This window comes from Bufo bufo, chromosome 6, assembly GCF_905171765.1.
Source record: "Bufo bufo chromosome 6, aBufBuf1.1, whole genome shotgun sequence".
Taxonomy (NCBI): Eukaryota; Metazoa; Chordata; class Amphibia; order Anura; family Bufonidae; genus Bufo; species Bufo bufo.
In genome coordinates this window covers 166088811-166160899 of record NC_053394.1, presented here as the reverse complement: position 1 = coordinate 166160899, position 72089 = coordinate 166088811, and the positions used below count along the sequence as shown (strand labels likewise).

General features: G+C 43.6%; 1 protein-coding gene and 1 long non-coding RNA gene across 4 annotated transcripts in view; both read left to right on the top strand.

The window, feature by feature from the left end:
• LOC121004147 overlaps positions 1–11858 on the top strand; it is a 22821-nt gene extending 10963 nt beyond the window's left edge. The window contains exon 3 of the long non-coding RNA XR_005779670.1: positions 11607–11858. This is a non-coding gene — a long non-coding RNA (uncharacterized LOC121004147). The remainder of the gene's footprint in view (positions 1–11606) is intronic.
• A 9704-nt stretch (positions 11859–21562) lies between these two features.
• LOC121004094 (oocyte zinc finger protein XlCOF8.4-like) lies at positions 21563–44149 on the top strand. 3 transcript variants are annotated; one of them, XM_040436182.1, is made up of 5 exons: positions 21563–21663; positions 34094–34217; positions 34305–34511; positions 34599–34722; positions 41171–44149. In XM_040436182.1, exons 2-5 carry the CDS (start codon positions 34119–34121, stop codon positions 43555–43557), a joined length of 2817 nt encoding a protein of 938 aa, XP_040292116.1. In that variant the 5' UTR covers positions 21563–21663; positions 34094–34118; the 3' UTR covers positions 43558–44149. The 3 variants fall into 3 exon arrangements, with proteins under 3 accessions (XP_040292116.1, XP_040292117.1, XP_040292118.1); XM_040436183.1 differs by lacking the exons at positions 21563–21663; positions 34094–34217 and adding an exon at positions 40913–40982 and having other exon boundaries at positions 34371–34511; XM_040436184.1 differs by lacking the exons at positions 21563–21663; positions 34094–34217; positions 34305–34511 and adding an exon at positions 40913–40982 and having other exon boundaries at positions 34522–34722.
• The last annotated feature ends 27940 nt before the right edge of the window (positions 44150–72089 follow it).

Sequence of the window (72089 nt, the reverse complement as noted above, 5' to 3'; positions counted from 1 at the left end):
ACCTGACAAAGATGATAATGAAGTCGATGTTAGTGTTGAAAAGGCTACAATAGGGCAAACAGTGGCTAATGGTGGGCCAGATGAATTAATGGAAGAGGATGTAGCAGAGGAAGATGTGAGTAGTGTAGAAGATGCCTTGTCAAAAATGTCATCCTTAAAATATCCAACCGATCCAGCCCATAATCAAGATTTTCATCTGACATGTAATGCCAGTTATGTAAAAATGTGTGTTGGTAGAGGACCATGTCAACCTGTACTCAGATTTCCCAAAAATGATGAAGGAAGGTTATTTCAGAAAGTGTGGTATGAAAATAACCTGTGGTTAGAGTATTCACCTAACAAAGACAGTATGTACTGCTTCAGCTGTCGGCTTTTTCTAAATGAGCAGAAGTATAGCAAGAGTTCATGGAGAGTGGCTGGGGTAAGCAATTGGAAAAAGGCACGTGAGAAAATAAAAGAACATGCAGAGTCAGAGGCCCACTTAACAAGCATGGTGCGATGGAACACATACAAAAAGAGTGCTTTACAATCAGCTTTTGACGTATCTGATGCTTTAGGCAAGGCAAAAAGGGAGAGAGAGAAGCAACAAAACAGAGAACTCTTGACCCGATTAATTGATATAACCCTATATCTTGCACGGCAGGGTAAGGCTTTTAGGGGTGATGACGAGTCTGACACAAGTAGAAACCAGGGCAACTTCCTTGAACTTGTAAAAATGTTTAGCCAGTACGATAGCGTACTTAAGCTCCATTTGGAAAATTTAAAATGCCAGAAAATAGGTAAAAATAGGTGTCAGGTTTCACTCCTCTCAAATAGGACACAAAATGATCTTATCAAAGCACTGGCCACATTCACAAAACGAGAGATTAGGAAAGAAATAGAGGAGGCCACTATATATTCAGTTCTTATAGATGAAACTACTGACGTATCTCACTGTGAGCAAGTGTCTATTGTGGTGCGTTATGTGTACCAAATGGAAATCAAAGAGCGCTTCCTCCAGGTCTGTAATGTGGCAAAAACTACAGGTGAGGAGATGGAGAAAACTGTTCTTGACTTGCTAAAGAACAACAATCTACAGATAGAAAACATGCGTGGTCAAGGCTATGACGGTGCTGCCAATATGAGTGGTCAATACAAAGGTCTGCAGTCTAGAATATTGCAACACAACAACAAGGCTCTATATGTTCACTGCCAAGCCCACTGCCTAAATTTGGTCCTAGTTGAAGCTGCCAAATCAAGCATCCACTTCATTACCTTTTTCAACCTGGTACAGAAGCTTTATGTGTTTCTCACCAGCTCTACAAAACGGCACACTGCATTTGTGAAATGTCAAGAAGCCTTGCACCCTGGAGAGCGTGTATTTCAACTACAAAAGCTCTCAGACACGCGTTGGGCATGTAGAGAAAAAGCCCTAAAGGCCCTCCTTAAAGTTATAAGTTCAGTGGTCAAAGTCCTGACTGATATTACACAACAGGAGCCTCCTGATACTGCTGCTGGAGATGCCAGAATGTACCTTAAAGCCATAGACTTTGAGTTTTTGCTTTGCCTTGAAATAGCCAGTCCAGTCTTTGAAGTCACTGCACTTGCCTCTGATGCTCTACAGAATTCTGATATAGATCTGTCCACAGCATATGCTGTTGTCAATGGAGTCAAGGACACCTTGTCCAACCTCAGGACAGAACAGCAGTTTGGAAAATTGTTTAAGAGTGCCTGTGAAAAGGCAGAAGCCGCTGGGATCAGTATTCCCATTGCCCCCCCAGGACAGCAAAGACAGAGGAGGGTGCCTGCAAAATATTCCCATAGTACCCACACAGCCATAGAGAGCCACTCCTTCCAGTCCCTAGAAGACTACTATAGAGTGAAGGTATACTATACATTCATTGATGTTCTTTCTCAGGAGCTAGAGAGAAGATTTAGGGGAGATGGCGAGACACAGTCTAATAAAATATTAAGTGCACTTCACAGTTTGACTAAGCCCAACAAATGGATAGGCAAAGATATAATAGGGCCTGACTCTCTTGAGGCCATTCATACACTATGTGAATTCTATGAAGGTGAAGAGCAAAAGTTAAAAACAGAGCTCAGGGTCTTTTATGCCTCTTTCCAGGACACATCCACTGTGAAGGATATCTTAAAAACTCTTAGAGACAACAATGGTCAGGATATCTTTCCAACACTAGTTAAAATGATAACAACCTATGCAACAATTCCTGTGTCAACAGCAACAGTGGAGAGGTCCTTCTCCAAGCTCAAGCTGGTAAAAGATACACTGAGAAACCTTTGTTCAGAGGAGAGGCTTTCTGACCTCCTACTCCTGGCTATTGAGAAAGACATTCCCATAAACCACAGTGAAGTTGTCAACATATACAGGGATATGGCCCCACCTTGGTCAGGGGGTTATCCGACACCCAGAGAACCTGGCCAAGATTTGGGACACAAGATTCTCTTGGCGTGATAAGTTAGATCAGCAGATCCTGATAATATTGTTACTTTGCTTGGACCGTGATATTTGCATACTCTGAGTCGCCTCAATTGTATTGGACTGCACATTGTGATTTCATATCTGTATGTACCTTTTTCTTTTTGCATATACAAAAAAATAAATAAAAAGAATTGACAAAAAATAAAGGAATATGCATTATTACTGTATCTATACATTTATGGAGAACAAGGAAAGACTTTTAGAAAGCAACTAAGCTTTGTGGTACAAACACTTTTTCGATTTTTGTCAAGTGCCCTTTTTTTTTTTTTTAAGCCCCTGCCCTTCAAAATGTCTGTGCACGTCCCTGCCACCGGGTACCACTCATCTCCACTACAAATAGGAAAAAGAGGCTACAATTTGCACGAGCTCACCAAAATTGGACTGTTGAAGACTGGAAAAATGTTGCCTGGTCTGATGAGTCTCGATTTCTGTTGAGACATTCAAATGGTAGAGTCCGAATTTGGCGTAAACAGAATGAGAACATGTATCCCTCCTCTGATGGCTACTTCCAGCAGGATAATGCACCATGTCACAAAGCTCGAATCATTTCAAATTGGTTTCTTGAACATGACAATAAGTTCACTGTACTAAAATGGCCCCCACAGTCACCAGATCTCAACCCAATAGAGCATCTTTGGGATGTGGTGGAACGGGAGCTTCGTGCCCTGGATGTGCATCCCTCAAATCTCCATCAACTGCAAGATGCTATCCTATCAATATGGGCCAACATTTCTAAAGAATGCTATCAGCACCTTGTTGAATCAATGCCACGTAGAATTAAGGCAGTTCTGAAGGCAAAAGGGGGTCCAACACCGTATTAGTATGGTGTTCCTAATAATTCTTTAGGTGAGTGTATACTTACTGCTGACTTCTCCATAAGGCTGATCGCATACATTTTCCCTTTCAGATGCCGTGGTCAAATGTATTTTCACACTAGCGTTATTCTTTTCCGGCATTGACTTCCGTCCTAGGGGCTCAATACTGGAAAAGAACTGATCAGTTTTATCCTAATGCATTCTGAATGGAGAGCATTCCGTTCAGGATGTATCAGGATGTCTTCAGTTCAGTCTTTTTGCCTTTTCAGAATGGAGATAATACCGCAGCATGCTGCAGTTTTATCTCTGTCCAAAATTCTGGAACACTTGCCGGATCTGGCATTTTTTCCCATTGAAATGCATTAAAGGGAGTCTTTCACCTAATCTGAGCAATTTAGACCGCTCAGATCAGGTTATAGACTTTTTGACCCTCATTACAATGTTACCTTTGTTTTATGTATCCCTCATCCAGATATTGAAAAAAACACTTTTTAAACGTATGAAGGTGCCCAGGGGCGGCGTTACTGGGCGATGTGCCCAGAAAAACACACCTCTTTCAGCCCTCTGGCCCGCCCTTCTGTCCTATTATTACCTCCTCCTGTGCCTCCAGCCGGCGGACGTTACGAGTGGCAAGAGAAGAAGTCAGGCTGGGAACTGGCCCGCACCGGCTCACTGCTTTGCCCATTATGGGCAGAGGAACAGCTTTTCATATTGCGCATGTGCCGGCCAACTAGAGACAGCCGACCGGCGCATGCACCTTGAATGGGTCCGCAATCACAGAGATGCGGAACGGAGGCACGGATCGGAACCCCACGGAAGCACTACGGAGTGCTTCCATGGTGTTTCTGGCCATGTTTCCGCACCGCAAAAAAGTAGTGCATGCACTATGTTTTTGCGGTGCGGACCGTCGGATGCGGATAGTGGACCCCATTCAAGTGAATGGGTCCGCGATCCGTATACGGCTGCCCCACGGCCTGTGCCCGTGCACTGCGGACCGCAATGTGTGGTCCGCAGCATGGGCACGGAGCCCTAACGTTCGTGTGCATAACGGCCACGGATGCACACAACGGTCGTGTGCATAAGGCCTTAGGCAGACATTTGCTCTGATATTTCTTGTGCTGAAGGGGCTGAAACTACCTACAAAACTGTCACTGGAGCAGATGTACGGAAGATACGCTCTTCAAGGTATCCAGCAGATCTTCTGGCCAGCTTGATTACCAGATCTCTCCCACAGAGTCTGGGACTCTCATGCTCAGCAGCCAAAAACCACCTTGTGTGAACTAGAGGTAGGGTTGGCACCCAGCCGGTAACTCACCGGCCAATGAGGGCATTATTCTTACTGGGGGGCACTAATAGGGGCATTACTATTACTGGGTGGCGCTAATGGGGCCATTGCTATTATTGGGAGGCACTAATGGGGGCATTAATAATTCTGGGGGGCGCTAAAGGGGGCATTACTATTACTGGGGGACACTAATGGGCACATTACTATTACTGGGGATATCAATATTACTGGGAGGCACTAATGGGGGCATTACTATTACTGGGGGAGACTAATGGGGAGCATTATTAATTCTGGGGTGCACTAATGGGGGCATTACTTATACTGCGGACCTGATCAATTCTGGGGCACACTAATGGGGACATTACTATTACTGGGGGACACTAATGGGGGGCATTATTAATTCTGGGGTGCACTAATGGGGGCATTACTTATACTGCGGGCCTGATCAATTCTGGGGCACACTAATGGGGACATTACTATGTTTTGTTGTGAAAGATGGTATCCCTAACTACAGGTCAAGGTTGAAAGAGCTTGGAATGACGTACCACAGGAGGATCTCCAGCGATAACGTGTATAGGTGCCACCGATGAATGAGCAAACGTTGTCCTAAATCATTATTTCTGGGCAGCAGATCATGCTGTATAAACAGCGATCAACAAACAATGAATGTGTATGGGGACGAGCAATCACTGTAGCAATCGCTCTTCCCCATACTGCAGAGGTGACTGCTGCATGTAAAAGCAGCTCTCATCCCCTGCAATGAGCAGGCAGTCCTCAGGAACGAGTGAGCGGTTCCTAATAATTGGCTGCTGTGTAGGCCCGTATAAAGAGGCCTTTAGACTTATCGATGGCTTAGGTCGGGACAGAATCTTGTACCAAAATGTTGCTAAAATTATGAGGTAAACTGCTGCATTTTAGGAAACGCCCCTTTTTGGTAAGCCACACCCCTTCACTGAGAGAGACACAACTTGACATGATGTTGTGCCAGAAATGCACCAAATTTTGCAACATTTTACACCACATTCTAGGCACATTCATCTTAGTAGGATACATTCACGTGACTGTATAATTTTATCTGCATCTGTTCCGCATTTTGCGGAATAGATGCGGATCCATTAATTTCTATGGGTGAAAATGTGCGGACAACGTTCAGTATGTTGTCCGCATCTGTGTTTCCGCATTTCTAGTCCACAAAAATATGAAGCTTGTACTACTATTGTCCGCAGCCCCATTGAAGACAATGGATCCGCAAATTGCGGATGACATACGGAATGGTTTCCATATGTCATCCGTTTTTTGCAGATCTGTTTCCGTATTTTTTAAGGCCTTAATAATTAATATTTTTTTCTCTCTCTTTTTTTTCCTTCCGTTTTTTGCGGACCGTAAGAAAATGGAAGACATACGGAACACAAACGGAAGTAATTTGTCCGCAAAATGCGGACACACGGTTCCGTTATTTGCGGACCGCAAAACGGAAAGGATTACACATGGTCGTGTGAATGTATGTGATCCACTGTTTTCATCTCTTTCTACACAGGCCGCATTGTCTCTTGGTACAGGCAGCAATGGAGTCCAGCCGCAGCACGGCAAACATGCAGGCATTTTTGCCATGCTGCGGCCACATCTCCTGCCCGTCCCCATTAGGCCTATTGCACACAAAAAAAAAAAATCCGTTTACGTTCCGTTTTTGCGTTCCGTATATGGAACCATTCATTTCAATGGATCCGCAAAAAAAAACGGAAGGTACTCCGTATACTTTCCGCTTCCGTATAAAGATAGAACATGTCCTATTATTGTCCGCATAACAGACAAGGATAGTACTGTTCTATCAAGGGCCAGCTGTTCCGTTCAGCAAAAAAATGCAATGCACACCATCTGTATTTTTTGCGGATCTGTTTTTTGAGGACTGCAAAATACTGAAAAAGCCATACGGTTGTGTGCAAGAGGTCTTATAGTGATGGCAGTATTACCAAGTGGCAGTATTACCAGGTAGATCATTGCTAACTAGCGCTCATACAAACGCTTGTTAGCGATAATCTGAACGATAGGGCCTTAAGCTTCGCATATTGATTTTTGTCTTATCAGGGGCTTGGGCTGTGGTCTTTGGAGTTATTTATCCATTGACGCTCCTTATGAGCTCTGTGTACAGTCGTGGCCAAAAGTTTTGAGAATGACACAAATATTAGTTTTCACAAAGTTTGCTGCTAAACTGCTTTTAGATCTTTGTTTCAGTTGTTTCTGTGATGTAGTGAAATATAATTACACGCACTTCATACGTTTCAAAGGCTTTTATCGACAATTACATGACATTTATGCAAAGAGTCAGTATTTGCAGTGTTGGCCCTTCTTTTTCAGGACCTCTGTAATTCGACTGGGCATGCTCTCAATCAACTTCTGGGCCAATTCCTGACTGATAGCAACCCATTCTTTCATAATCACTTCTTGGAGTTTGTCAGAATTAGTGGGTTTTTGTTTGTCCACCCGCCTCTTGAGGATTGACCACAAGTTCTCAATAGGATTAAGATCTGGGGAGTTTCCAGGCCATGGACCCAAAATGTCAATGTTTTGGTTCCCGAGCCACTTAGTTATCACTTTTGCCTTATGGCACGGTGCTCCATCGTGCTGGAAAATGCATTGTTCTTCACCAAACTGTTGTTGGATTGTTGGAAGAAGTTGCTGTTGGAGGGTGTTTTGGTACCATTCTTTATTCATGGCTGTGTTTTTGGGCAAAATTGTGAGTGAGCCCACTCCCTTGGATGAGAAGCAACCCCACACATGAATGGTCTCAGGATGCTTTACTGTTGGCATGACACAGGACTGATGGTAGCGCTCACTTTTTCTTCTCCGGACAAGCCTTTTTCCAGATGCCCCAAACAATCGGAAAGAGGCTTCATCGGAGAATATGACTTTGCCCCAGTCCTCAGCAGTCCATTCACCATACTTTCTGCAGAAGATCAATCTGTCCCTGATGTTTTTTTTTTGGAGAGAAGTGGCTTCTTTGCTGCCCTTCTTGACACCAGGCCATCTTCCAAAAGTCTTCGCCTCACTGTGTGTGCAGATGCGCTCACACCTGCCTGCTGCCATTCCTGAGCAAGCTCTGCACTGGTGGCACTCCGATCCCGCAGCTGAATCCTCTTTAGGAGACGATCCTGGCGCTTGCTGGATTTCTTGGACGCCCTGAAGCCTTCTTAACAAGAATTGAACCTCTTTCCTTGAAGTTCTTGATGATCCTATAAATTATTGATTGAGGTGCAATCTTAGTAGCCACAATATCCTTGCCTGTGAAGCCATTTTTATGCAACGCAATGATGCTGCACGCGTTTCTTTGCAGGTCACCATGGTTAACAATGGAAGAACAATAATTTCAAGCATCACCCTCCTTTTAACATGTCAAGTCTGCCATTTTAACCCAATCAGCCTGACATAATGATCTCCAGTTTGTGCTCGTCAACATTCTCACCTGAGTTAACAAGACGATTACTGAAATGATCTCAGCAGGTCCTTTAATGACAGCAATGAAATGCAGTAGAAAGGTTTTTTTGGGATTAAGTTAATTTTCATGGCAAAGAAGGACTATGCAATTCATCTGATCACTCTTCATAACATTCTGGAGTATATGCAAATTGCTATTATAAAAACTTAAGCAGCAACTTTTCCAATTTCCAATATGTCCGGATGACATAATAAAATGATGGTATTTTTTAAGGATTTCTGGCTTGTTGTGCTCCGTTTTCTCATGTATGCTGTGGTTTGCTGCAATATAAAAAACTGGCATACCCCTTTAAGACCTCCAGACTGCAAACGGGCAAAATCTAAACATTTTTCATGTTATCAAGGCCAATATTGGCCTGCTTAACATGGAGTTAAAGGGGTATTCTGGTTATAAGGGGATAATTATTAGATGTGTAGGGTCTGACTGCTGGGACAATCAGTGATGCAATGCAAAGGTGAGATCTGCAGAAAATCCGCACAAAAAACCGCAAGTAAGCACACGACCATGTTTTTTGTCTCCATCAGATCCTCATATGCAGACCCATTCACTTCAGTGTGTGCTGACTGCATCCCCACTAAAGAATAGAACATGTACTATTCTTGTCCATAATAGGACATTTCTATAGACGGCAAGACGTTCCGTTCTGCAAACAGATGGACAGTCTCCAACAGGCACTCCTGAGTTATGGTATCTCCTCGCGATACAGTAAAGCTTGGTTAGGGTACTTTCACACTAGAGTTATTCTTTTCCGGTATTGAAATCCGGTAAAGGGTCTCAATACCGAAAAAAACCGCATCAGTTTTGTCCTAATGCATTCTGAATGGAAAGCAATCCGTTCAGTATGCATCAGGATGTCTTCAGTTCTGTCCCTTATACAGTATTTGACTGGACAAAATACTGCAGCTAAAATCCCGGAACAATACCGCACTTGCCAGATTCAGCATTCATTTCCATAGAGATGTATTAATGCCGGATCCGGTACCAAGTGTTCCAGAAATTGTCGCATCACTGGATCCAGTTTTCTGGTCTGTGAATGCGCCGGGATATAGGAGGAGCTGGTTTCGCTTTTGATCTTTGAAAAAATTTAAATACCGGATCCGTTATTCAAGATGATACCGGATGAGACGGATCCGGTATTTCACTGGATTCATCTAACAGATTCTGAAAAAAAGGATATCAGTCAACGGAACTGCCTGCCGGATTCTAACAACGCTAGTGTGAAAGTAGCCTTAGTCGCTTCTGTGAAATGGAGCGGTGGAATGACAGGCACACTGCCACTCCATTCTCAGAGGGGACTCTGCCCTACTACATAGTTTCCAACAGTCCCAAATTTGCTCGGCTGTCTATAATCTTTGGGGGAAATTTATCAAAACTGGTGTGATGGCAAACTGCTTTAGTTAACCACCTCAGCCCCTATGGCTTAAACACCCTGAAAGACCAGGCCACTTTTTACACTTCTGCACTACACTACTTTCACCGTTTATTGCTCGGTCATGCAACTTACCACCCAAATGAATTTTACCTCCTTTTCTTCTCACTAATAGAGCTTTCATTTGGTGGTATTTCATTGCTGCTGACATTTTTACTTTTTTTGTTATTAATCCAAATTTAACGATTTTTTTTGCAAAAAAATGACATTTTTCACTTTCAGTTGTAAAATTTTGCAAAAAAAACGAGATCCATATATAAATTTTGCTCTAAATTTATTGTTCTACATGTCTTTGATAAAAAAAAATGTTTGGGTAAAAAAAAAATGGTTTGGGTAAAAGTTATAGCGTTTACAAACTATGGTACAAAAATGTGAATTTCCGCTTTTTGAAGCAGCTCTGACTTTCTGAGCACCTGTCATGTTTCCTGAGGTTCTACAATGCCCAGACAGTACAAACACCCCACAAATGACCCCATTTCTGAAAGTACACACCCTAAGGTATTCGCTGATGGGCATAGTGAGTTCATAGAACTTTTTATTTTTTGTCACAAGTTAGCGGAAAGTGATGATTTTTTTTTTTTTTTCTTACAAAGTCTCATATTCCACTAACTTGTGACAAAAAATAAAAACTTCCATGAACTCTCTATGCCCATCAGCGAATACCTTGGGGTGTCTTCTTTCCAAAATGGAAATGTGGGTCACGGACGGATCTAATTTCCCCTCGAGAACAGGGAAACAGAAAGAGAGAAAGAGAGCGCACAATAGTGTAATATGTTCAAACGGGTAAAGATATCAAGGTGAGAAATATCCAAACTCACCTCATGGAGTTGTGCTCCGGCAGGCACAACTCTACTGAAAACTTTGATGAGAATAAGACCTTTAGACCAGGACTGCAGCCGCAGGTTTTGTGGTCTCTTGGATGGGATGTCCAGTCCCCCAAGAGAAATTAGTGGTGAAGAAAAGAGGTTCTGCGTCGGCGCGAAATCACTAGTTCAAGCGGTCTTATAGATGTAATCTTCTTTTAATCAGAAACAACGCGTTTCGGGGATCAAAGACTCCCCTTCATCAGGTTTCACAAACATATAACAGGTATTATTGCAAGGTAATATTTATAGGTAAATTCTTTCAAAAAAACCGCCAAAAGGATGCACCTGGGTGATGCCCCTTGTGGGAGGAGCCATCCCCAGGTGTCATCCAATACATGCAGGTCTTCTTAACATACATAGCATTGGATGGAGGTGATTAGCTTTTTATAGTGTTGTAGCTGAGATCGCTTCTTTATTTAGTTGTAATTTGCCACCGATTGTGAGATTCATAAAAACATATATAATTCCCGGTCATGTGATCACTCGTACAGGCGTCACATGACTCGGGAGTCCGGAAGTGTTTTGCTGGCTTATCTAGCCGGGCGGAAGCAGCAGTGCTAGGATCACCCTGGCAGCGCATGCTCACACAAACAGTCTGAGCCGGCGGCAGGAGTCCATAGCAGAGGGTATCACATGATCGCAGATATGTGGTCATGTAACCTGTCATCTTCCAGCACGGCACTGTGGATCTGTATGTTTTGTCTTCTACAGGCACAGGGTTAGTTTTTAGACCTATTTAGAGCGATCCTTATTATCTATATATATATATGGAGCTCATATAGAGAAAAGGACAAATATATATATAAGGCATCCTATTTCATAGGTCATACCATATTTTATATAGTTATAGGGCTAATTTCCAACCTATTTTAAACGCTATGTATTCAGTGTAGAAAAATACATAGCAAAGGGAAGAGTGTATGTAGCAGCCAATGGATCATAAATTGACATAAAATTGGCTCATATAAAGTTATAATGTTAAAAACACATATGGTAGATATATAGAATAAAAAATACAGACAATATACAATAATGATGCATATACGTATATATATATATACATACATATAAGATATGTAAAAATGTATAAATATGAAGATAAATGAAATGAAATTGTATAGAAAAAATATATATATATTGTATAAAAAAATTGTATAAAAAAAAGTAAAATAAAAATATAGCAATTTTTTATAGCAATTGATGTTTGTTCTTTCTTTTTAAAGATTAATTTCAAAGGCCTCATTGAGCCCATACGGATTGAGGCTATTAAGTTTGAATATCCAATACATCTCCCGACGTCTGATGTATTGGACGTCTGTTTGGAGATGTATTGGAATGAGTTCAATGGGTGTTATCATGAACCCTGCAGTATTGCCATCATGATGTTCCGCCGCATGTCTGGAAACGCTGTGTTTCATATATCTTTTCCGGATTTTCGAACGATGTGTGTTAAAACGTTTGCGTAGGGTTTGTATTGTACGGCCTACATATTGTAGGTGGCAGGGGCACTCTAGTAGATAGATGATAAAGTTGGAGTTACAGGTCAGATGATGTTGAATTTGAAATAATTCCCCGGTACTCTTACTATGAAAGGAAGATCGTTAATTAATGCTATTACAGCAGAGGCATCTTGAGTGACCGCATTTGAAACTTCCTTTGGGGGCCTCAGTATCCAAATCATTGTTAGCGGAATGTGTTATTGGTCTCATTTTGCTCGGAGCTAAGATATTTTTCAAAGTTTTAGCTCTTCTGTATGTAAATTTGGGATTCTCCGGAATAATTTGGCTGAGTATGGGATCCCTTTTGAGGATATGCCAGTGTTTCCCCAGTGTCGCCTTAATAGCGTTGTGATTTTGGTTGTAGGTTGTTATGAAATTATAACAATACGAGTTGGTCTCATTTTTATCCTCTTTTCTTTGGGGTGGGGCTAAGCTTTCTAATTGAGTTAGCCTATTTGCTTTTTCTCTGGCACCAACAATGATGTTACTAGGGTACCCCTTTTGGTTAAACCGGGATGTCAGAATGTTACATTGTAAGTCAAAGTCTGAATCCAATGTGCAATTTCTGCGGATCCTTTTAAATTGGCTGAAGGGGACATTTGACTTCCACTTTCTATAATGTGTACTGCCAAAGTCAAGATAGCTGTTGCTATCTACCTTTTTGAAGAAGGTACGTGTATTAATTTCATTATTCAGGATGAAAATTTCTAGATCCAAGAATTCAGTTTTTGTTTTGTCATATGTGCCTGTAAATTTGATCCCCCAGTTATTGGTATTTAGATGAGATATGAATTCCTCTATTGTAGATTGTTCGCCATCCCAAATGAAGATCAAATCATCGATATATCTTTTAAAGTAGATGATGTTTTTGTGCCAGAACTTGGTTTGGTATATGAAGTGTTCTTCAAACCTACCCATAAACAGATTCGCGAAGCTTGGCGCGAAACGCGTCCCCATCGCGGTGCCCCGTATCTGTTTATAGGTCTGGTCCTGAAAGGAGAATATATTGTGGGTGAGGATAAATTCCATCCCATTGCTTATGAAATTTTTTTGCTCTAGGGGCATATCGATATCATTGTTTAGAAAGGTAGACACACATTCCAATCCTAGGTTGTGGGGTATGTTCGTATATAGGGCTGAGACATCTAGAGTTAGCCAATGGTAGTTTCCTTTCCACTTGATATTTTTTAGGGATGTTATCAATGATGCTGAGTCTTTGAGATGTGATTTCAAATTTTGAACGTGTTTCTGGAGGTGTACATCAATATAGTACTATATTGATGTACACCTCCAGAAACACGTTCAAAATTTGAAATCACATCTCAAAGACTCAGCATCATTGATAACATCCCTAAAAAATATCAAGTGGAAAGGAAACTACCATTGGCTAACTCTAGATGTCTCAGCCCTATATACGAACATACCCCACAACCTAGGATTGGAATGTGTGTCTACCTTTCTAAACAATGATATCGATATGCCCCTAGAGCAAAAAAATTTCATAAGCAATGGGATGGAATTTATCCTCACCCACAATATATTCTCCTTTCAGGACCAGACCTACACTGCGTGCAGAATTATTAGGCAAATGAGTATTTTGACCACATCACCCTCTTTATGCATGTTGTCTTACTCCAAGCTGTATAGGCTCGAAAGCCTACTACCAATTAAGCATATTAGGTGATGTGCATCTCTGTAATGAGAAGGGGTGTGGTCTAATGACATCAACATCCTATATCAGGTGTGCATAATTATTAGGCAACTTCCTTTCCTTTGGCAAAATGAGTCAAAAGAAGGACTTGACAGGCTCAGAAAAGTCAAAAATAGTGAGATATCTTGCAGAGGGATGCAGCACTCTTAAAATTGCAAAGCTTCTGAAGCGTGATCATCGAACAATCAAGCGTTTCATTCAAAATAGTCAACAGGGTCGCAAGAAGCGTGTGGAAAAACCAAGGCACAAAATAACTGCCCATGAACTGAGAAAAGTCAAGCGTGCAGCTGCCAAGATGCCACTTGCCACCAGTTTGGCCATATTTCAGAGCTGCAACATCACTGGAGTGCCCAAAAGCACAAGGTGTGCAATACTCAGAGACATGGCCAAGGTAAGAAAGGCTGAAAGACGACCACCACTGAACAAGACACACAAGCTGAAACGTCAAGACTGGGCCAAGAAATATCTCAAGACTGATTTTTCTAAGGTTTTATGGACTGATGAAATGAGAGTGAGTCTTGATGGGCCAGATGGATGGGCCCGTGGCTGGATTGGTAAAGGGCAGAGAGCTCCAGTCCGACTCAGATGCCAGCAAGGTGGAGGTGGAGTACTGGTTTGGGCTGGTATCATCAAAGATGAGCTTGTGGGGCCTTTTCGGGTTGAGGATGGAGTCAAGCTCAACTCCCAGTCCTACTGCCAGTTTCTGGAAGACACCTTCTTCAAGCAGTGGTACAGGAAGAAGTCTGCATCCTTCAAGAAAAACATGATTTTCATGCAGGACAATGCTCCATCACACGCGTCCAAGTACTCCACAGCGTGGCTGGCAAGAAAGGGTATAAAATAAGAAAATCTAATGACATGGCCTCCTTGTTCACCTGATCTGAACCCCATTGAGAACCTGTGGTCCATCATGAAATGTGAGATTTACAAGGAGGGAAAACAGTACACCTCTCTGAACAGTGTCTCGGAGGCTGTAGTTGCTGCTGCACGCAATGTTGATGGTGAACAGATCAAAACACTGACAGAATCCATGGATGGCAGGCTTTTGAGTGTCCTTGCAAAGAAAGGTGGCTATATTGGTCACTGATTTGTTTTTGTTTTGTTTTTGAATGTCAGAAATGTATATTTGTGAATGTTGAGATGTTATATTGGTTTCACTGGTAAAAATAAATAATTGAAATAGGTATATATTTGTTTTTTGTTAAGTTGCCTAATAATTATGCACAGTAATAGTCACCTGCACACACAGATATCCCCCTAAAATAGCTAAAACTAAAAACAAACTAAAAACTACTTCCAAAAATATTCAGCTTTGATATTAATGAGTTTTTTGGGTTCATTGAGAACATGGTTGTTGTTCAATAATAAAATGAATCCTCAAAAATACAACTTGCCTAATAATTCTGCACTCCCTGTATAAACAGATACGGGGCACCGCGATGGGGACGCGTTTCGCGCCAAGCTTCGCGAATCTGTTTATGGGTAGGTTTGAAGAACACTTCATATACCAAACCAAGTTCTGGCACAAAAACATCATCTACTTTAAAAGATATATCGATGATTTGATCTTCATTTGGGATGGCGAACAATCTACAATAGAGGAATTCATATCTCATCTAAATACCAATAACTGGGGGATCAAATTTACAGGCACATATGACAAAACAAAAACTGAATTCTTGGATCTAGAAATTTTCATCCTGAATAATGAAATTAATACACGTACCTTCTTCAAAAAGGTAGATAGCAACAGCTATCTTGACTTTGGCAGTACACATTATAGAAAGTGGAAGTCAAATGTCCCCTTCAGCCAATTTAAAAGGATCCGCAGAAATTGCACATTGGATTCAGACTTTGACTTACAATGTAACATTCTGACATCCCGGTTTAACCAAAAGGGGTACCCTAGTAACATCATTGTTGGTGCCAGAGAAAAAGCAAATAGGCTAACTCAATTAGAAAGCTTAGCCCCACCCCAAAGAAAAGAGGATAAAAATGAGACCAACTCGTATTGTTATAATTTCATAACAACCTACAACCAAAATCACAACGCTATTAAGGCGACACTGGGGAAACACTGGCATATCCTCAAAAGGGATCCCATACTCAGCCAAATTATTCCGTAGAATCCCAAATTTACATACAGAAGAGCTAAAACTTTGAAAAATATCTTAGCTCCGAGCAAAATGAGACCAATAACACATTCCGCTAACAATGATTTGGATACTGAGGCCCCCAAAGGAAGTTTCAAATGCGGTCACTCAAGATGCCTCTGCTGTAATAGCATTAATTAACGATCTTCCTTTCATAGTAAGAGTACCGGGGAATTATTTCAAATTCAACATCATCTGACCTGTAACTCCAACTTTATCATCTATCTACTAGAGTGCCCCTGCCACCTACAATATGTAGGCCGTACAATACAAACCCTACGCAAACGTTTTAACACACATCGTTCGAAAATCCGGAAAAGATATATGAAACACAGCGTTTCCAGACATGCGGCGGAACATCATGATGGCAATACTGCAGGGTTCATGATAACACCCATTGAACTCATTCCAATACATCTCCAAACAGACGTCCAATACATCAGACGTCGGGAGATGTATTGGATATTCAAACTTAATAGCCTCAATCCGTATGGGCTCAATGAGGCCTTTGAAATTAATCTTTAAAAAGAAAGAACAAACATCAATTGCTATAAAAAATGGCTATATTTTTATTTTACTTTTTTTTATACAATTTTTTTATACAATATATATTTTTTTTTTCTATACAATTTCATTTCATTTATCTTCATATTTATACATTTTTACATATCTTATATGTATGTATATATATATACGTATATGCATCATTATTGTATATTGTCTGTATTTTTTATTCTATATATCTACCATATGTGTTTTTAACATTATAACTTTATATGAGCCAATTTTATGTCAATTTATGATCCATTGGCTGCTACATACACTCTTCCCTTTGCTATGTATTTTTCTACACTGAATACATAGCGTTTAAAATAGGTTGGAAATTAGCCCTATAACTATATAAAATATGGTATGACCTATGAAATAGGATGCCTTATATATATATTTGTCCTTTTCTCTATATGAGCTCCATATATATATAGATAATAAGGATCGCTCTAAATAGGTCTAAAAACTAACCCTGTGCCTGTAGAAGACAAAACATACAGATCCACAGTGCCGTGCTGGAAGATGACAGGTCACATGACCACATATCTGCGATCATGTGATACCCTCTGCTATGGACTCCTGCCGCCGGCTCAGACTGTTTGTGTGAGCATGCGCTGCCAGGGTGATCCTAGCACTGCTGCTTCCGCCCGGCTAGATGAGCCAGCAAAACACTTCCGGACTCCCGAGTCATGTGACGCCTGTACGAGCGATCACATGACCGGGAATTATATATGTTTTTATGAATCTCACAATCGGTGGCAAATTACAACTAAATAAAGAAGCGATCTCAGCTACAACACTATAAAAAGCTAATCACCTCCATCCAATGCTATGTATGTTAAGAAGACCTGCATGTATTGGATGACACCTGGGGATGGCTCCTCCCACAAGGGGCGTCACCCAGGTGCATCCTTTTGGCGGTTTTTTTGAAAGAATTTACCTATAAATATTACCTTGCAATAATACCTGTTATATGTTTGTGAAACCTGATGAAGGGGAGTCTTTGATCCCTGAAACGCGTTGTTTCTGATTAAAAGAAGATTACATCTATAAGACCGCTTGAACTAGTGATTTCGCGCCGACGCAGAACCTCTTTTCTTCACTTCTTTCCAAAATGGGGTCACTTGTGGGGTAGTTATACTGCCCTGGCATTCTAGGGGCCCAAATGTGTGGTAAGGAGTTTGAAATCAAATTCTGTAATAAATGGCCGGTGAAATCCGAAAGGTGCTCTTTGGAATGTGGGCCCCTTTGCCCACCTAGGCTGCAAAAAAGTGTCACACATGTGGTATCTCCATATTCAGGAGAAGTTGGGGAATGTGTTTTGGGGTGTCATTTTACATATACCCATGCTGGGTGAGAGAAATATCTTGGTCAAATGCCAACTTTGTATAAAAAAATGGGAAAAGTTGTCTTTTGCCAAGATATTTCTCTCACCCAGCATGGGTATATGTAAAATGACACCCCGAAACACATTCCCCAACTTCTCCTGAGTACAGAGATACCACATGTGTGACACTTTTTTGCAGCCTAGGTGGGCAAAGGGGCCCATATTCCAAAGAGCACCTTTTGGATTTCACTGGTCATTTATTACAGAATTTGATTTCAAACTCCTTACCACACATTTGGGCCCCTAGAATGCCAGGGCAGTATAACTACCCCACAAGTGACCCCATTTTGGAAAGAAGACACCCCAAGGTATTCGCTGATGGGCATAGTGAGTTCATGGAAGTTTTTATTTTTTGTCACAAGTTAGTGGAATATGAGACTTTGTAAGAAAAAAATAAATAAATAAAAAATCATCATTTTCCACTAACTTGTGACAAAAAATAAAAAATTCTAGGAACTCGCCATGCCCCTCACGGAATACCTTGGGGTGTCTTCTTTCCAAAATGGGGTCACTTGTGGGGTAGTTATACTGCCCTGGCATTTTCCAGGGGCCCTAATGTGTGGTAAGTAGGTAAATGACCTAAAGGTGCTCTTTGGAATGTGGGCCCCTTTGCCCACCTAGGCTGCAAAAAAGTGTCACACATGTGGTATCGCCGTATTCAGGAGAAGTTGGGCAATGTGTTTTGGGGTGTCTTTTTACATATACTCATGCTGGGTGAGAGAAATATCTTGGCAAAAGACAACTTTTCCAATTTTTTTTATACAAAGTTGGCATTTGACCAAGATATTTATCTCACCCAGCATGGGTATATGTAAAATGACACCCCAAAACACATTCCCCAACTTCTCCTGAGTACGGCGATACCACATGTGTGGCACTTTTTTGCAGCCTAGGTGGGCAAAGGGGCCCACATTCCTTTTATGAGGGCATTTTTAGACATTTGGATCCCAGACTTCTTCTCACGCTTTGGGGCCCCTAAAATGCCAGGGCAGTATAAATACCCCACATGTGACCCCATTTTGGAAAGAAGACACCCCAAGGTATTCAATGAGGGGCATGGCGAGTTCATAGAATTTTTTTTTTTTGGCACAAGTTAGCGGAAATTGATTTTATTTATTTTTTTCTCACAAAGTCTCCCTTTCCGCTAACTTGGGACAAAAATTTCAATCTTTCATGGACTCAATATGCCCCTCACGGAATACCTGGGGGTGTCTTCTTTCCGAAATGGGGTCACATGTGGGGTATTTATACTGCCCTGGCATTCTAGGGGCCCTAAAGCGTGAGAAGAAGTCTGGAATATAAATGTCTAAAATTTTTTACGCATTTGGATTCCGTGAAAAGTATGGTGAGTTCATGTGAGATTTTATTTTTTGACACAAGTTAGTGGAATATGAGACTTTGTAATAAAAAAATAATAATTTCCGCTAACTTGGGCCAAAAAAATGTCTGAATGGAGCCTTACAGAGGGGTGATCAATGACAGGGGGGTGATCAATGACAGGGGGGTGATCAATGACAGGGGGGTGATCAGGGAGTCTATATGGGGTGATCACCCCCCCGGAAGGCTCCAGGGAGACGCCTGTATGTGTTTTGCGGATCCGATCCATCTATCAGTGGATCCGTAAAAATCATGCGGACATCTGAATGGAGCTTTACAGGGGGGGTAATCAATGACAGGGGGGTGATCAGGGAGTCTATATGGGGTGATCACCACAGTCATTGATCACGCCCCTGTAAGGCTCCATTCAGACGTCCGTATGCGTTTTGCGGATCCGATCCATCTATCAGTGGATCCGTAAAAATCATGCGGACATCTGAATGGAGCTTTACAGGGGGGTAATCAATGACAGGGGGGTGATCAGGGAGTCTATATGGGGTGATCACCACAGTCATTGATCACGCCCCTGTAAGGCTCCATTCAGACGTCCGTATGCGTTTTGCGGATCCGATCCATCTATCAGTGGATCCGTAAAAATCATGCGGACATCTGAATGGAGCTTTACAGGGGGGTAATCAATGACAGGGGGGTGATCAGGGAGTCTATATGGGGTGATCACCACAGTCATTGATCACGCCCCTGTAAGGCTCCATTAAGACGTCCGTATGCGTTTTGCGGATCCGATCCATCTATCAGTGGATCCGTAAAAATCATGCGGACGTCTGAATGGAGCTTTACAGGGGGGTGATCAATGACAGGGGGGGTAATCAATGACAGGGGGGTGATCAGGGAGTCTATATGGGGTGATCACCACAGTCATTGATCACGCCCCTGTAAGGCTCCATTCAGACGTCCGTATGCGTTTTGCGGATCTGATCCATCTATCAGTGGATCCGTAAAAATCATGCGGACATCTGAATGGAGCTTTACAGGGGGGTGATCAATGACAGGGGGGTAATCAATGACAGGGGGGTGATCAGGGAGTCTATATGGGGTGATCAGGGGTGATCAAGGGTGAATAAGGGGTTAATAAGTGACAGGGGGGGGGGGAGTGTAGTGTAGTGGTGCTTGGTGCAACATATTACTGAGCTACCTGTGTCCTCTGGTGGTCGATCCAAACAAAGGGGACCACCAGAGGACCAGGTAGCAGGTATATTAGACACTGTTATCAAAACAGCGTCTAATATACCTGTTAGGGGTTAAAAAAATCACATCTCCAGCCTGCCAGCGAACGATCGCCGCTGGCAGGCTGGAGATCCACTCTCTTACCTTCCGTTCCTGTGAGCGCGTGCGCCTGTGTGCGTTCACAGGAAATCTCGGCCATCGCGAGATGACGCATATATGCGTGACTCTGCGCAGGGCTGCCACCTCCGGAACGCGATCCTGCGTTAGGCGGTCCGGAGGTGGTTAAGAAGACCCTATGTTGCAAGTTACATCCACAGATTTTTTTAAAATGGGTGTAAACGTAAACTTTTTAGTTGCCCATAGCAACCAATTAGATTCCACCTTTCATTTTCCAAAGGAGCTCTGAAAAATAAAAGGTTAGGCTACTTTCACACTGGCGTTTTGGCTTTCCGTTTGTGAGATCCGTTCAGGCCTCTCACAAGCGGTCCAAAACGGATCAGTTTTGCCCTACTGCATTCTGAATGGAAACGTATCTGCTCAGAATGCATCAGTTTGCCTCCGATCAGTGTCCATTCCGATCTGGAGGAGGACACCAAAACGCTGCCTGCCGCGTTTTGGTGTCCGTCTAACGAAACTGAGCCAAACGGATCCGTCCTGGCACACAATGTAAGTCAATGGGGACGGTTTTCTATGACACAATCTGGCACAATAGCAAACAGATCCGTCCTCTATTGACTTTCAATGGTGTTCAAGACGTCTTGGCTATGTTAAAGATAATACAAACGGATCTGTTGTGAACTGATCCGTCTGTGCGGATCCATGACGGATCTGCACCAAACGCCAGTGTGAAAACCATAAAAAAAAATCGGAGGATGTAACTTGCAGCATAGGGGTCTTCTTTCACATAAAGGGACTCGTGCTCAACTCCTGTCATGTCAAGGGGGTCCCAGTGCCTCATGCATAGCCATTAGAGGTGCTCCTCTCCGCAAAGTACGGTTATCTTCATTGTATCTATTTTATGTATACTGTCCTCACTGTATATACACTGTACCATACTAGTGGTGGCAGCCATTTTGCTGTAGCCCTGCACTAGCATTTTTCGACCACTAGGGAGAGCAATATGCAAACATAACACCGTGTATCGTAGAAAAGAGCAGTAGGAATAAAGGCAGGGAAGTCACAGAGACACAGCCTCCATAATACCAGGGTACACCTGAGGTGAAAGGATCCCTCTATGCTTTCAGGGGGCTGTTATTACAGCAGACGCCATTTCATTGAAGCCATTGATAGAACACAAAAACCGCCCCTCTCAACTGACAGTGCCAAAGATCACATGACAGCTCCCAGAATTCTCTGCGCCATCTAATTGTTACTTCCGTGTTATATTTTCACATTCACGGGGGTAAAAGACTGAACGGAATGATAACGGAAGGTACAGTAACCTGTAGTATACTGGCCAGTGTACCTTGCCATGTTAATAACCGGGCATATACTAAATTATAACTTCTGTAATAAACTGTAAGCCATAGCTATGAAGTATATGCCACTGTGTAATGGTCTGCTATAGGGCCATATAGATTAGAAGATGCCATTGTGTAATAACTCATATTGTATATTATATGTAATATGTCAAATATTAAACTGTGTATAGTACACAATGCTGTCTATAACCACAATATGCCATATAGTATATGCGTTTAGTATACCACCCTGTGTAATAACCAGGTATAATCTGTCCAATATGTCACTGTATAATATTTCACAATATGCCATATAGTATATGCTGCTGTGTAAGAAGCCATTGTAAGGTGTGCTGTGTAATAACCCGCAATATACTTCTGTGTAGTGCTCCACAACATGCCATATAGTATATGCTGCTGCTGTACAGTATACACTGGCCTGTAATGACCAGCACTGTGCTGTATAGAATACATCTCTGCCTAATAACCCAATATATATTTGCCCTGACAACCAGCGCTTGCTCTCTGCATACATATAAGGTAAGGCCACGAGGATTTTCTACTGCACATTTTCCACTGTGGATTTGTCAGAGTTTCTCAGTTTGAATGCGGCAGATCCACTTGTGATTTTAGCCACATTCTGGAAAACCACGCGACAATAATTAGTGGCCGCATGAACAGTTGCGTGGACTCCGATTGACAACAGTGGGAGGCAGTTTCGGTTAGGATGCCCCATTGTTTTCGGTGCAGAATCTGGGCTGAAATCTGTGATCAAAATCCACCCTATGAACATAAGCCTAAAGGTGGACTTAGGCTAGATTCACACTCACGTTTGGTGCGGATCCGTCATGGATGTGCATAGACAGCGGCACCTTTACATGGGCAGAATGTGCCTGACAATCTGCACAGCTTAGGCTACTTTCAGAATGGCGTTTTGGCTTTCCTTTTGTGAGATCCGTTCAGGGCTCTCACAAGCGGTCCAAAACGGATCAGTTTGGCCCTAATGCATTCTGAATGGAAAAGGATCCGCTGAGAATGCATCAGTTTGCCTCCGATCCGTCTCCATTCCGCTTTGGAGGCGGACACACATTTCCAACGAGCTGCTCAGTCCATTTCAGGGGGCTCCTCTGGGTACGGGCCTCCTTTCTCCTGATCAGTCGGGGTCCCAGCGGTAGGACCCCCACCGATCTGATAGTTATGCCCTGGTAGCATTAGAAAGTACAACTTGTCCCGCAAAAAACAAGTCCTCATACAGCTATGTTAACGGAAAATAAAAAAATTATGCCTTTGGGAGGGAAAAATGAAAACGCAAAAACGGAAAATCACTGCGTCAGGAAGGGGTTAAAAATATATGTTTGGTCTGCATCAGAAACCAAAATAATGCATGTATCCATGGTTTTTCACTGATGTGTGAATACACACATAAAAATTTATGGGTACGTGTGCTCTACGTGGAGAACACGGACATTCACACCTGCGTTGACTTTTCCGTTGCTCTGTTCTGTCGGAAGAACAGAAAGAAATGGATTGAATGATAGATACTAATGGAATGAGTTCCATCTCCATCACTCATTGACTTAAAAGCTATGTACACCTCCGTAGACAATTTTTTTTTACGATTGCATGTTACTCGTATTTGGCAAAAAAATATTTTTTCAATTGACCTTTATTAAAAATATTGAGCTGTTTTGTCACAAAGGGTTAACTGTTTTCCTAGCTGTGTGACTGGTACTTTCACTGTCACTTTGTGCCGGTCATCTGATAAACCTTATCTTTAACTACCTCCCGTCTCGCTAACGCCGAAAGGCGTGATTGCTGCGGCGCTGCCAGGTCACACTAACGCCAATAGGCGTCATCTCGCGTGAGCCGTGATTTCCTGTGAACGCACACAGGAGCGCGTTTTTCACAGGAACCGGAGGTAAACGAGCTGATCTACAGCCTACCAGAGGCGATCGTTCGCTGGCAGGCTGTAGATGCGATTTTTTTAACCCCTAAAAGGTATATTAGACGCTGTTTTGATAACAGCGTCTAATATACCTGCTACCTGGTCCTCTGGTGGTCCCTTTTGCTTGGATCGACCATCAGAGGACACAGGCAGCTCTGTAAAGTAGCACCAAACACCACTACACTACACCCCCCCTGTCACTTATTATCCCCTGATTACCCCATATAGACTCCCTGATCACCCCCCTGTCACTGATCACCCCCCTGTAAGGCTCCATTCAGACGTCCGTATGTGTTTTGCGGATCCGCAGATCCACAAAACACATACGGACGTCTGAATGGAGCCTTACAGGGGGGTGATCAATGACAGGGGGGTGATCAGGGAGTCTATATGGGGTGATCATCCCCTGTCATTGATCACCCCCCTGTAAGGCTCCATTCAGACGTCCGTATGTGTTTTGCGGATCCATGGATCCGCGGATCTGCAAAACACATACGGGCGTGTAAATGGAGCTTTACAGGGGGGTGATCACCACATATAGACTCCCTGATCACCCCCCTGTCATTGATCACCCCCCTGTAAGGCTACATTCAGACGTCCGTATGTGTTTTGCGGATCCACGGATCTGCAAAACACGGACACCGCGGATCCGCAAAACACAGACATCGGCAATGTGCTTTCCGCATTTTGCGAATCCGCACATTGCCAGAACTATATAGAAAATGCCTTTTCTTTTCCGCAATTGCGGACAAGAATAGGACATGTTCTATAGGCTCTACAAAAAAACGCAGTGTTCGCCCGATCAGGCCTGATCTTGTGCGCACACTTGCGTTCAGTCCGCCCCACCGCAGTGACAGGAATATTTTTTTTTTCTGATCACTGCAAAAACACCGTAAAATCGTTGCGGTGCTATAAACATCACTTTTGAGGGGCATGGTGAGTTCATAGAAGATTTTTTTTTTTTTTTGGCACAAGTTAGCGGAAATTGATTTTTTATTTTTTTTTCTTACAAAGTCTCATATTCCACTAATTTGTGACAAAAAATAAAATCTCACATGAATTCACCATACCCCTCACGGAATCCAAATGCGTAAAATTTTTTAGACATTTAGATTCCAGACTTCTTCTCACGCTTTAGGGCCCCTAAAATGCCAGGGCAGTATAAATACCCCACAAGTGACCCCATTTTGGAAAGAAGACACCCCAAGGTATTCCGTGAGGGGCATGGCGAGTTCATGTAAAATTTAATTTTTTGTCACAAGTTAGTGGAATATGAGACTTTGTAAGAAAAAAAAAAATCATCATTTTCCGCTAACTTGTGCCAAAAAACAAAATATTCTAGGAACTCGCCATGCCCCTCACGGAATACCTTGGGGTGTCTTCTTTCCAAAATGGGGTCACATGTGGGCTATTTATACTGCCTTGGCATTTTAGGAGACCTAAAGCGTGAGAAAAAGTCTGGAATCCAAATGTCTAAAAATGCCCTCCTAAAAGGTACTCCTTGGAATTTGGGCCCCTTTACGCACCTTGGCTGCAAAAAAGTGTCACACATGTGGTATCGCCGTGCTCAGGAGAAGTAGGGCAATGTGTTTTGGGGTGTCTTTTTACATATACCCATGCTGGGTGAGAGAAATATCTCTCTAAAATGACAACTTTGTATTTAAAAATGGGAAAAGTTGACTTTTAGAGAGAGATTTCTCTCACCCAGCATGGGTATATGTAAAAATACACCCCAAAACACATTGCCCTACTTCTCCTGAGTACGGCGATACCACATGTGTGACACTTTTTTGAAGCCAAGATGCATAAAGGGGCCCAAATTCCAAGGAGTACCTTTTAGGAGGGCATTTTTAGACATTTGGATTCCAGACTACTTCTCACGCTTTAGGTCTCCTAAAATGCCAGGGCAGTATAAATACCCCACATGTGACCCCATTTTGGAAAGAAGACACCCCAAGGTATTCCGTGAGGGGCATGGCGAGTTCCTAGAATATTTTGTTTTTTGGCACAAGTTAGCGGAAAATGATTTTATTTTTTCTTACAAAGTCTCATATTCCACTAACTTGTGACAAAAAATAAAAACTTCCATGAACTCACTATGTCCATCACGAAATACCTCCTGAGTACGGCGATACCACATGTGTGACACTTTTTTGCAGCCTAGGTGGGCAAAGGGGCCCACATTCCAAAGAGCACCTTTAGGGCTGTTTCACACGAGCGGATGCCGTGCGTGGCATCCGCTCCGTGAAAGAGTGCCAAGACCCGATGCAGACTGCAGAGGCACGGAGCATTAACATGACTGATAATGCTCCGTGCCTCTCTGTGATCTCTTTACTACGAAATCACAGTTGTCACTGTGATTTCGTAGTAAAGAGATCACAGAGAGGCACGGAGCATTATCAGTCATGTTAATGCTCCGTGCCTCTGCAGTCTGCATCGGGTCTTGGCACTCTTTCACGGAGCGGATGCCACTCACGGCATCCGCTCGTGTGAAACAGCCCTTAGGCCTCTTTCACACGGGCGTTGCTGAAAAATGCGCGGGTGCGTTGCGGGAACACCCGCGATTTTTCCGCGCGAGTGCAATACATTGTAATGCGTTTTGCACTCGCGTGAGAAAAATCGTGCGTGTTTGGTACCCAAACCCGAACTTCTTCACAGAAGTTCGGGCTTGGGATCGGTGTTCTGTAAATAGTATTATTCTCCCTTATAACATGGTTATAAGGGAAAATAATAGCATTCTGAATACAGAATGCTAAGTAAAACAGGGCTGGAGGGGGTTAAAAAAAAAAAAAAAATCATTTAACTCACCTTAATCCACTTGCTCGCGATGCCGGGCATCTCCGTCTGACTCTTTTACTGTCTAGGACCTGTGGAGAGCATTAACTATAGTTTAAGGACCTGGGATGACGTCACTCTGGTCATCACATGGTACGTCACATGATCTTTTACCATGGTGAACCTCAGGAAACATGACAGGTGCTCAGAAAGTCAGAGCTGCTTCAAAAAGCGGAAAATCACATTTTTGTACCATAGTTTGTAAACGCTATAATCAAAGACATGTAGAACAATAAATTTTGAGAAAAATGTATATAGAAATGTAGTTTTTAAAAAAAAAAATTACAACTGAAAGTGAAAAATTTCATTTTTTTGCAAACATTTCGATAAATTTCGATTAATAACAAAGTTAAAATGTCAGCAGCAATGAAATACCAGCAAATGAAAGCTCTATTAGTGAGAAGAAAAGGAGGTAAAATTCATTTGGGTGGTAAGTTGCATGACCGAGCAATAAACCGTTAAAGTTGTGGAGTGCCGATTTGTAAAAAAGGGCCTGGTCACTAGGGGGTATAAACCTGTGGTCCTTAAGTGGTTAAAGAGTAACTAACCTTTTTATAATAATTTTTAATAGGTTGTCCCTAATTTTTCTAATATACTTTATTAATTTTCTATTTCTACTGTACTTTTGCATCCCTAAAGCGCACCATTCGCTGTGCGCTTAAAACTCGGTTTTCCCTACACCGCTGATAGCTGAGCGGTGTACGGAGTACTCATTTTATGAATGGGCGGCAGCAGTACAGGCAGAAGCGCTCATTGCTCCCCGGACAATTACTAAGGCTACTTTCACACTAGCGTTTCTATTTTACGGTATTTTGATCCGTCATAGGGTCTCAATACCGGAAAACGCTTCCGTTTTATCCCCATTCATTGGGGAAGAGAACGGAGTGCTCCAAAATGTATTCCGTTCCGTTTGGCTGCATTCTTATACCGGAGAGCAAACCGCAATATGCTGCGGTTTTCTTTCCGTCATGGCGTGTGGAGCAAGACTGACCCGTCATGACCCACAATGCAAGTCAATGGGGACGTTTTACACTGACACTATATGACAGAATAGAAAATGGATCCGTCCCCCATTGACTTTCAATGGAGTTCATGACGGATTCGTCTTGGGTATGTTAAAGATAATACAACCGTATGCTGAACTTTCCGCAAAAAAACTGATCCGCATTTTTGCGGACAGCATTCGGCCGTCTGAATGAGCCCTCAGTATGATTATAGCAATACCATATTTATTACTATCTTTGCACAATAATAGCTCGTCTCGTACAGAAAAAAAAATGATGTCACCTCGTTCCAAGAACAATAGCTTATTTATTTTTCCAATAACGTTGCCAAATGTGGGCTTTGTTTTTGCTTAATTTATTAGTAGTTTTCATTGGTACCATTTTGGGGTATATGAGACTTATTGATTAAGGCTACATGATCACGACCGTATGTGTTTTGCGGTCCGCAAATTGCGGATCCGTAAAAAAAAAAAAATGACGTCCGTATGGCATCAGTTTTTTTTTTTGCGGATCCATTGTATATGCCTATCCTTGTCCACAAAACGGACAAGAATAGAACATGCTCTATTTTTTGGGCGGAATGGAACAACGGACGCGGAAAAAAAGCGGTTGACTCCAGATTTTTGAACAGCTCCATAGAAATGAATAGGTCGCATCCTATCCGCAAAAAAAAAAACGGAGCGGACGTGGAAACTAGGGATGTCCCGATACCATTTTTTTAAGACAGAGTACGAGTACTGATACTTTTATTTAAAGGGGTTCTGCACTTTATTTTAACTGATGATCTATCCTCTGGATATCCGACACCCGGTACCCCCTCCGATCAGCTGTTTGAGAAGGCAGCGGCGCTCCAGCAGCGCCGCGGCCTTCTAACTGTTTACCGCCGGCCCACTGATGTCACAACTAGTATCAACTAGCGTGGGCGCGGCTAAACTCTGTTCACTTGTGAATGGAGCTTAGCCGCTCCCACTCTAGTTGATACTATTCGTGACGTCAGTGAGAAGGCCACGGCGCTTCTCAAACAGCTGATCGGCGGGGGTCCCGGGTGTCGGACCCCCGCCGATCAGAAGCTGATGATCTATCCAGAGGATAGATCATCAGTTAAATGAAAGTGCAGAACCCCTTTAAGTACTCACTGATACCAATTATGGTGTGTAATGTTTTTACAGCAAATTCCAATTTAATTTAGGCCTCCTGCACACGACCGGTTTTTTTTGCGGTCCGCAAAAACGGGTTCCGTTTTTCCGTGATCCGTGACCGTTTTTTCGTCCGTGGGTCTTCCTTGATTTTTGGAGGATCCACGGACATGAAAAAAAAGGTCGTTTTGGTGTCCGCCTGGCCGTGCGGAGCCAAACGGATCCGTCCTGACTTACAATGCAAGTCAATGGGGACGGATCCGTTTGACGTTGACACAATATGGTGCAATTGCAAACTGATCCGTCCCCCATTGACTTTCAATGTAAAGTCAGGAGTTAATATACCATAGGATCGGAGTTTTCTCCAATCCGATGGTATATTTTAACTTGAAGCGTCCCCATCACCATGGGAATGCCTCTATGTTAGAATATACCATCGGATTTGAGTTACATCGTGAAACTCATATCCGACAGTATATTCTAACACAGAGGCGTTCCCATGGTGATGGGGACGCTTCAAGTTAGAATATACTACGAACTGTGTACATGACTGCCCCCTGCTGCCTGGCAGCACCCGATCTCTTACAGGGGGCTGTGATCAGCACAATTAACCCCTCAGGTGCCGCACCTGAAGGGGTTAATTGTGCGTATCATAGCCCCCTGTAAGGGATCAGGGGCTGCGAGGGAGCAGGGGGCAGACCCCCCTCCCTCCCCAGTTTGAATATCATTGGTGGCCAGTGTGCGGCCCCCCCCCCCGGCTTCCCCTCCCTCTATTGTATTATCATTGGTGGCCAGTGTGCGGCCTCCCCCGGCCCCCCCTCCCTCCCTCTATTGTATTATCATTGGTGGCCAGTGTGCGGCCTCCCCCGGCCCCCCCTCCCTCCCTCTATTGTATTATCATTGTTGGCCAGTGTGCGCCCCTCAGCCCCCCCTCTATTGTATTAATATCATTGGTGGCCAGTGTGCGCCCCCCCCCTCCCGGCCCCCCCTCTATTGTGTTAATATCATTGGTGGCCGGGAGCTCCTCCTACTGGTAAGTGACAGGTCTATGCGGCGCATTGCTTAATGATCTGTCACTTACCAGTAGGAGGAGCTCCCGGCCGGTCACAGACAGCGCAGCAGGTAAGTATGATGCTTCTAATATTATTGTAATATTGCTAAGTAACCATGGCAACCAGGCCTGCAGTAGCGTCCTGGTTGCCATGGTTACCGATCGGAGCCCCAGCGATTAAACTGGGACTCCGATCGGAACTCTCCGCTGCCACCAATGATCGGGGGGGGGGAGAAGGGAGGTCGCACACTGGCCACCAATGATATTAACACAATAGAGGGGGGGCCGGGGGGGGCCGCACACTGGCCACCAATGATAATACAATAGAGGGAGGGAGGGGGGCCGGGGGAGGCCGCACACTGGCCACCAATGATAATACAATAAAGGGAGGGGGGGCCGCACACTGGCCACCAATGATAATACAATAAAGGGAGGGAGGGGGGGTCGGGGGAGGCCGCACACTGGCCACCAATGATAATACAATAAAGGGAGGGAGGGGGGGCCGCACTGGCCACCAATGAAATTAAAACTGGGGAGGGAGGGGGGTCTGCCCCCTGCTGCCTGGCAGCCCCTGATCTCTTATAGGGGGCTATGATATGCACAATTATCCCCTCAGGTGCAGCACCTGAGAGGTTAATTGTGCGGATCACAGCCCCCTGTAAGAGATCGGGTGCTGCCAGGCAGCAGGGGGCAGTCATGTACACAGTTCGTAGTATATTCTAACTAGAAGCATCCCCATCACCATGGGAACGCCTCTGTGTTAGAATATACTGTCGGATTTCATCTCTGAAAAAGCTTTTATGCAGACGGATCTTCGGATCCGTCTGTATGAAAGTAACCTACGGATCACGGACGCCAATCTTGTGTGCATCCGTGTTCTTTCACGGACCCATTGACTTGAATGGGTCCATGAACCGTTGTCCGTCAAAAAAATAGGACAGGTCATATTTTTTTGACGGACAGGAAACACGGATCACGGTTGCGGCTGCAAAACAGTGCATTTTCCGATTTTTCCACGGACCCATTGAAAGTCATTGCGTCCGCGAAAAAAAACCTGAAAACGGCACAACGGCCACGGGTGCACACAACGGTCGTGTGCAGGAGGCCTTAGTCATAGGGGAGATTTATAAAACCTTGTACAAAGAAACAGCGGCGCAGTTGCTGATAGCAATGAAAAAAATTAAAGCTGGAATTTGGTTGGTATGGACAACTGCTTTACTTTTCCTTTGTACAAGGGTTAATAAATGGGCATATATATGCCCATTTCCCCCCCCCCCCCCACCTTATTTTATTATTCACGGTTTGTCTGTTTTAACATGAAATGGAGAGAAATTAACTGAATTTCTTCTCCATTTCATGCACCATACCCACCTGGCCTGCTGTAATCCTTCCCATGCAGATGCACCAGAGTACTTGGAGCAAGTGGCTTTAACTTCCTCCCATTGCTAGGCAACCGCATGGGACTTGGGAGGCGCCACACAGAAGTCCCGCCCCCACGCCGATCAGCTGGGACACGCTGCCGTCCCCACGCTGATCGGCTGGGAGCAGCGCCGCCGCCCCCCGGAAGTGAAGATTGGACACCCCGCCGCCCCCGGAAGAGAAGACGGGACACGCCACCGCTGATCTGGGACACGGGACCCGCTGCACGGCAATGAGGTATCGGCCGTGGTATTGGCGACATTTGCACAAGTACTCGTATCGGGACATCCCTAGTGGAAACAAAATACGTTGCTGTACATGAGGCCTAACATTTACCCTGGGTACACACCTGAGCGTTCTGAAAGGAGCGCTCTGTATGCGCGATTGTACGGGCGTTTACAAGCGCGCATACAGAGACAAGCGAACACACATTGTCGCGCGTTCCCGAAAGTCTATGTACGGGAACGCGCGACAAACGCCCAAAAAAACGCTCAAGTACTTGTTTGAGCGTCGGGCGTTTTACAGCGCTATCGTACGTGCTGTAAAACGCCCAGGTGAGAACCATTCCCATAGGGAAGCATTGGTTTCTCCTTGTTGAGCGTTTTACAGCGCGTAGGAACGCGCTGTAAAACGCTCAGGTGTGAGCTGGGTGTTATTATTTGTGGGGGGGGGGGCCTTTGGCAAAAAAATCTATTCAGTTATTTTTTGCATTTTTTTTAGTTTGTTCACCGATGTTTTAAATAACATGTCTTTATCATATGTCTATGACAAATGCTGCAATACCGTGTACGTGTGTGGGTTTTTATTTTTACTACTTTTACTAAATAATTCCACTTTTTAGGACATCACAATGTAGTTAATTGGCATTAGGCTAATAGCCCATGGCAACGAGGGGGTTAAATAGTTAGGATCGGAGATGTCTCTAATCTTGGCCGTTACAGCGGGAGCCTGGCTCCTAGAGTTGTCATGATACCAAAATTTTGATTTGATTTTGATACCAAGAAAAAGTATTGCGATACTCAATACCACGCAAAAAAAAAAAAATCAACATTTTCTTTGCATCGCCATTTTCTGAAAGCCATAACTTTTTTTTGGTCTACACATCTGTATGAGAGCTTGTTTTTTTGCGGGACAAACTGTAGTTTTTATTGAAACCATTTTTGGCGTACATATAACTTTGGATCACCAACTTTTTGGGTGGGACAGTGACAAAAAAAGATTGCGAATTGCATGTTTTTATCGTTTTTTTCTGTTATGCCGTTTACCGCACAGGAGCATTTTTTTAAATATTTTAATGGTTGACATTTTCAGACGCAGATGATGCCTGATGTTTTTTTGGTGTTTATATTTTTTATATGTAAAATTGGGAAAGGGGGTCATTTTAAAACTTTTAATATTTTTGTTATCCCTCTGCTTTACCTCACAGATGCCATGATCGCGGCATCTGAGGAGTTAATTGACCAGTTTCAGCGTGATTTCCGATCCCGGTCGTTGCGGTTGGGTGTCTGCGGTATTAACAGCTCTGGCACCTGCCGTTTATGGATCAGGCTCACTACAGCAGCCCGCTCCATACAATTCCCTGCCCATAATGCCCTACATGTACCGCAATTGTGTTAAAGGGTTAATGTGAGGCACATGGTGTTGTTTATTTTTTAACCTCCACGTGCCTCATATTAATAGTAAGTGACATCGTCATTAACCCCATTTTGCCCATTATATGAGGACATGATGGGGTCACTGTTACTATTAATGTCACCACGTGCCTCACATTAATACAGGCATACAGAATGAAGAAGATATCGAAAAAACTGCAGGAAACCTCCTGCAGCAAGATCTTCCAGGATTCTGAGTAGTAATAGGACCATTGATGATGTCATTACCATGTGACCAGTAACAAGTGGATATTATTAGTGACATCATCACAGGTCCTTTAATTTATCAGCTTCCAGCACCACGAGGATGCAGTGAGTTTTCCTCTCCCTTGCCCCCTCCTATTCTCTCCCCTCCCTGACACTTCCCCATCAGGCCCTTCAGCTTTTTCATTGGTGACAGAGGCCGGCCTTGTCACAGTGGAGAGGGTGGGACGCTCTACCTCCTTCTCGCTTTGCGCGCTCCATGTTCTCTAATAGGGACTGATACTAAGCAGCGCATTAGGGTGCTTTCACACATTTTTGTTTTCCGGTATTGAGTTCCGTCACAGGTCAATACTGGAAAAAAACTGATCAGTTTTATCCTAATGCATCAGTCCCTCTTACGCAGCATGCTGCAGTTTTCTCTCCGGCCAAAAATACTGAACACTTGCCGGAATGCCGGATTCGGCAATAATTGACATTAAAGTGTATTAGTGCTGGATCCGGCATTAAGTGTTCCAGCAAAACGGATCCGGCTTTCTGGTCTGCGCATGCGTAGACCTTTAAAAATGCAAAAAAAATGAATACCGGATCCGTTTTTCCGGATGACACCGGAGAGACTGATCCGGTATTTCAATGCATTTGTCAGACGGATCCGCATCCGGATCCGTCTGACAAATGCCCTCAGTTTGCGTCCGGATTGCCGTCAACGGAACTGCCTGCTGGAATCCTCTACTGCAGGTGTGAAATTACCCTAAGTAGAGCTCAGTATCGAAAAAGCACCAATCCTGGTATCATATTGAACTGGGTATCAAAGTATTGAAAAAGTATCAAGACTTTGATACTGGGTGCAACCCTAATGGCTTCAGCCAGTGCAATGTTCATGTGGCCTAATATTAGCACCACCTGTCGGGGACGAAGTTGATGTGGACTTCACAATTCTGATAAATTCTAAATTGTACCACACTGAAATGGTGAATTAGTAGAATAAATGTCATTAACTGCACACTTCCGTGTCTAGTTTGCTGGTTTAGGGTTTCCTAAAGCAAAGTAGGTCAACCAAAAGTGTCTACCCATGCACTACATTTATTATACAGCATGAGTCACTGTTATAAACTTGGCACAGTAGTACCCCACTAATTCATACTTTTATACTTTTTAGTAAACATTCTCTGTTTCTCTACTTCATGACGGTGACAAGTGTGACCAGAATGGAGGTCAGGAGTGAGGTGACCGAAGTTATATTGAATATCACCCTGGAGATCATCCACCTGCTAACTGGAGAGGTGAGGGATTCTGGGAGCATGCACTGTCCAGGATGTGTGTGTGTATGTATATATATATATTTAATGGGTGCCATTCTCTATACACAGGATTACATTATAGTGAAGAACAAATTTGGAGAGTGTGTAATCTCTAGCAGCTATCCAAATATATCGGGAGAATGGAGCAATACCCAGAGTCTACCCATCATGGAGGAGCCTCCATCTCAATCAGTGACCCATGAGAGCAATGAGAAAAAACATTCTGAGAAGATCCTTGAACTCACCAACAAAATAATTGAGCTGCTGGCTGGAGAGGTGAGCTCTGCTGGGAATGCTGGATAATTATATAGTAAGACATGGGATAATTTGTCTGGATGACCTCTGGATCATTGTATGTGTCAGGTTCGTATAAGGTGTAAGGATATCTCTGTGCATTTCTCTATGGAAGAGTGGGAATACATAGAAGGACACAAGGACATGTACAAGGACGTCATCATGGATGACCACCAGCCCCTCACATCACCAGGTAAGGAGCTGCATTTATCAGTGTAATATGATAATCTCTTCAGAAGTTTACAGTACAGGATAAATACATGCGATTTGTCTCAAAGACGCTCGAGTCTTCCAAGTAACTGTCATTCCTAGAAGAGTTGGCCCTCTAAAGAACTGAAAGCCCTATTAGACAGGACGATATTCGGCCCAGTTATCGGGAACAAGCATTCATAGGAATGCACATTCCCAATAACTGGGCTGTATAATCATGCCTCTGATCAACAGATAAATGAGCAAGATCGTTTGTCGGCTGATTTGCATCTTTAATCAGAATGAAAGATGCTCGATTATCGGCAGCACATCTCCCTGTGTTATCAGGATTATATTGCTGATAACCCTAACTGTGCCCCAGACTGTATAATAGGCCGATGCAAACAAGCGCAGATCAACATGTTTATAGGCGATCAGTGCTCGTCCTGCCTAAACACCGGGCAGTATAATAGAGCCCTTGGAATTCATTCAGGTCCCCTAAGTTACAACAGTGAATACAAAAGAAAAACAAGATGTCAGGTACTTGACAATAGAGCTAAAGGAACCTTTGATTTCTCCATATTTATTTTCCCCTTACCCATGACGGCACCTATGCAACTAGGACCTCCCATCCGGGACAGGAAACATGAAGAGATAAAATGGTTCACACCCCCACCAAACCTCAGTTCAGGTTTCCTGTCCTCCGGATATGAGATACCTGAGGAGTTCCCTTTTTCTTTTTAGGTTCTCACCTCGGAGGGCTGGGGGAGGTCTGGGTCTACAACACCGTAACGGGACCTACCCCTGGCGGCGTAAGTCTCCGGTGGGAGCCGTCGCCTCAGCCTGTCCTGCTCCTGCCTCTTCCCAAAGCCTCATTGGGGAGCCGCTGTGGCCGTGTTCAGGCGGCTCCCGGTCCATGGTAGTGCGGCGGCCCACTTCTAAGATGGCGGAGAGTTCTCCCAATGCGCTCTGTGCATGCGCGCCGGGGTGGCTTCTTCTGGGGCATTAAAACTCTGCCGGTGGTGCTAACAGTAAGGGGAGGGGCTTGCACAGTGCTGTGCAGGATCTGGAGTCTCCACTAAGATGTCGGAACCAGGTGATGCTGGACGTGTCGATACCTTGGAACCCTCGAGGTCCACAAGCCCGGTATTGGACCTGAGGAGTGGGGAAGCTTGACTCTTCACTTTGGGTGAGATTGATCCTCTATTAAAGGGATTCTATCACCAGGATTAACAATATGTAGATATTTATATGTGCCCATTAGTCATGCAGTGTTTACAATGATCCCTCTGTTTATGCTCTGTGTGCCTTATATTCTTATAAAAAGCGATCTTATTCATATGTAAAAAATCACCTCTGTCAGGAGCCCAAGGAGTTGTCCCACGATCTCCTGGAGCCCAGCACCGCCTACAACTTAATTTATTCACTGCACTATCCTGACGTCATGTAATCTCTGCTCCGTAGTCTCGCGCAGGCGCAGTGGACACTGTAGTCTGCGCCCGTGCAGACTACTGGCACCGGCTTCAACTTGTCCACTGCGCATGCGCCGACTCCCTGTGCACCCCGATCGGACCGGAAAATACTTTATTTCTCTGCGCAAGTCGTCAAAATTGTCAAAGGAGCGATTGCTGCCAGAAGATTCCTCCACCTAGGACCGACTTGCGCAGAGAAAGAGTCTTTTCCGGTCCGATCGGAGTGCGCAGGGAGCCGCAACATGCGCAGTGGACAAGTTGAAGCCGGTGCCAGTAGTCCGCACGGGCGCAGACTACAGTGTCCATTGCGCCTGCGCGAGACTATGGAGCAGAGATTACATGACGTCAGGATAGTGCAGTGAATAAATTAAGTGGTAGGCGGTGCTGGGCTCCGGTTCGATGGGCGGTGCTGGGCTCCAGGAGATCGTGGGACAACCCCTTGGGCTCCTGACAGAGGTGATTTACATATGAATAAGATCGCTTTTTATAAGAATATAAGGCACACAGAGCATAAACAGAGGCAAACATTGTAAACACTGCATGAAGACTAATGGGCACATATAAATATCTACATATCGTCAATCCTGGTGACAGAATCCCTTTAATAATTTTGGGTGTTTTGCTTTTTTTTTTTTTTTTTTTTTTTAGGTACCACAAACACTTACGGCAAAACTCAACATAAGGAATGTGGAAGATGTAGAGTAGCGTTGTCAGCTGCATATGCTAAACCACTATGTCAAGCTTGCATAGATAAGTTATGGAAGAATCCCATAGCTTATCTAAAACCAATAAGGCCTTAGTACGATCTGAAGTGAAGTCCTCTATTAAGTCCTTCAGTCGGGGCCGTCCGAAATTACCAGAAGGGCGTACCTATAACATGGACTCTGATTCTGATCTTTCTGGTGGAGACAAAGACCTAGAATCAGGTCAGGAGTTATCGTCTGATTTTATGTCTTCAGATGAGGATTCAGCGAGGAAAGAATGGAAAAACCCTGACAGAATTTTTTTTATACCGAATTCTGTTAAAAGAAAATATCCATTTGAAGAGTCAGTGGCGGGCGTATGGGACAGAGCTCCTGTTGTAGATGCTCCTCTAGCCAAAAAAATCGTCTGTTCCGTTTGATGATTTGGCCTGTTTAGGAGAGCCTTTAGATAAAAGATCTGATGTTTATCTTAAGCGTACTTGGGAATGTGCCTCTACAAGTCTCAGGCCGGCCATTGCCGCCTCCTGCGTCTCCAGATCATTAAGGCTGTGGTTAGGTCAACTAGAATCCCCTATCAGAGACAAAACCCCTAGAGAGGACTTACTATCCTCCCTCCCAACTTTCCTCAAGACAGCAGACTTCCTTGCAGACGCTTCTACTGATGTGGTCCGTTTTTCTGCCAGAGCAGCAGGGGTAGGCAAAATAATAGAAGTGAGAGCGAAAAATTTCCTAAAAGATCTGGGTTGTTTTGGTTTAAAACCAAGGAAAACAGATCAAAAGACAAATCCCAATGACGCCAGAAGTCAGGTGGGCGGAAGACTGTCTCAGTTCTTTCCAGCCTGGGGGTCCATTTCTCAGAACAAATGGATCCTAAGTGTAACAGAAAACGGATTTCGGCTGGAGTTCCGTTCTCGTCAATTTTTTTTTTTTCACTCAGACAGTTCGCCACAAAAATCAGGAAAAAAGGAAAGCTTTGGAAGCGTAGATTTTTTCCCTCTTAGACAAGGGAGTAGTTTGTTCAGTTCCCAAGACAGAGGGACTTTTTGGTGAAGAAACCAAATGGTATGTTTAGGGTTATTTTAAATCTGAAGAAACTGAACAAATTTCTGGTCTACAAGAAATTTCGAATGGAGACGATAAAAACAACTGTGAGCCTCCTCTTCCAGAATTGATGGATGGCAAGCCTGGATCTGCAGAACACGTATTACCACGTCCCAATCCATTCCTCCTCCCAAAAGTTTTTAAGAACAGCAGTTTGGGTTCAGGGGAAGTTGCTGCATCTCCAGTACAGGGCGCTTCCCTTTGGTGTAGCACAGGCTCCAAGAGTCTTCACCAAAGTGGTAGCAGAATTAGAAGCCTTTTTAAGACAGTCAGAAATTACTCTGGTGCCCTATCTGGATGACTTTTTGATAATCTCTCTGTCAAAAGAGGGACTAGAAAAAGATATGAAATTCCTCTGCTCCACTTTAGAAAACCTAGGATAAATAATAAATTGGAAAAAATCAAATCTGATTCCTTCTCAAGTTTGTGTTTTTTTGGGGAATTCAGTTGGACTCTTGTTTACAAAAAAGTTTTCTTCCACTTCAAAGGAGAGAGGCGATTATGGAGCAAATATGGTCAGTCTTCCTGTCCTACCGCTGTACTTTCAGAGAAGCGATTGCGGTGCTGAGGCATATGATATCAGCAATCCCAGCAGTACCTTATGCACAGATCCACTCCAGAGATCTTCAAGCAGACATCCTAAGATTCTGGGACGACCCCCCGTATTCTTTGGATCAAAAATTCCACCTTTCCTCAAAGGCAAGACACTCCCTGTTGTGGTGGATGATACCAAAAAATCTATCAGCAGGAGTGCCATGGACATTTCCAGACCAGACCATAATTACCACAGATGCCAGCCCTTGGGGTTGGGGAGCCCACTCCCAAAACGGATACTGGCAAGGGAGGTGGAATCTGAATATGCGAAAAGCATCCTCTAATTTAATAAGAGGGCACTTATGGTGGCGCTTCCGGAAATAATAAACAGAAAGATTGTGTTATATTCGGACAACTCAACAGTGGTGGCCTACATAAACCGTCAAGGAGGAACGAAAGTCTCTTCCCTCCTACATCTATGCCAGGATATATTTTGTATAGCAGAGAGAAGAATGCTTTTCCTTGCAGCGGTACATCTGAAGGGGAAGGAGAATATTATAGAGGACTTCCTCAGTCGAGTTTCCATAAAACAGGGCGAATGGTGTCTAAACAAAAGTTGTTTTTTTTTACAGACAGTCCAAAGGTATGGTCTTCCTACAGTGGACCTTTTCGCCTCAAGAGCCAACAGGAAGGTAGAGAAATTTTTCTCCCATCATTTGGACAGCCCATCAGCAGTGGATGGGTTAGCTCAGAATTGGATCCAAGAATTAGGGTACACCTTCCCTCAAATTTGCCTCATCCCACAAGTATTGAAGAAAATAGAGAGAGAGAATGCCTCGGTTATCCTGATTGCTCCAAATTGGCCCAAGAGGTCCTGCTATTCGAATCTTCTGAGGTTGGCAGTACAGCCTCCGTGGACCCTACCATTGAGAGAGGACCTTCTTTACCAGGGTCCGCTAGTTTATCCCAGCCTAAAAGTTCTTCAGCTTTCAGCATGGATTTTGAAAGGGAGATCTGGTCAGGAAGGGGATTGTTGGACAAGGTGGTTTCCACCTTGCTAAAAAGTAGAAAGGCAGTTACCTCTGAAAATCATATTAAAATTTTGAATATTTTTTCTACATTCCTAGGTCACAGCCCAGATTCCTGTAAATCTCTTTAAATGCCAAGAATCCTAGATTTTTTGCAAGCAGGGCTAGATAGGAATCTTAAAGCTTCCACACTAAAAGTTCAGGTAGCTGCCCTAAGTAATTTTTTTGATTATAGGTTAGCTGATCATCTGTGGATTAAAAGATTCTTGTCAGCAACCTCTAGGTTACATCCTTCCTTAAGACCAACTTCTCATCCCTGGGATTTGAATACGGTTCCTTTGGCCCTATCTCAGAAGCCGTTTTAATAGAAATCTCATTTAATGGTTCAAATGCTCTCCTTTTAAAATGGCCTTCCTTTTAGCAATAAGCTCTGCTAGACGGGTTTCTGAGATTAAAGCGTTTTCTGCTTTCCCTCCTTATACCACTTTTTTGGAGGATAAAGTTCTCATCAGACCAATTCCATCTTTCTAGCCGAAGGTGGTCTCAGATTTTCACAGAAGTCAGGATGTGGTTCTTCCCTCCTTTTGCCCAATTCCAGCTAATCTGTCAGAAGAAAAATGTCATTGCCTAGATGTTAGGAGGTGTCTGCTTTTTTACCTAGATTCCACTTCTCCTTGGAGGATAGATGAAAATCTCCTAATCCAGTTTCAGGGAAAGTGTAGGGGCCGCAAGGTTTCCACTAGCGTTATTGCTAGATGGGTAAATAATTCTATTTCTCTTGCCTATTCTTCCCTTAGTCTGCCCCCTCCAAGGGGGTTTGGGGCTCATTCTACCAGGGCCATTGCGACCTCTTGGGCAGAGAGGGCAGATGCTTCTCTGGTTTAGATATTTAGAGCCGCTACCTGGAGCTCTCCCCATACTTTTTTCAGACATTACAGGCTGCATCTTGACTCAGATGCGACCTTTGGGAGGAAAGTGCTACAAGCTGTAGTCCCCCCGCCCCCCCCCCCCCCCCTAATTTTTGTCTGATTTTATAGTTTAGTCTCGCATGGGTGCCGTCATGGGTGAGGGGGAAACAATAATTGCTCTTAGCTGTAATTGTTTTTCTTTAAACCCATGACGGCACCCCAAAAGTTTCCCTCCCTAATTTAAAAAAAAGAGAGTGAATATATTTAGATAGAGCCTCTTTTCCTTGGAAATTTGGAGGAACTACCGGATGGATTCTCCTCTTTCCACTATTCATGTTGTGTTCTGTCCTTTTAATCCTTCTTGCTTAGTGGTTGGCACGCCTCCGGAGTTTGATTTATTATAATCACTGAGGTGTGGTGGGGGTGTGAACCATTTTATCTCTTCAGGTTTCCTGTCCTGGATGGGAGGTCCTGGTCGCAGGGGTGCCGTCATGGGTTTCAAGAAAAACAATTACCGGTAAGAGCAATTATTGTTTTCCACCTGTTTGGATGACAAACCATTCTTAAGAGACCATTTAGAGAATCTTTAGTCTGGTCATGGCTTGTAAACATGTAACAGCTTGGTTCTTGGTGGTTCTTATCAATCATCAAAGGATTTATTATACAGAATGGGAATTAAAAGATGATTTAATTTATATTTTACAGGTCACCTTCATGACAATGCATCCTCACATGGGCAAGATTCTTATTTCCCCAGGCAATTAAATCATTCCAGTTGGAGCCATTTAAGAAACGATTCCAAGAAGGCCAAAAATGATTTAATTGAAGTTTCATGTGATGGGGGAAGCTTAACATACATTAGCAATTATGTACCCAAAGATCAAGCACAATATTCATCTACTCAAGTTATTGAGAAACAAGTCTCATGTAATGGAGGAACCCTCATAGATACCAACATTTATACAACCACTGATGATACCAAACAACATCCATCTACACATATTATGGAGGAACTAGTCTCTTGTGATGAAGAAAACCTTACAGATCCTGATATTTATACACTAACAAATCCCACACAATATGACCCATCTCCTTATATTCAAGAGAAACCAGCCTCATCTGATGGAGGAACCCATACAGACATCAACATTAATACATCTACAAATGATAATGAACAATATCCATCTACACATATCATGGATGAACCAGTCTCATGTGATGAAGAAAACCTTGCAGACTCTGGTACATCCAAAGATCCTACGCAACATTATCCATCTTCTTATATTAAGGAGAAACCAGCATCATATGATGGACAAGTCCTCACAGACCCAAACATTTATTCATACACAGATGATAATGAGCATTATTCAACTATACATATTACGGAAAGAGCATTCTCATGTAATAAAGAAAAGCTTACAGACCTTAATTTTTATACAACCACAGATCCTATACAACGCAATCCGTCTCCTTATATTAAGGAGGAACTAGTCTCATGTGATGAAGGTCTCACAGAACCCAACACTCATCCACCCACAGAGCATGCACAACAATATCCAACTACAACTATTAAGGAGGAACCAGTCTCGTGTGATGAAGATTTCACAGAACCCAACATTTGTACACCCACAGACCATTTACAATATCCATCTCTTCATAATAAAGATGAACCAGTCTCATGTGATGAAGATCTCACAGAACCCAACAATTATACACCCACAGCTCATGCACAACAATATCCAACTATACATATCAAGGAAGAACCAGTGTCATGTGATGAAGAACTCACGGAACCCAACTGTTATCCACCCATGGACCATTTACAATATCTGTCCCCTCATATTAAGGAGGAACCAGTCTCAAGTGATGGCCCCAACAAATATATACTAACAAATCATAGTCAGGAACACCAGTATGCTTATATTCAAATGGAAAATGACTCAGAAAATGCAATAAACATTACCAGTCCTAATATTTATACACAGAGATATCGTGTGCAACATCCAGCTACTTATGTTAAAAAGGAACCAGTCTCGTGTGATGGTAGAAGTACACACACAGATCACACACAACCAAATCCAACTACACATATTAAGGAGAAAACAGTACCATATGATGTACGAGACTTCATAAACGTATACAGTTACTATACACAATATCAACCTACACATGTTAAACAACCGCAACCAGTTTCATGTCGAGGCAAAACCAAATTTGCCCAACAAAATGAAGTACCAGTCACTTGTCACTTTGGATTCTTTAAAGAGACTGATCTTTGTAACGCTAAAGACCATACACAAAGCTTTCCATCCACTTGTGTTAAGGATAACATATCTGTACAACAATCACCAGCTTTAGGTAATCCAGATGTAAAAACAGAAAACCCCCCATCACCTGTGAAGGTTATAGTACTGGCTCACTTAGTTGATGTAGATCATGCTAAACCAGATCGCACAAGCAACAAATATGAGAACTTCCAGAGCCAGGAATGTGTTGCGAGCACTTCTTATCGTTTTAAACATGATATGGAGACAAGGTTGTCTTTCAGAAATCGTTCTAGTTTAGTGGGAAAACCTGAAGCAAGTCAGACATTTGGTGACATTTCCAATCTTACAAAATACTCAAGGACTCATTCTAAGAAGAAAACTCCCCAATGTTCAGAATGTGGACAGTATTTTCTAAGAAAGGTCCAACTTGATGCCCACCTAAAAATGCACGCAAAACATAAGTCCTTTCAGTGTTCAGATTGTGGCAAAAAAAATTTGGACGACTTTCAACTATTGGATTGGGCAAAACATAACGGGGAAACAAATTATCTATGTTCTGTGTGTAGGACACGTTCCGACAATAAAGCAGATTTTACTCCTGAAAAAGATCACAAAGGAGAGAAACCATTCCAGTGTCCTGAATGCGGCAAATGTTTCAGTATCTACTATGAACTCTTTATTCATAAAAAGACTCACACAGAACAAAGTAACCACAATGGAGAAAAACCATTCCAGTGTCATGAATGCGGCAAAAGTTTCAGTATCTATTATGAACTCTATATTCATAAAAAGACTCACATGGAAGACTTCTCTGAAGAACTGTGAAACCATATGAATGCCCAAGTCAGACAAAGCATTACGTTCCATGCAGGGTTTAAAGGAGTTAACCCACTTTGTAGATGTTTGCCTTCCCCTGAATACAATGTACTTGCTCCCTTCCTGAATGGTGGTCCCAATTCCAAAAAACACATTTGTATTATATGAGGCTCCGCTCATTTTCCCTGCCGGTTGCACCCCCTCCACTTCAACAGGGACAGGAAGTGTAGATGTAATTGTGCCTGTCCCTGAAATCTCGTAGCTACATGTTTTGCGCATACGCAGTGCAGGGCTGGAGATTGCTGGTCAGATGGAGTCCGTGTTTTTCTCAGAAATAGGACCACTGATCAGGATTTGAGAAAGTCCATTGTATTCAGGGGTAAATCTACAAAGTGGGTTGGCTTCATTTACATGTATATTCGGACAGATTCCCTTTAAACAATTTGAATGTTCAGAAAGTGAGAAAAGTTTCAGAAACCACTATCTTAAAGGGGTTGTCTCACTTCAGCAAATTACATGTATTATGTAGACAAAGTTAATACAAGGCACTTACTAATGCATTGTTATTATCCATATTGCCTCCTTTGCTGGCTTGATTCATTTTTCCATCAAATTATACACTGCTTGTTTCCATGGTTACAACCACCCTGCAATCCATCAGTGGTGGTCATGCTTGCACACTATAAGAAAAAGTGCTAGCCTCTCTGGTGGCCAGGACCGCGGGAGCGCACATAGGCTGGTGCTTTTTCCTATAGTGTGCAAGCACGACCACCACCGATAGATTACAGGGTGGTCTGTAACCATGGAATTGAGCAGTGGATAATGTGATGGTAAAACAATCCAGCCAGCAAAGGAAGCAATATGGATGATAACTATACATTTGTGAGTGCCTCGTATTAACTTCCTCTACATAATAAATGCTATTTGCTGAAGTGAGACAGCCTCTTTAAGGCACGTCAACAAACTCACTCGAGGGCTGGTACCTCCTGAAATCAGGGAAAGATCCAAAGTGTGGCTTCCTTTCATAAAAGACACTTCTCTCTGCCCAGTTCATGATAAGACTTATCCCACAATCACTTGGCAAACCCCATTAAGTTAAAGGGGTTGGACACCTTCTGGTTACTGTTGACCAATGTGTCTGTGAGATTACTATATGGCACTTACTAATATAGTCTTTGTTGAAATTCTGCACCATTTTCTATATTTCATAAGGTATGTCCCTTGTTTACAAAGTCTTTTGTGCTGTCCACTAGGGCTGCAGTAAACTATTATTACAGTAATCGAGTATTCTATTGATTTATTTTTTATGATTATTCAAGTAATCTAATAAGAAAAAATGAATTAATAGACTGTTTTCCTTTATAAAAACTCATCAGACCCCAACACCCTTCATTCCCCCTGTGATAGTGCATCAGTTCCTCCAGTGCCATCAGCTCCTTTACCCCAGTGCCTTCAGCTCTCCCCCACCCCAGTGCCTTCAGCTCCACTCCCCCCTGTGCTATCAGCCCCTCCATGCCATCCATTGCCATGTCCCCCACTCTCCCAGTGCCATCAGATCAGCCCCTCCATGTCCCCTACTCCCCCACTCCTATCAGATCAGCCCCTCCATGTCCCCTACTCCCCCACTCCTATCAGATCAGCCCCTCCATGTCCCTTACACCCCCAGTGCCATCAGATCAGCCCCTTCATGTCCCCTACACCCCCAGTGTCATCAGATCAGCCCCTCCATGCCATCCATTGCCGGCTGTCCCCCTTCAGTGCCATGTCCCCAGCGCCAGTGAAATAAAATACTTACCTTTCCTGTAGGGGCGCCGCTCCACAGCTCCTTTCTCTTCTTCTCCGTGCACTGCACTGGATCCTGACGTCACACAGTGTCGGGTCATAGTGTGCGCTTATGTGCACTATGACCTGACGATGTGTCAGGATCCAGTGCAGCGTGGTACGGGCCGGCGGATGACCACGGAGCGTCACTCTCGCTCCGTGATCACATGATACAAAGGAATCCTTGATGCAAAAAATTTGCATCGAGGACTTTTTTGTGTCTAATTACTCGATTCAATCGAGTAATCGTTTCAGCCCTACTGTCCACACAGAGGTCCTATCCAGAAGATGGCTGCTGATGGAGGGTCATGTGACCAGGTAAATCACCTCCATAAGATGTCTCCTCCATTCAAACACATTGCACATGCACCAAATCCCTAACAGAACATATACAGAAGGCAGGTGCAGTGTACTTGAATGGAGAAGGCATCACATGGAGGTGATTTGCCTGGTCATATATGATCCTCCATCAGTGGCCATCTTATGGACAGGATCTCTATATTATGAAATATAGAAAATGGTGCAGAATTTCAACAAAGGCTATATTAGTAAGTGGCATATAATCATGTTATATACACATTGGTCAACCGTAACCAGAAAGTGCCCAACCCCTTTAATATAATGGTGTATTTTTCCTGTCAAATATTACAGAATCTGTGAAGGAGGCTTGGACACATTTGTGAACAGAGTCTTAGTCCAAAAGCAAAGAAGTTCTAATATTTATATTGAGAATTTATTTTTTAATAATCTCAAGCTCTCCTAGCGTCTAATCTCTTCATTGTGGGCAGAGTATGTCAACACCTTTTTAATAGAAAGATTGTAAAACTTTTAAGTTGTTCTAAATAATATAAAGGAATCTCAACTTTTCAGCTCTTTCCACTCCTGTCTTTCATAGTCACTTTTGGGGACATCTGAGGCTTCTGTCATGTACACCACAATAATGAGTTACTTTAGATTTAGGGTGGGTTCACACTAGCGTTATGGAGTCCGTTATGGCTTTCCGTTATAACGGAATCCATAAGACGGAAGGACGGATCCGTTTTGCTGCCCATAGACTTGCATTATGACGGAATGCAAAACGGAAGCCTTTAAAAGGCATTCCGTTTGCTCTCCGTCTTAATAGAAGTCTATGGGAATCAAAACGGATCCGTCTGGTTCCCGGTATGCAAGACGGAAAACAAAGGACTTTGTTTTCCGTCTTGCATAACGGGACCCAGACGGATCCGTTATGTTTTCCCATAGACTTCTATTAGGACGGAGCAAAACGGAATGCCTCTTAAAGGCTTCCGTTTTGCATTCCATCCTATGGATTCCGTTATAACCCTGTTATAATGGAAAGCCATAACGGACTCCATAATGCTAGTGTGAACCCACCCTTACTGTAGCCCACCTTTATTACTTTCTCTTATGCAGTGGAGAAGAGGGCACCACTTTCTGTTTCTAAATGTAGGCAGGGATGAGTATGGGAGAGGGGGCTACTTATGAAATTTCTGTGCCCACCAATGTGTTGGAAAAAATCAGTAAGCACTCCATATAAAGTATTGGGTGGATGTGATATATGTTTATTCTTTACAAGATGTAGAGTAGCTTCGTACAAAAATGTTCACTTGGTTAGCAATGAGAACCTCCAGTCATCTTCCCCTATATTCACAGGGTTAATATTCTGCATCGTGGTGTCAACTGTTTGTCTATTGTAAACCACTATGAAAAGCAACTTCATTGGAAATATGTGATCTCATTGGTATATTGGCTTAACCACTTCCCGCAACTGTAACGCCGAAAGGCGTCATTGCGGCGGCTCCCCCAGGCTACGCTAACGCCAATAGGCGTCATCTCGCGTGAGCCGAGATTTCCTGTGAACGCGCGCACACAGGCGCGCGCGCTCACAGGAACGGAAGGTAAGAGAGTTGATCTCCAGCCTGCCAGCGGCGATCGTTCGCTGGCAGGCTGGAGATGTTTTTTTTTTTTAACCCCTAACAGGTATATTAGACGCTGTTTTGATAACAGCGTCTAATATACCTGCTACCTGGTCCTCTGGTGGTCCCCTTTGTTTGGATCGACCACCAGAGGACACAGGTAGCTCAGTAAAGTAGCACCAAGCACCACTACACTACACTACACCCCCCCCCGTCACTTATTAACCCCTTATTAGCCCCTGATCACCCCCCTGTCATTGATTACCCCCCTGTCATTGATCACCCCCCTGTAAAGCAACATTCAGACGTCCGCATGATTTTTACGGATCCACTGATAGATGGATCGGATCCGCAAAACGCATCCGGACGTCTGAATGAAGCCTTACAGGGGCATGATCAATGACTGTGGTGATCACCCCATATAGACTCCCTGATCACCCCCCTGTCATTGATTACCCCCCTGTCATTGATTACCCCCCTGTAAAGCTCCATTCAGACGTCCGCATGATTTTTACGGATCCACTGATAGATGGATCGGATCCGCAAAACGCATCCGGACGTCTGAATGAAGCCTTACAGGGGCGTGATCAATGACTGTGGTGATCACCCCATATAGACTCCCTGATCACCCCCCTGTCATTGATTACCCCCCTGTCATTGATTACCCCCCTGTAAAGCTCCATTCAGACGTCCGCATGATTTTTACGGATGCACTGATAGATGGATCGGATCCGCAAAACGCATCCGGACGTCTGAATGAAGCCTTACAAGGGGCATGATCAATGACTGTGGTGATCACCCCATATAGACTCCCTGATCACCCCCCTGTAAAGCTCCATTCAGATGTCCGCATGATTTTTACGGATGCACTGATAGATGGATCGGATCCGCAAAACGCATCCGGACGTCTGAATGAAGCCTTACAGGGGCATGATCAATGACTGTGGTGATCACCCCATATAGACTCCCTGATCACCCCCCTGTAAAGCTCCATTCAGATGTCCGCATGATTTTTACGGATGCACTGATAGATGGATCGGATCCGCAAAACGCATCCGGACGTCTGAATGAAGCCTTACAGGGGCGTGATCAATGACTGTGGTGATCACCCCATATAGACTCCCTCATCACCCCCCTGTCATTGATTACCCCCCTGTCATTGATTACCCCCCTGTAAAGCTCCATTCAGACGTCCGCATGATTTTTACGGATCCACTAATAGATGGATCGGATCCGCAAAACGCATCCGGACGTCTGAATGAAGCCTTACAGGGGCATGATCAATGACTGTGGTGATCACCCCATATAGACTCCCTGATCACCCCCCTGTCATTGATTACCCCCCTGTCGTTGATTACCCCCCTGTCATTGATTACCCCCCTGTAAAGCTCCATTCAGACGTCCGCATGATTTTTACGGATCCACTGATAGATGGATCGGATCCGCAAAACGCATCCGGACGTCTGAATGAAGCCTTACAGGGGCATGATCAATGACTGTGGTGATCACCCCATATAGACTCCCTGATCACCCCCCTGTCATTGATCACTCCCCCTGTCATTGATCACCCCCCTGTCATTGATCACCCCTCTGTAAGGCTCCATTCAGACATTTTTTTGGCCCAAGTTAGCGGAATTATTATTATTTTTTTCTTACAAAGTCTCATATTCCACTAACTTGTGTCAAAAAATAAAATCTCACATGAACTCACCATACCCCTCACGGAATCCAAATGCGTAAAATTTTTTAGACATTTATATTCCAGACTTCTTCTCACGCTTTAGGGCCCCTAGAATGCCAGGGCAGTATAAATACCCCACATGTGACCCCATTTCGGAAAGAAGACACCCCCAGGTATTCCGTGAGGGGCATATTGAGTCCATGAAAGATTGAAATTTTTGTCCCAAGTTAGCGGAACGGGAGACTTTGTGAGAAAAAAATTAAAAATATCAATTTCCGCTAACTTGTGCCAAAAAAAAAAAATTTCTATGAACTCGCCATGCCCCTCATTGAATACCTTGGGGTGTCTTCTTTCCAAAATGGGGTCACATGTGGGGTATTTATACTGCCCTGGCATTCTAGGGGCCCCAAAGCGTGAGAAGAAGTCTGGTATCCAAATGTCTAAAAATGCCCTCCTAAAAGGAATTTGGGCACCTTTGCGCATCTAGGCTGCAAAAAAGTGTCACACATCTGGTATCGCCGTACTCAGGAGAAGTTGGGGAATGTGTTTTGGGGTGTCATTTTACATATACCCATGCTGGGTGAGAGAAATATCTTGGTCAAATGCCAACTTTGTATAAAAAAATGGGAAAAGTTGTCTTTTGCCAAGATATTTCTCTCACCCAGCAAGGGTATATGTAAAATGACACCCCAAAACACATTCCCCAAATTCTCCTGAATACGGCGATACCACATGTGTGACACTTTTTTGCAGCCTAGGTGGGCAAAGGGGCCCATATTCCAAAGAGCACCTTTAGGATTTCACAGGTCATTTACCTACTTACCACACATTAGGGCCCCTGGAAAATGCCAGGGCAGTATAACTACCCCACAAGTGACCCCATTTTGGAAAGAAGACACCCCAAGGTATTCCGTGAGGGGCATGGCGAGTTCCTAGAATTTTTTATTTTTTGTCACAAGTTAGTGGAAAATGCTGATTTTTTTTTTTTTTTTTTTTTCATACAAAGTCTCATATTCCACTAACTTGTGACAAAAAATAAAAACTTCCATGAACTCACTATGCCCATCAGCGAATACCTTGGGGTCTCTTCTTTCCAAAATGGGGTCACTTGTGGGGTAGTTATACTGCCCTGGCATTCTAGGGGCCCGAATGTGTGGTAAGGAGTTTGAAATCAAATTCTGTAAAAAATGACCTGTGAAATCCGAAAGGTGCTCTTTGGAATATGGGCCCCTTTGCCCACCTAGGCTGCAAAAAAGTGTCACACATCTGGTATTGCCGTACTCAGGAGAAGGTGTGGAATGTGTTTTGGGGTGTCATTTTACATATACCCATGCTGGGTGAGAGAAATATCTTGGCAAAAGACAACTTTTCCCATTTTTTTATACAAAGTTGGCATTTGACCAAGATATTTATCTCACCCAGCATGGGTATATGTAAAATGACACCCCAAAACACATTCCTCAACTTCTCCTGAATACAGAGATACCAGATGTGTGACACTTTTTTGCAGCCTAGGTGGGCAAAGGGGCCCATATTCCAAAGAGCACCTTTCGGATTTCACTGGTCATTTTTTACAGAATTTGATTTCAAGCTCCTTACCACACATTTGGGCCCCTAGAATGCCAGGGCAGTATAACTACCCCACAAGTGACCCCATTTTGGAAAGAAGAGACCCCAAGGTATTTCGTGATGGGCATAGTGAGTTCATAGAAGTTTTTATTTTTTGTCACAAGTTAGTGGAATATGAGACTTTGTAAGAAAAAAAAAATAAAATAAATAAAATCATCATTTTCCACTAACTTGTGACAAAAAATAAAAAGTTCTATGAACTCACTATGCCCATCAGCGAATACCTTAGGGTGTGTACTTTCCGAAATGGGGTCATTTGTGGGGTGTTTGTACTGTCTGGCCATTGTAGAACCTCAGGAAACATGACAGATGCTCAGAAAGTCAGAGCTGCTTCAAAAAGCGGAAATTCACATTTTTGTACCATAGTTTGGAAACGCTATAACTTTTACCCAAACCATTTTTTTTTTACCCAAACATTTTTTTTTTATCAAAGACATGTAGAACTATAAATTTAGAGCAAAATTTCTATATGGATCTCGTTTTTTTTTGCAAAATTTTACAACTGAAAGTGAAAAATGTCATTTTTTTGCAAAAAAATCGTTAAATTTCGATTAATAACAAAAAAAGTAAAAATGTCAGCAGCAATGAAATACCACCAAATGAAAGCTCTATTAGTGAGAAGAAAAGGAGGTAAAATTAATTTGGGTGGTAAGTTGCATGACCGAGCAATAAACGGTGAAAGTAGTGTAGTGCCGATTTGTAAAAAAGGGCCTGGTCTTTAGGGGGGTATAAACCTGTGGTCCTTAAGTGGTTAAACATTGTCTTCCATTCAACAGGAGTTAGTTATCCAACAAACATTTAGTCCAGCGTTCCCCAACTCCAGTCCTCAGGGCCCACCTGCCGGTCATGATTTGAGAATATCCCACAGAATGAACACCCGTGGTAAGTCCTGATGCAGACACTAATTATATTACCTGCTCAATACTACGGAAATCCTGAAAACATGACCGTCAGGTGGGCCCTGAGGACTGGAGTTGAGGAACACTGATTTAGTCGATGTCTCCCCCATGTCCATAGAATTAACATGTCAAACTGGCAAATCTCCAGTGGAATTCCATATGAATAGTTTTCCCTCTTGTTCACATTTGAAATATGGGAAGATGGACCTTAGATATATATGAATGAATCCAAATAATGACATAAATAGCTTCAAAGTATTCTGAGCTTCATGCTCATATAGAGCCAACATCGACCTAACAACAATAATTTCGGAGAAAACAATCATTTAATGAAGTCCTCTAAAATTACAGTGAAAAAATTGTCTTCTAGAGGGATGGTCCTCTCCCATATGTGAGCCACTATAAAGAATGGAATACAGAATTGAAATTCATCACAAAAGAATCTGGTCAAGATTAAAATGGTTCTCTGGCACTGAGGTATCGACAATAGGTCATCAATATATAAGATCAGCAGGGGTCTTGCTCCCATAACCCCCACCATCCCTTTTATGGGTTGTGTATTATGAATCCGTATTCTGTTAGAATAATATGGATTCTACAAGAAGAAAACTTGTTCAAGTGCAAGGTTCCAATGGTTGCTATATTTCATAGATATTTTTGCTTAGCAACAATTTACTAATACATTGCCATATGGTGGTGGCACACAGGCTTGATGCACATGGCTAGGCTGTGTTTGAGGCTTGGCGTGTACTCTTAAAGGGAACCTGTCATCAACTTTATGCTGACTTCACAGAGGACAGCATAAATGAATGACAGAAATGTTGATTTCAGCGATGTGTCACTCGTGTGGTTGCTGAGAACCAGCATCATAATCATTGCAGCCATCAAATATACCTGAGAAGAGTCATGGATATTCATAATCTCCTGCTCTCTCACCCATCTGCTGATGATTGGCAGTTCTCTCCTAGAGAGAAAGGGAGAAAACTAGGTAGAAGCCTGTCAGTCATCAGCAGGTGGGCAGGGAGAGCAGGAATTCATGAATAACCAGGACTCTTCTCAGGTGGCCGTGACTCTTTTCCAGGACCAGTCTGCAATGATTGTGATGTTGGTTCTCGGCAACCACTTACTTTTAACTTATAAATGACAGACCGCTGAAATCAACTCACCTGTGTCTACTTCTGCTGTTAGTATGGGCAGCATAAAGTTGATGACATGTTCCCTTTAAATCATGAAAATGTTAAGGTAAGAATGCATTAGTGGGGTTTTCCAACTAAATGATATTGATGACCTATCATCAGAATAGGTTATCATTATCAGATCGGTGGTGCTTCGACAGCCAGCATTCCCACTGAGCAGCTGCCGGCACCACCACTGAGAACATAGCTGGAAGCACCACTCCATTCAAAGTGTCAAGTTACTGCAGTTTAGCTCCCACCAATCTGATATTGATTACCTATCCTGAGAATAGCTCATCCATATCGTTAGCACAGAAAACCCCTTTAACCCCCTGCCATTTTTCACCTTAAGGACCAGACCCTTTTTTGCAAATCTGACATGTCACTTTATGTGATGATAACTTTAAAACACTTTTACTTATCCAGGCCATTCTGAGATTGTTTTCTCGTCACGTATTGTACTTCATGGCAGTGGTAAAATTTAGTTAAAAAAAATACATTTTTATTTATAAAAAAATTCTAGATTTACCAAAAATGTGGAAAAATTAGCAAATTTCAATTTCTCTACTTTTATAATAGATAGTAATACCTCCAAAATTAGTTATTACTTTACATTCCCCATATATCTATTTCATGTTTGGATCATTTTGTGAATGCCATTTTATTTGAGTACGTTAGAAGGCTTAGAAGTTTAGAAGCAAATCTTGAAATTTTTCAGAAAATTTCTAAAACCCACTTTTTAAGTACCAGTTCAGGTCTAAAGTCACTTTGTGAGGCTTACATAATAGAAACCACCCAAAAATGACCCCATTTTAGAAACTACACCCCTCAAGGTATTCAAAACTGATTTTATAAACTTTGTTAACCCTTTAGGTGTTCCACAAGAATTAATGGAAAATAGAGATAAAATTTCACTTTTTTGGCAGATTTTCCATTTGAATCCATTATTTCCAGTTACAAAGCAAGGGTTAACAGCCAAACAAAACTCAATATTTATGGCCATGATTCTGTAGTTTACAGAAACATCTCATATGTGGTCGTAAACTGCTGTACGGGCACACGGCATTGCACAGAAGGAAAGGAATGCCGTACGGTTTTTGGAAGGCAGATTTTGCTGGAATGGTTTTTTGAAACCATGTCCCATTTGCAGCCCCCCTGATGCACCCCTAGAGTAGAAACTCCAAAAAAGTGACCCCATTTTAGAAACTACACCCCTCAAGGTATACAAAACTGATTTTACAAACTTTGTTAACCCTTTAGGTGTTCCACAAGAATTAATGGAAAATAGAGATAAAATTTCACTTTTTTGGCAGATTTTCCATTTGAATCCATTATTTCCAGTTACAAAGCAAGGGTTAACAGCCAAACAAAACTCAATATTTATGGCCATGATTCTGTAGTTTACAGAAACATCTCATATGTGGTCGTAAACTGCTGTACGGGCACACGGCATTGCACAGAAGGAAAGGAATGCCGTACGGTTTTTGGAAGGCAGATTTTGCTGGAATGGTTTTTTGAAACCATGTCCCATTTGCAGCCCCCCTGATGCACCCCTAGAGTAGAAACTCCAAAAAAGTGACCCCATTTTAGAAACTACACCCCTCAAGGTATACAAAACTGATTTTACAAACTTTGTTAACCCTTTAGGTGTTCCACAAGAATTAATGGAAAATAGAGATGAAATTTCTAAATTTCACTTTTTTGGCAGATTTTCCATTTGAATCCATTTATTTCCAGTAACAAAGCAAGGGTTAACAGCCAAACAAAACTCAATATTTATGGCCCTGATTCTGTAGTTTACATAAACACCCCATATGTGGTCGTAAACTGCTGTACGGGCACACGGCATTGCGCAGAAGGAAAGGAACGCCATATTTTTTTTTTTGGAAAGCAGATTTCACTGGGATAATTTTAAAGGGACACTGACAGGGCCAAAAAGCATATTTAGGTATATATATGACCGTACAGGTCTTATAAAGTGTATTAGAATCATGTAAGTATCCCCCCTGTCCACCTTATAACTACAGTAATGTGAAGTTTTATAACCTGCTGGAATCGGGTTCAATCTGCCCAAGGGGCGGTGTTTCACCTCAGCTTGCGCCCAGCCAGTCTCGCCACAACTGCCGTTTTGAAGCGCCGCCCAGCTCATCAATATTCACTTCGCTGGGCGGCTACTAGTGTCCCCGGCTATCTTCAGCGCATGCGCCCGGCACCCTCACTGGCTGGGATCGCATCGCGCCTGCGCACAGTCTCATTCTCGCAGGCACCACCCGCCTCCCGCAACGCTTTTTTGATTTTAGGCACTGTAAAGTTTCTGATCCCCGCAAAAAGCGCTGCAAACCGCAGGTCTGAATTGACCTGCGGTTTGCTGCGATCGCCGACACGGGGGGGTCACATGGCCCCCCCTGGCGTTGTGACAGGATGCCGGCTGAATGATTTCAGCCGGCATCCTGTTCAGATTAACCCCTGGGGCGCCGGAATGCCTATTTAAAGTTAGGACGTACCGGTACGTCCTTGGTCCTTAAGGACTCGGGAAATAGGGCGTACTGGTACGTCCTATGTCCTTAAGGGGTTAAGCTGCCATGTAACAAGAAATAGCTGTTTTGGCACCGTTTTTATTTTTTGTTATTTACAGCATTCATCTTACAGGTTAGATCATGTGGTATTTTTATAGAGCAGGTTGTCACGGATGTGACAATACCAAATATGACTACCGTACTTTTTTTGGTTGTTTGTTTCAGTTTAACATAACAAAGCATTTTTGGAAAAAAAAAAGATTTTTTTAGTGCCTCCACATTCTGAAAGGCGTAGTTTTATTTATTTTTTAGGCCCTGTCTTATGTAGGGGCTAATTTTTTTTCGGGATGAGATGACGATTTGATTGGTACTATTAGAGGTTGCATATAGCTTTTTGATCGCTTGCTATTACACTTTTTGTGATGTAAGGTGACAAAAAATGGCTTTTTTTTCACCGTTTTTATTTTAAAAAATTTACGGTGCTCACCTGAGGGGTTAGGTCATGTGATAATATTATAGAGCAGGTTCTTACGGACGTGGCGATACCTAATATGTCTGCTTTTTTTTTTTTACTTAAGTTTTACACAATAGCAGCATTTTTAAAACAAAAAAAAAAAAAAATATGTTTTAGTGTCTCCATATTCTGAGCAATATTTATTTTTATTTTTTGGGCAATTGTCTTAGGTAGGGGCTTATTTTTTGCGGGATGAGGTGACTGTTAGATTGGTACTATTTTGGCGGGCATACGCCTTTTTGATGGCAGCATAAGAGAGGGAGGCCCTACCTGAGGAATTGTCGAGCGTGGGGTCGAGAGTGAGATTAAGGTCACCGCAGAACACGAGCGTTTCACGAATTGGGGGCAGGACCTTGTCCACTAAATCCGTGATAAAGGGGACCTGATGGCAATTAGGGGCGTAAGCGTTGAGAATGGTGAATTCCCGTCCGCCTATAAGAAGTGTGAGGATCAAGTATCGCGTCCCAGGGTCAGCAACGCATCCCAGCACCTGGTGAGCCAGAGATTTGTGGATCGCTATGGCGACTCCTTTAGATTTGCTCTCAGCGTTATTTGCGAGGTGCCAGGACGTGTAGGACGTGTAGTGGCGGATGGTAGGGGCCTTACCACCTTTGAAGTGGGTTTCTTGGAAACATACAATCCTTGCCCTTTGGCGGTGGAAGTGATGGAGGACCTGGGATCTCTTCTCAGGAGCGTTGAGGCCTTTTGCGTTGAACGACGCAATCTTGAGTGGAGTCATATCTGTAGCAAAGGGAAAAAGGATGGACGAACAAGGGAAGAGGAAGTAAAGGAAGAGTAGGAGACGAAAGAAAGAAGAAGACAATAAATAGTTAACTACCCGGATCAAACAGATCCAAAGAGACAGTCGCTAGGGATCAACCAATCCCCAGAGGGTGTCTCAAACTATTTGGGGAAAGTGACAACCAGGAGAAAGTGAGCCAGCTGCAAACCCTGGCCTAAAACAAGAGTAATAATAACCATGCCTGCTACCAAGAGGGTAAATGAGGGTTAGTTGTACTAGGGCGCCTCACTAGCAATGTAACGGAAGTCTCAAACAAGGCGAACCGTCCGACTTCAGGAGCCCATGCCCGCTGTGCGTGGGGATCTGCCACAATGGGCTGGGGAGCGACGTTGCCCCCGTCTAGAGGAGGTCGGTAGGGTTGTTTTCGGCCACCTGGAGTTAACAGGCTGCAGTGGGCGGGTGCGGCCCTGTTGCGATGGCGCGGATTGGAGAATAGAAGGCCAGGGGCCAGAAGGATATAGATACTCTAGAGAGAGTTCAGAGAAGAGCTACTAAACTAGTACATGGATTGCAGGATAAAACTTACCAGGAAAGGTTAAAGGACCTTAATATGTATAGCTTGGAAGAAAGAAGAGACAGAGGGGATATGATAGAAACTTTTAAATACATAAAGGGAATCAACTCGGTAAAGGAGGAGAGCATATTTAAAAGAAGAAAAACTACCACAAGAGGACACAGTTTTAAATTAGAGGGGCAAAGGTTTAAAAGTAATATAAGGAAGTATTACTTTACTGAGAGAGTAGTGGATGCATGGAATAGCCTTCCTGCAGAAGTGGTAGCTGCAAATACAGTGAAGGGGTTTAAGCATGCATGGGATAGGCATAAGGCTATCCTTAATATAAGATAGGGCCAGGGACTATTCATAGGATTCAGATATATTGGGCAGACTAGATGGGCCAAATGGTTCTTATCTGCCGACACATTCTATGTTTCTATGTAACCGTCGGGAGGTTCAGAAGGTGAAGAAACTTGGGAAGGTCCGCAGGTTTGCGGAGTGTCGCAGCATGTCCTTTGGGTCCCGCATAAAGAGCGAAAGGGTAGCCCCACCAGTAGGGGATGCTTTGCTCCCTGAGAAGGTTCAAGAGGGGTCGTAAGGCAGCTCTCTGGGCCTGAGTGTAGCGGGAAAAGTCCTGCAGAAGCTGGAGAGTGGACTCGTCAAATGACAAAGGCGAGAACTGCCTAGCTTTATTCAGGATTTGTTCCTTGATCACGTAGAAATGGATTCTACAGATGACGTCCCTCGGTTTAGAACCATCCGGATTGGGGGGTCTAAGGGCTCTATGTGCTCTATCTATTTCTATGTGAGAGCCCGGCGGACGACGCAGGACTTTGTTAAACAATCCAACTATGGTGCATAGAAGGTCAGGGGCAGTCACCGATTCTGGCAGGCCTCGAATGCGTATGTTATGGCGATTGCGATTTTCGATGTCATCCAGGTGCTGATGTAAAGTATAGAGCTGGGCCTCGTGGGATTGGATGGTGTCTTGGAGGGCCGAGACCGTGGCCGTTAGAGATGTGTGGTCTTGAGCGACAGAGTCAATTCTGGAGTAAATCACGGCCATCTCAGAGCGGACCTGCGAGAATTCACACTTGCATTCCTGCAGTATGTTAGTGGAAAAGCTGGATAAATCTGCTTTGGTGGGCAGAGAGCAAATAAGAGTGCGCAAGTCTGCCATCGTTGGTGGCCTGGCTTCATCGCCAAACAGGTCAGCTGAGGCAGAAGGGACACCTACATAGGGGGAAGTGTGTGTGTGAGGCCCGGCTTCTTAGGGGAAGCCCCGGACGGTAGCTGGTGTGGCCCTTCTCAGCAGGATCCAGTGGACCAGTGTGGCGAGGCATCCAGAGAGGGCCCAGGAGAATGGGAGGGAGGACGGAAGGAGTCCAGCACAGCAGGAGCGCCTCCATTGTGGGGGCCTTCCCCTGGAGGCTGATGAGCGCCTGCAGGAGCGACCAAAGAGCCCCTCTGGAGGGTGAAGTCGTCCATGCTGCTAGGTGAGGGCTGACTAGGCCAGAAAGGGCGGGCAAGGGGCTTCAGGGCACAACTTTGTGGGGTGGTGGGGTCCCCAGCCCCTAGTTGCTAGAGTCCTGTGGGGAGCCCCCATGACTGACCTGCGAATCGGCTGTGTTCAGCGCTGCGGGTCCAGGACAGGGAGGGAGGAAGGCGGTGATGAGGGAGGCCGGGGAGGTCCGATCCCGGGCCCACGGCTCTGCAGCTGCAGGTGAGGTGAAGGGCAATGGGGGCACAGAGGGGGATCGGTGCCGGTGGAGCTGTGTAGTGGGGCTCCCCGATGTATCCAAATGAATCAGAGGCGGGTGCGTGGTCCGAGCACCGGCGCCATCTTGTGAGGCTGTATGGAGGCCTGTCGGTCTGGAGGCCTGTCGGAGAGGAGACTTGCCGGGCAAAGAGAAGGGGTAAATCACCCTGTGAGCCTCCTAGGGGAGCCGATGGTTGGGCTCTACCCTTTTTGATCGTTTTCCCCATCTGGAGAGGCTGGGTGCAGATGGATTTCGCCAGGGATGCAGAGGAGCTCAGGGAGAGCTCCTCTTCACTCTCTCATGGCTGGCCACGCCCCCCCAGCCATAACTCTTTTATGGCACAGTTTAAAAAGATTCTCCAGGAATAAAAAAAGTATGAAAATACTTAAATATTATTTCATAATAAATATATTCACAAATACCTTTCATTACTTAGAATAGCTTGTTTTGTCTAGGGAGCAATCATTAGGAGAAATAAAATGGCCGCCGTCCTATCAGTACACACAAAACCTGTCCTAATCACACAGAAGGCCAAGTTACTTCACCACAATGAGCCATAGTGCTGCCTCATCCTCCTCTCTGCTTGTCACGAATCATGATCCTGAATACAGGTGAATCTCTGTAGGAATGGAGATGATGAGGAGACATGAGAGGAGGGTGAGGTGTGGCTAATGACTCTTGTATGCAGCCTCCATTACCACAGCAACACATTACCACAGTCTGTCTGGTCAGTCCTCTCAGTATTTCATGTCTCCTCATGAACTAAATTCACCAGATATCATCTGTATTCAGGATCATAATCCCTGACAAGCAGAGAGGAGGATGAGGCAGCTCTTTACCTCAGTGTTGTAAAGTAATTTGTCCTGCTGTGTGATTAGGACAGGTTTTGTGTGAACTAATTGGACAGTGGCCATTTTGTTTCCCCTGATGATTGCTCCCCAGACAAAGCAAGCCATTATAAATAATGAAAGGTATTTGGAAATATACAGTCCGGTCCATAAATATTGGGACATCGACACAATTCTATCATTTTTGGCTCTATACACCACCACAATGGATTTGAAATGAAACGAACAAGATGTGCTTTAACTGCAGACTGTCAGCTTTAATTTGAGGGTATATACATCCAAATCAGGTGAACGGTGTAGGAATTACAACAGTTTGCATATGTGCCTCCCACTTGTTAACCCCTTAAGGACACAGCCTTATTTCACCTTAAGGACCAGGCCATTTTTTGCAAATCTGACCAGTGTCACTTTAAGTGCTGATGACTTTAAAACACTTTGACTTATCCAGGCCATTCTGAGATTGTTTTTTTGTCACATATTGTACTTCATGACACTGGTAAAATGAAGAAAAAAAAATAATATTTTTTGCATAAAAAAAATACCTAATTTACCAAAAATGTTAAAAAATTTGCATTTTTCAAAGTTTCAGTTTCTCTACTTTTGTAATACATAGTAATACCCCCAAAAATTGTGATGACTTTACATTCCCCATATGTCTACTTCATGTTTGAATTATTTTGGGAATGATATTTTATTTTTTGGGGATGTTACAAGGCTTAGAAGTTTAGAAGCAAATCTTGAAATTTTTCAGAAATCCAATTTTTAGGGCCCACTACAGGTCTGAAGTCACTTTGCAAGGCTTACATAATAGAAACCACCCAAAAATGACCCCATTCTATAAACTACACCCCTCAAGGTATTCAAAACTGATTTTACAAACTTCGTTAACCCTTTAGGTGTTGCACAAGAGTTATTGGCAAATGGGGATGAAATTTGTGAATTTCATTTTTTTGCCTAATTTTCCATTTTAACCAATTTTTTCCACTAACAAAGCAAGGGTTAACAGCCAAACAAGACTGTATCTTTATTGCCCTGTATCTTATTACAGAAACACCCCATATGTGGCCGTAAACTACTGTACGGCCACACAGCGGGGCGTAGAGTGAAAGGTGCGCCGTTTTGTTTTTGGAAGGCAGATTTTGCTGGACTGGTTTATTTACACCATGTCCCATTTGAAGCCCCCCTGATGCACCCCTAGAGTAGAAACTCCATAAAAGTGACCCCATCTAAGACACTACACCCCTCAAGGTATTCAAAACTGATTTTACAAACTTTGTTAACCCTTTAGGTGTTGCACAAGATTTAATGGAAAATAGAAATACAATTTCCAAATTTCACTTTTTTGGCAGATTTTCCATTTTAATATTTTTTTTCCAGTTACAAAGCAAGGGTTAACAGACAAACAAAACTCATTATTTATGGCCCTAATTCTGTAGTTTACAGAAACACCCCAAATGTGGTCGTAAACAGCTGTACGGTCACACGGCAGGGCGCAGAAGGAAAGGAATGCCATACGGTTTTTGGAAGGCAGATTTTGCTGGACTGTTTTTTTTGACACCATGTCCCATTTGAAGCCCCCCTGATGCACCCCATAGAGTAGAAACTCCAAAAAAGTGACCCCATTTTAGAAATTACGGGATAGGGTGGCAGTTTTGTTGGTACTAGTTTAGGGTACATATGATTTTTGGTTGCTCTATATTACACTTTTTGTGCGGCAAGGTAACAAGAAATAGCTTTTTTGGCACAGTTTTTTTTTTGTTATTTACAACATCATGTGGTAATTTTCTAGAGCAGGTTGTCACGGACGCGGCGATACCTAATATGTATACAAATTTTTTTATTTATGTAAGTTTTACACAATGATTTCATTTTTAAAACAAAAAAAAGTTTTAGTGTCTATAGTCTAAGAGCCATAGTTTTTTCAGTTTATGGGCGATTATCTTAAGTAGGGTCTCATTTTTTGCGGGATGAGATGACGCATATGACTTTTTGATCGCTTGCTATTACACTTTTTATAGAGCCGGTCGATACGGACACGGCGATACCTAATATGTATACTTTTTTTAAAATTTATGTAAGTTTTACACAATGATTTCATTTTTGAAACAAAAAAAAATCATGTTTTAGTGTTTCCATAGTCTAAGAGCCATAGTTTTTTCAGTTTTTGGGCGATTATCTTGGGTAGGGTATGATTTTTGTGGGATGAGATGACTGTTTGATTGTTACAATTTTGGCGTACATGCGACTTTTTTGATCACTTTTTTATTACCTTTTTTGGGGAAGTAAGGTGGGCAAAATATCAATTTTATCATAGTTTTTTTTATTTTTATGGCGTTCACCGTTCGGGTAAAGTAACATGACCGTTTTATAGATCAGGTCGTTACGGGCGCGGCGATACCAAACGTGTAGAAAATTTTAATTTTTTCATTTTTAATCAGTGATAAATGTTTTTTTTTTTTTTTTTTACTTTTTTTTCACTTTTTTTTTATGACCCAGACCCACTTGGTTCTTGAAGATCCAGTGGATCTGATGTCTGTATAATACAGTACAGTACACTATATACGGTACTGCACTGTATTTTACTTACACTTTGTCTGAACAGATCTCTGCCTTTAGCACAGATCTGTTCAGCACCATGGACAGCAGGATGCCTGAGAAAGCATCCTGTTGCCATGGGAACGAAGTTGTGGCAGACAGGAAGGGTAAGGACTGGTCTGTCGGGGGGCTGTCTGGGGGCTCTCTCCATCGGGGGGCTGCAAAGGCACAGCAGCCCCCCGATTGGAGAGGGAGGGAGCTCCCTGCGCTGTTAACCTTTTCCATACACGGTCCGTACGGACCGCGGTATGGAAAGGGTTAAACGGCTGACATCGCAGCACAGATGTCAGCCGTTTATACCAGGGTGCCAGCAATGTGCTGGCACCCTGGTATACCCACTAGCCACCAACGATTATTCAAGGGGAGGCCGCCTGCCGCACCGCCCGCAACACTCCCCCTGCACCTCCCATTGGGCTAAAATCATCATTCAGGGGTGCAGGGGGAGGTGAAATATATATATTTTGGGCATTATAAAGTTTCTGATCCCGCGGGGATCAGAAACTGCAAAAAGCGCATCAAACCGCAGGTCTGAATTGACCTGCGGTTTGTTGCGATCGCCGACATGGGGGGGGTCACAGGACCCCCCCCCGTGCATTTAGCCTAGGTGCCTGCCCCCCCCCCCCCCCCCCCCCCCCCGTGCATTTAGCCTAGGTGCCTGCCGGCCGGGCGGCAGTGATCGGAACAACACATGACGTACTAGTACGTCATGTGTCCTTAAGGACTCGGGAAACATGCCGTACCGATACGTCATGTGTCCTTAAGGGGTTAAGAGACCAAAAGTAGTGGGACAATTGCCTTCTCAGCTGTTCCATGGCCAGGTGTGTGTTATTCCCTCATTATCCCAACTACAATGAGCAGATAAAAGATATCCAAAGTTCATTTCAAGTGTGCTATTTGCATTTGGAATCTGTTGCTGTCAACTCTCAAGATGAGAGCCAAAGAGCTGTCACTATCATCCATCATTAGGCTGAAAAAACAAAACAAACTCATCAGAGAGATAGCAAAAACATTAGTTGTGGCCAAAACAACTGTTTGGAACATTCTTAAAAAGAAGTAACGCACTGGTGAGCTCAGCTACACCAAAAGACCTGGAAGACCACGGAAAACAACTGTGGCGGATGACCGAAGAATTATTTCTCTGGTGAAGAAAACACCCTTCACAACAGTTGGCCAGGTCAAGAACACTCTCCAGGAGGTAGGTGTATGTGTGTCAAAGTCAACAATCAAGAGAAGACTTCTCACCAGAGTAAATACAGAGGGATCACCACAGGATGTAAACCATTAGTGAACCTCAAAAACAGGAAGGCCAGATTAGAGTTTGCCAAACGACATCTAAAAAAGCCTTCACAGTTCTGGAACAACATCCTATGGACAGATGAGACCAAGATCAACTTGTACAAGAGTGATGGGAAGAGAAGAGTATGGAGAAGGAAAGGAACTGCTCATGATCCTAAGCATACCATCTCATCAGTGAAGCATGGTGGTGGTAGTGTCCCACTACCATGACCCAAAGCATACTGCAAAAGCAACCAAACAGTTTTTTAAGGGAAAGAAGTGGAATGTTATGCAATGGCCAAGTCAATCACCTGACCTGAATCCGATTGAGCATGCATTTCACTTGCTGAAGACAAAACTGAAGGGAAAATGCCCCAAGAACAAGCAGAAACTGAAGACAGTTGCAGTAGAGGCCTGGCAGGGATGAAACCACTGGCGGATTCAGGGGGGTCAACGGGGCAATTGCCCACCCCGAGCTGGCAGCGGCGGGGCACAGGGAGATGAGCGCTTCCATTGTGGAAGCGCTCATCTCCATAGTCATCTGTATCGCCGTCCTCAGGACAGTGATACAGATGGCTGTGCTGAGGCAGGGGGGGGAGAGGCGTGTCCCTTTCCCTTCCTCTGATAGGCTGCCGGCCTAGTGTCTGCAGCCTATCAGAGGGCGGTGCGATGACATCGGGCTGCCTGAGCCGTACAGCGCGGGACACAGGCCGGAAGAGGCCTGCATCGCATCGCTGACATGGAGGTAAGTATACGTTTTTTTTAATTATATATACAATGCTTTTACTGGCACATGGGTGGCTGTTATTACTGGCACATGGGGGGGGCTGTTATTACTGGCACATGGGGGGGCTGTTATTACTGGCACATGGGGGGGCTGTTATTACTGGCACATGATTGGTGGGGTCACAAAGAAGGGGTATTTTATATGGGCGGCTCTGTACAGTAGAATTTTATACTGGGACACATTATGGTGGGTACTATGGGAAAGGGGGGAGAGGAGTACTATGGGGTCATCTACGGAGGGCATTAAGAAGGGGTATTTTATACTTGCAAATTATGGGGGACACTGAGGGCATCTACTGGAGCATTTTATACTGGTACATTATGGGGGCACTAGGAGGAAGGGGGGAGTGGAGCACTATGGGGGCATTTACTGGGGCACTATATAGGGGTATTTTATACTGCCACATTATGGGGGCACTATGGGGACATTAGCTCACCTGGGGGCATCACAAAGGGGTATTTTTTGCACTGTCACATTATAAGAATTATTTCTACTGGGGGGGGCATTATGGTAGGCTGTATTACTCCCCCATGATATGACCCCCTAGTAGCAGCACCAGCCTTTCCCTGCTCTGATATCCCTCTGCTCCTTCTCCAAATCCTTATTATGAAATCTTTCTCATTAGGATAAAACACATCAGCTCCGCCGAGCCCCCGGCCAAGTGTTGAAGTGGCGTCCGAGATCCCCAAGGGCCAAGCCAAGTAATTATAAGTTTTCATGTGAAATATGTTTGTTATAGACATATCGGATACACTGTGCCACACAATATACAGTATACCGCTACACTGTGGAGTCTGTTCTATAAGCACCATTGTTTTGTGGCGGCAGACAGAAAATAATCTGGAAGTGCCCCTCCCGAGACCAGGCTCTAGATCCGCCACTGGATGAAACCCAGCGTCTGGTGATGTCTATGCGTTCCAGACTTCAGGCTGTAATTGACTGCAAAGAATTTGCAACCAAGTATTAAAAAGTGAAAGTTTGATTTATGATTATTATTCTGTCCCATTACTTTTGGTCCCTCAACAAGTGGGAGGCACATATGCAAACTGTTGTAATTCCTACACCGTTTACCTGATTTGGATGTAGCTGCAAGTCTGCAGTTAAAGCACATCTTGTTCGTTTCATTTCAAATCCATTGTGGTGGTGTATAGAGGCAAAAATGTTAGAATTGTGTCTGTCCCAATATTTATGGACCTGGCTGTATTTATTAAGTAATATTTAAGTATTTTAATTTTCTTAATTCCTGGAGAACTTCTTTAACAGTCCATACGAGGTATTGGGAATCTGGAAAAAAATATTAATGTTGTTGAATTGGAAAAAAATGAAATTGCGCCGTTGTTTTATGGGTTTACATTTTACAGTGGTCACTATGTGATAAAAATGACGTTACTTTTATTCTGCAGATCAGTAAAATTACAGTGATATAAAATTTATACTTTTTCTCACGTTTTAAAGGGGTATTCCAGTTTCATTGAATTGATGAACTATCCTCAGAATTAGTCATCTTTTTCAGATTGGTAGAGGTCCATCTCTCAGCACCCCCCTCGCCTCCATCAACTGTTTGAAGGCTACAGCTCTAGTGGGAGAGCTGCGTTCTCTTCACTGTTTACCTGCATACCCTCTAGCTTCTAGCAGCAGTATAATTACAGCTGGTTGTCCCATTCAAGTAAATGGGAGAGGAAGTTGTAATTACCCTGCACCACCGCTACAATGTAGACTGCATGGCGGTAAACGATGAAGAGAACGCAGTGCTCGCATGAGTGTAGGGGCGTGTAGAGTCAGGCACCCACTGATCTGATATTGATGTCCTATCCCAGTGGTGGGCAAACTTTTTTGTCAACTGAGCCAAATATCACCAAAACCACGATTGAAATTTCTTTTGAGAGCCACATTTTTAAAACCTAAAATATTGCGTCAACAGTACCAGTGAGGACTATTAGGGCTCATGCACACGACCGTGTGCCGCCCGCATCAAGGACCCATTCACTTCAATGGGTCCAGGATCCGGGATATGAGTGCTTCCGTAGTGCTTCTGGCTGTGCCTCCGCACCGCAAAAAAGTAGCGCATGCACTACTTTTTTTGCGGTGCGGAGGCACAGCCGGAAGCACTCTGTAGCACTCATATCCCGGATCCTGGACCCATTGAAGTGAATGGGTCCATGATGCGGGCTTCACACGGCCGTGTGCAGCCCGCATCATGGACCCATTCACTTCAACATGCGCTACTTTTTTGCGGTGCGAGCAGTCGGATGTGGATCGCGAACCCCATTCAAGTGAATGGGTCCACGATCCTCATGCAGCTGCCCCATAGTCTGTGTCCGTGCATTGCGGACCGCTATTTGCGGTCCGCAGCACAGGCACGGCGCCCTTACATTCCTGGGCATGAGCCCAGAGTGTGTTTTTACATACTTTTATATGTACTTTCTTTTATTTGGATCTTGATTATTATTTCATTTTATCTTTATCATTTTTTACTTATGGGGGATATCTGTGGATGACGCACTTATGGGGGATATCTGTGGATGACGCACTTATGGGGGATATCTGTGGATGACGCACTTATGGGGGATATCTGTGGATGACGCACTTATGGGGGATATCTGTGGATGACGCACTTATGGGGGATATCTGTGGATGACGCACTTATAGCATAAGATGCTATATATGTGCCCTCCACAGATATCCCCCATAAGTGCGTCATCCACAGATATCCCCCATAAGTGCGTCATCCACAGATATCCCCCATAAGTGCGTCATCCACAGATATCCCCCATAAGTGCGTCATCCACAGATATCCCCCATAAGTGCGTCATCCACAGATATCCCCCATAAGTGCGTCATCCACAGATATCCCCCATAAGTGCGTCATCCACAGATATCCCCCATAAGTGCGTCATCCACAGATATCCCCCATAAGTGCGTCATCCACAGATATCCCCCATAAGTGCGTCATCCACAGATATCCCACATAAATGCCTTCTAGTAAGTAAAGTAATGTATTAGTGGGGGGGAAGGGAGGAGGCAGGGACACTTGCGGCGGGGCCGGTGCAGTGCCCGGCGCTGGGCACACACCGGGGGCAGCTCCTACCTTTCTGCTGCAGGACATTTCGCTCCAAGTCTCCTGAGCGGCGGCCTCTTCACCACTCCACCCCTCCTCACAGTGGGCAGCCGAACTAGAGCCGCGCTGCCCGCCCTTCTGCTGCTGTGCGCAGCGTGACATCTCACCCTCCGTCATGCGCCTCCTGCCCCGCCTGCCTGCTTCATTCATAAAGTGGAAGGAGCAGACAGACGGGGCAGGAGGCGCATGACGGACATTTTGCAAGCGGCTTGAGCGGCGTGATATGGCTGCGCGGCCGCCCACCCGCCAGCCCGCACCAAAGAGCCGCATTGAAGGTTCTAAAGAGCCACTTGTGGCTCGCGAGCCGCACTTTGCCGACCACTGTCCTATCCTATCACAAAAATAATCTTTTGAAACTATTTTTTTTTCTTTGCATCGGCATATTCTGACACCCATAACTTTTTTTTATATTTCTATCTTCATAGCTGTGGAAGGTTTATATTTTTTTTTGCAAGGCGAGCTGGAGTTTTTATTAATACCATTTTGGTGATGTATATTCACTTTTTATTACATTTTCTTGGGAGGTGAAGTCACCAAAGGTTTGGCCATTTTGATTTTTTCTCCTGTTAGACATTCACCATAAATACTTTTATTTTTTTCATAACTTCGGCATTGTAGGACGCTGCATTACCAATGATGTTGTTTTTTATAAGGATCGACCAATATAGATTTTTTTTGGGGCCGATACCGATAATTTGTGAACTTTCAGGCCGATAGCCGATAATTTATACCGAAATTCTGTGAAATTTCATTTTTGAAAAAAAAAATGAATCCTACACAAATCTGCTGAAAATTAATATTTTTATTGTTAATGTGTAGTTTTTTTTTTGGTAAATCTTTCTTTTTTATTTATACTTAATATTTTGGTGTTTTTTTAAACTAACTTTTAGCCCCCTTAGGGACTAGAACCCTTGTCCTATTCACCCTGATAGAGCTCTATCAGGGTGAATAGGATCTCACACTGTCCCTGCTGCCCTGTGCTTTGTGCACACAGCAGCATGGAGCTGAACATGGCAGCCAGGGCTTTAGTAGCGTTCTGGCTGCCATGGTAACTGATCGGAGCCCCAGGCTTACACTGCTGGGGCTCCGATCGGAGGAGGAGGGGAGAGGGGACCCTGTGGCCACTGCCACCAATGATTAAAACTGGGGGGGCTTGGGTGGGAGGCGCACTGCGCCACCAATGTTTTTAATACGGGGGTGGGGGGCGCACTGCGCCACCAATGATTAATACTGGGGGACTTAGGGGGGAACACTGCGCCACCAATGACTCACATAGCCTGCTCCCGACCTCTATGAGCGGTAGCTGCGATCCGCGGCACCTGAGGGGTTTACTACCGCGGATCGCAGCTACCGCTCATAAAGGTCGGGAGCAGGCTATGCGATTCTGCAGCCAGCTCCCGCCTCCTGTTCAATTTGAATGAATGAGTAAGTTAACATCATTGGTGGCGCAGTGGCCACAGCCCCTCCCCTCCTCTTGTCTTCTCTCCCCTCATTGGCGGCAGCAGCATCACAGGGGGAGGGAGACACTGCTTCCTTCTCCCCTGTGCTGCTGAGGGAACACAGAGATCGCTGAGAGCAGCGCGATCTGTGTTCCCCATACGTTATCGGTATTTCGGCAAAATAGATGCCGATACCGATAACTGTCAAAATCCTAAATATCGGTAAAACCGATAATCGGTCAATCCCTAGTTTTTTTTATATAAAATAGGGGAAGGAGGAGTATTAGATTTTTTTTTTACTTTATTTTTAGCCCCACGATCATCAGATAACGTCTCCCATAGACTGCAATGGTTTACTATTTCAGTCTATGTGGAAAATGTGTAAGCCTGAGGCAGGGCTCAATAGGAATTTAACTATAACATCCCTGGGAGCACTCTCAAGGCTCCCGGGCGCCTTAACAACCAAAAGGTTCCCACAATCATGTCACAGAGGGTCACTGGGATCACCCTGCTTCCGGTAAACGAACCCTCTGGGTGCAAACTGCTTAGATCATGGACATTGGTGGTGGGTGTCTGCTGTGTAAAACAGAAGGAACCCATTATCTATGGCACCTGCACAGCTCCTAAACCGGTGCGATCTTTGAATACCTGGCTTCTGTACATATACAGTGGAAGCCAGGAATGGGTTAACTTTCTGGAATAGAACTGTTTTATGCAAGGATTAGCTATTGTAATTTTAGTTGCTAGCATAAAATCCAGTATATAGACAAAAGTATTGGTACACGTACCCAATATGAATTTGATTCCCTCTTTGCATCTAAAAACCTTCCACTCTTCTGGGAAGTCTTTCTACAAGATTTCAGTGTGGTTTTTTTTTTTGTCCATTCAGGTCAGACACTGATGTTGGATGAGAGAGCTTGGAAGCAAACTCCATTCTAGGGTTGAGGTCAGGACTGTGTATAGCCAGTCAAATTCCTCCACACCAAACCATGCCTGCATGGACCCCGCTTTGGGCACAGGGGCCACAGTCCTGCTGGTACAGAAAAGGGCCTTCCCCCAAACTGTTCCCGCAAAGTGCCAACCCCTGAGAAACAACTCCATAGCATTATTCCAACTACACCAAACTTTACAGTTGGCACAATGCAGTCAGGTAAATAACATTCTCCTGGCATTTGCCAAACCCAACCTTGTCCATCAGGTTGCCAGATGAAGTGTGATATGTCACTCCACAGAACACGTTTCCACTGCTCCAGAGATTGGGAGGCAATTTTGCTGGTGTTTTTAATATTATCCCAAACCACTAGACTCTGCCAGAGTGGGTGCGAAACATTTTGGCCTCATATATGATGAGGCTCAGAGAACATTGGGATGGGAGAGATGTCTGGGGAGAAATCTAGTGGCATACTTGATCAATCATGTAGCCTAGTCAGAAGCGCCATCATTGCCGCTTAATAATAGTTACATAGACTGGCGATTTTGGAAGTTTTCCCACCTACAAAGAGATTAGAGGTCTGTAATTTTTATCGTAGGTATACTTCAACTGTGAGAGACAGAATCCCCAAAAAATCCAGAAAATCACATTGTAGGATTTTTAAATAATTAATTAGAATTTTATTGCATGAAATAAGTATTTGATAGAATAGAAAAACAGAACTTAATATTTGGTACGGAAACCTTATTTTGCAATTACAGAGGTCAGACGTTTCCTGTAGTTCTTGACCAAGTTTGCACACACTGCACCAGGGATTTTGGCCCACTCCTCCTTACAGATCTTCTAGGTTTTGGGGCTGTCGCTGGGCTATATTGAGTTTCAGCTCCCTCCAAAGATTTTCAATTGGGTTCAGGTCTGGAGCAGTGTTCCCTCTAAGCCTTCGCAGCTGCTGAGCGGGGTCGGCTCAGAGCTGGGCACAGCGCCATCAAAGGTGGGCGATAGGAAAACCTAAGATAATTGTCACTTCAAAGAGCATACAAACCTCTGCGCCATCCCATACAATACAGTATAACCCCTGCACGATCCCGTACAATATACAGTATAGTCCTCTCTGTTATCACTGGACATTGCTCTCCATATATAAACCATACAGGGAAAAAAAAATCTTTGATCCAGAGAACTTACATAGAAAAACTAATAACCAAGAGGCTAAACAAAACCCAGTTGCTGACCCTTATGGTAAAACATAACTTTCATTTGATTGCTTTAATACCTAAAGGAAAAAAATAATTTAAAAAAGCTGCTGTTTCTCTAGATGACCTTATGTTGATAGTAGTGGTAATAGAGTCTCAAGGGTCTATAAAAGCAGCTACACTATTTTTACAAACCATTGAAACTCTATTAACACTACTATCAACATAAGGTCATCTAGAGAAACCGTAGGTTTTTATTTATTTTTTCTCTCTCTTTAGCTGTTAAAACATAACTTTAATTAGATTGCTCTAACACCTAAATGGGAAAAATAAGAATTTTAAAAAACTGCTTTTTCTCTAGATGACCTTATGTTAATAGTTAATAGTAGTGTTAATAGAGTCTCAAAGGTCTGTAAAAATAGTGTAGCTGCTTTTATAGACCCTTGAGACTCTATTACCACTACCATAAACATAAGGTCATCTAGAGAAACAGCAGGTTTTTTAAATAATTTTTTTCCTTTGGGTATTGTTATGGGGATCTGTGGATGACATTTTTATGGGGGATCTGTGGATGACACATTATTATGGGGGATCTGTGGATGACACATTGTTATGGGGGATATGTGGATGACACATTGTTATGGGGGATATGTGGAAGACACATTGTTATGGGGGATATGTGGAAGACACATTGTTATGGGGGATCTGTGGAAGACACATTGTTATGGGGGATCTGTGGATGACACATTGTTATGGGGGATCTGTGGATGACACATTGTTATGGGGGATCTGTGGATGACACATTGTTATGGGGGATCTGTGGATGACACACTGTTATGGGGGATCTGTGGATGACACACTGTTATGGGGGATCTGTGGATGACACACTGTTATGGGGGATCTGTGGAGGACACACTGTTATGGGGGACCTGTGGAGGACACACTGTTATGGGGGACCTGTGGAGGACACACTGTTATGGGGGACATTATACAGGGGTAATAATAACTGAGGGGTATCAGGTAAATTATACAGGGGGTAATATAACTAAGGGGTATCAGGGTACACTATACAGGGGTAATATAAGTTATATTACCTCTGTATAATGTCCCCTGATATATTTTAACCTGATACCCCTCAGTTATAGT

Coding starts and splice junctions, on each gene's coding strand:
- LOC121004094 (XM_040436182.1), top strand. CDS start 34,119: ATGACGGTGACAAGTGTGACCAGAATGGAGGTCAGGAGTGAGGTGACC. Junction 34,218..34,304: donor TCCACCTGCTAACTGGAGAG/GTGAGGGATTCT, acceptor CTCTATACACAG/GATTACATTATAGTGAAGAA. Junction 34,723..41,170: donor CCAGCCCCTCACATCACCAG/GTAAGGAGCTGC, acceptor TATATTTTACAG/GTCACCTTCATGACAATGCA.